This window comes from Muscardinus avellanarius (assembly GCF_963383645.1).
Source record: "Muscardinus avellanarius genome assembly, chromosome: 2".
Lineage (NCBI taxonomy): Eukaryota > Metazoa > Chordata > Mammalia > Rodentia > Gliridae > Muscardinus > Muscardinus avellanarius.
Genome location: NC_137787.1, coordinates 202,908,385 through 202,973,567, shown reverse-complemented (window position 1 = coordinate 202,973,567; position 65,183 = coordinate 202,908,385). Strand labels below are relative to the sequence as shown.

Sequence of the window (65,183 nt, the reverse complement as noted above, 5' to 3'; positions counted from 1 at the left end):
AAACTTGAAACTATCACTGGAAAGGCCAGATACTGGGATTACTAGTCAAAGGTGACAATCAATTACATTAATATGCTCAAAGGGCTAGAGGAAGCCACAGACAAAAACTCAAGGAGCCAGGAGAGTACTATCTGAACAAAATACAACACATCAGGAGAGAGAGAGATGCTACAAACCAACCAGGCAGAAGTTCTGGAACCGCAAAGTACAATAGCTCAAATGTGAAAAGTTACTGGAGGTGATGTGAGCAGACCTAAAGAACCACAGAAAAGAAGAATCTATGAACCTAAAGTAAGGCAACTGGAATTACCCCGTCTGCCTAGGGCCTTGAGTATGCTAGGAAAGTGCTCTACCTCTGAACTACACCCCCAGCTGAGGAAAAGAAATGAAGAGAAATGAACGAAACCTAAGGGACCTGAGGACACCGTCAAACTTACTAACACATGCAGCAGAGGAATCTCAGAAACAGAGAAAGGGCAGGAAAAGTACTTGAAGGAAAAATGGCTGAGAGGCATGGTGGTGCACACGTAAACTCAGCTACTTACAGAAACTACTCGCAAGTACTGAGAAGCTGAGACAATAGGAACTCGGGTTCAAGACCAGCCTCTGAATTCAATCCTCAGTATCTCCCTAAAATGGCTGAAGACTCCCCAAATATGATGAAACACATCCAGGAATCTCAATAAAATCCAAGCTGGATAAACTCACATCAAGAGTTCTATACTACAAACTGTATACGGTAGCATAGGATATAATACCAACTACTTACAAGACTGAGGAAAGAGGATCTCAAGTTTAAGGCTAGCCTCAAAAATTTAGCAACACCTTATCTCAAAATAAAGTAAAAGGGGCCAGGGGTGTAGATGAGAGGTAGAGCACTTGCATAGCATTCAGGACACCCTGGGTTCAATCTCCATTGCCACCAAAAAAAAAAAAAAAAAAAAAAGAGTTCCATATTGACATGTTAGTTGTCAAAACTAACACCAAATTAGTGAGAGCCTATAACATGTAAGGGATTGTCAGTCAGATTGAAAGCAAATTCCTCATCAAATGCCACATAAATCAGAAGATAGGGATGACATTTAAATTGCTGGGAGGGGCCGGGTGTGGTGATGCACTCTTGTAATCCCTGCGCTTGGGAGGCAGAGACAGGAGGATCCTGCAGGTTCGAAACCAGCCTTGCTGGTTTAAGAGACGCTGTTTCCAAATAAAATATAAAATAGGTCTGGGAGTATAGCCCGGAGGTAGCCCGGAGGTAGAAGCGTTTCATCCCCAGTATCACAAAAAAAATAAAAATAAAAATAAAAAAATTGCTGGGAGGGGGAAAAAAATCAACCAAGAATTCTATATCCAGCAATTCTATATCAAGAATGAAGGAGAATTAGGACATTCTCAGCTAAAGAGGAACTGAAGGGATTTGTTAATGGTCTATGTGCCCTACAAACACTGCAAAAGGAACTCCCACAGGCTGAATGAGAGTGTGCAGCAGTAACTGGAGGTGAACGGGTGCAACCTGAAATGAAAGGGCTATACAGGTAGATACAAAAAAGCGAGCATTTGTACACTTGGGGTTGTAAATCATCTTACTTTCCTATATTATGTAAAAGGCAGATGAATAAAACATTAATGATAAATGAGATCGGGAAGATTACTCTTAACTTTACAGAAATACAAAGCATTATAGCACGATGCTATGAACTGTGCCCAACAACTGAATACCCACATAGACGGCCTGACGACATGATAAAGACACAGACGCGCTCACTGGACAACCTTAGGAACCAGCCACCAAGGCCTCACAGCCAGGAAAAGCCCAGGTCCAGCTGGCCTTGCCAGTGGATTTTATTAAACATTTAACTTTGCCAGGAACTCAGGGGAGAGAATACTTAACTTGCTCTATGAGGTCTATATACCTTGTGCTATAGTCTGAATATGTGTTAGAAACTTAATCCCCAATGCAAGTGTTGGGAAATGGGGCCTTCTGCCTCATAAATGGATTGGGTCCCCGTGAAAAGGGTTTATGGGAGTGAGTTTACTCTCTTCACTGTTACCATGTGAAGACACAGCAAGAAGATGCTCGTCAGACACCAAATGCCAGCGCACCTTGGCCTTAAACTTCCAGCTTACAGAACTGGAATTTCTGTTCTTTATAAATTACCCAATTCTAGGTATTTTGTTATAGCAGCACAAAACAGACTCACACAAGACTGAAGCTAACTGAAGACACTGCAAGAAAACAACTAACCAATACTCCTATAAATGTAGATGTAAAGTCTTCAGCAACAAACTGATTTTGATAGCATTTTAGAAGGGTCACACACCATGACAAAAGGAGATTTATCCCAGGATTGTGGGGAGTTGGGAGGAAACTCAACATATGAAAATCAAACCATGCAATATACTACATTAATAGAGTGAAGAGAAAGAGAAGGAAAGAGAGAAGGAAGGAAAGAGAGAGAGAGAAAATAAGTAACCCAAAAGTGGCCCTCCTATATCGTTGTGGGCTGGGGTAATTAGCTCAAGTCCACCAGGGTCAAATTAAATTTCCACAAAGGAAACTGCTTTAGCTATAGCCCAAACAAGTATGTGTTTATAGCCATCAAAAGTGTGCCTGCTTTAAGTACCTTATAAGACTGCACCTAGCATAGATACAGCAAAGATGTTTGAATGCCAACATCCACAGGAGCATTACTCACAATAGCTAAAAGGTGGAAACAACTCAAGAGTCCATCAAGAGGTGAATGGGCAAATAACCGTGATCTCTCTGCTGGGCACAGCGGTGCCTGCTGTAACCCCAGGACTGAGGAGACAGGCAGGAGTGGAGGCCAGTGCCCAGTAACTCAGCAAGATCCTACATCAATATACAAAAATAAAGGGAGGCTAGCTCAGAGGTAGAAGGCCCTGGGTTGAATCACTCACACACACACACACACACACACACACACACACACACACACACACCACCTCAACCAGAAAAATGATCTCTATAACAGAATAGTATTCAGCTATAAAAAGGAGTAAGTTCTGATTTAATGCTATAATAAACTTTGAAAAGATTTTTCTAAGTAAAATAAACCATGCAAAACAGGACACATATTATATGAACCCATGTATGTAAAATATGTAGAACAGCTCAATTAATAAAGACAGAAAATAGATATTACTAGTGGCAGAGGGAAGAGTTGGAGAGTTACCACTTAAAAGGTACAATGTTTCTCTTTGGGGGGATTTAAAAGTTTTGGAAATGGTAGTGATGGTTGCAAAACATCATGAATTTAATTAATACCACTGAGCTGTGCTCTTACAAATGATTAAATGGCATTTAATATGCACATGTGTATTCACATACTTTCCATTAATAGAATTGGTCTTTTATAATAGTTAGGTTTATAGAAAAAATGAACAGCAAGCAGAGTTCTCATATACTACTTTTCTCTCTGCCTATAGCATTCTCTACTGTTAACATTTTTAGTGGTTCAATGTTACAATTGATGAACCAATATTGACCCACCATTACTAACTAAGGTCTATAATTTATGTCAAACATATTTTACTACAATAAAAAACAAACAGAAAAACAAATGGATGAGGCATGTGATGGGAGCTAAGTTGGAAAAGCTCCAAAGGCCAAGCTGAAAAAATCTAAGCTACAAAGTAAGTGACACTGTATAGTACAACTCAAAATATGAACAAGTACTAATGCATAAATGCTGATAAGTGAATTAATATCAAATGGAAAGAGAAAAGGCTCTTCAACAATGTGTGCCAATGTTGTCCTTATGGGGTGAAGCTGAACATGGAGAATGAAAGAGGAACGGGTAGAACAGAGTCTGGCAGAGGCCACTGTGACCAAGAGTCAGCTTGATTTATCCTGCCTTTTACCCAAACTCAACATCCTGGAACAATCAGGAGAAACACATCAAACAAACTCATATCAAAGGGCATTCTACAGATCATCTGACAACCACTCTTCCAAACTGTCATGTTTACGGAAAACAAGAAAAATATAAGAAACCACCACAAATCAGAGAACACAAGGGGAGTCTGATGACTAAGTGCAGCGTGGACCTGGGTGGGATACTAAAACAGTAAGAGGATCTGAGGGAAAACTGGGGTTCAATTAACAGTGACATACCACATCAGTCTCAAGGCCATAATATACGTCCCATGGCAACATTAAGATGGTGAGGGGATGAGGGATGGACACTGTCTGAAGGACCAACAGAAGCTCTCATCCATCTTGGCAAATTTTCTCTAAATTTAAAATTAGTCCAAAGCAGAAATTCTTTGATTAAGAAAAAGAGACAATGGATGGTTTACCTTCTTTATTCTGCTACATAAAACTACTTGTAGGTTCAGAGACTCAGAAAACATCTGTTGCAAAGGTGTGATATCCAGTCTCTCAAGGCAGGCCTCTGGTCCTAAACGTAGAAATGTAGTTAGGATTCATGTTAACAAATGGGAATTCTTAAGATGTGGCAAGAATGTAAGGGAGTACAACTTATGCTAGCAGGAGCTGGCGTGAGACCACTGTCTGCAGTCATGAACTGTGGTCTGACACAGATGTCTCTAACATCATGTCACTTTCATTCATTTCAATTTCAAACGTTTCTTCCAAAGAAGGCCTGGAATCTGGAGTTTTCCTGGCATTTTCCAGTGGTGTAAGCCCTGATTCTTCTTCATTCTGTTTTTCTGCTTCAAATTCTCTGAAATCCCACGGAGGTGAAATAATGTTTTTTAGTGTCTTCATTGTATGCACATCAAAGTCATAACATTTTAATTTGTCTTTAATGTCTGCTCCTAAAAAGAAATACCACAATTAGAATAAGTTCCATCATCTGTTATTTCCATCGATAAACACAGTGCTTCTATCACTTAAATCAAGCTACTTTAAGAGTATAATGGTTTCCATCATTGTCAAGGAAGGTGTTGGGAAGACTTCTGGAAGCACATCAGCTGTGATCCCCACAAGGCACCACAGCCACCAATTCCAAAGCCACTTAAACACTGATGAAGACCTCAAGCACTGCTCTCCCCCACGGTTAGAGGTGGCATTTGTGGTGTGCCTATTGGGCAGAATTTCCAATCTTATGATCATAGAAACTGCAGTAAGCAAAAAAAATTTTTTTTGTGTGTGTGTGGTATTGGGGGTGGAACCCAGGGGCTTTTCTACGTCTGGGCTATACTGCCAGACATATTTTATACTTTATTTGGAAACAGGGTCTCACTAAGTTGCTGAGAGCCTCACTAAGTAGCTGATGCTGGCTTCCAACTTGTGCAATCCTGTCTCAGCCTCCCAAGCGTGGGGATTACAAGCATGCACTACCACGCCCAGCTCACAAAATATGATTTCCTTATGTCAAAACTGTATTTGGACAGATCTGAGCAGAACCATTAAGATTCAATAATTTCTGACATAACTGATGATTTTACATACTTCAAACTAATAGCTTTCAGGATTAGCTATTTTGGCAGTTAATGACATATAAACCTTCTAAAAATAGAAATAGTAAGGAGGAAATAGTAACAGCGATCTCACTGAGAATACCTCCTGGAGCAGAGGGAACATGCCACGCATAGTGGCATCTCTAGCCCTTGCTTGCTTAGCTCCACATGAGCTTCCCACTTGAGCTTTCTGACTCCTCTGTGAGCAAATGAGCAAGCTGAAGCTCAGATCTGCCCCAAAGTCACAGGGGCTGCTAAGCAGCAGAACTAAGGCTTCTCTGACCCAGTCTTCAGGATACAGAGGTGTTTTTGAGCTTTCTTCAAGAACTGAGTTGTAAGATGAACAGCCAGTGTGCTTCCTTTTGTCTGCACAGCTGAATTATCGCACACACATCCACATAACTCCTGCAGGCAGAACCTGAAGCACTGCCCACTCACATGGTCACCCCATCCCTTCCTGCCTGCACGCCCTGCTTTCCAAGTCTGCAGTCATCAGCACTCTGGCTTCTCCATCACCACTAGTTTTATACTCATTACTAGTTTTTCTATAAGTGGTGTAATCAGTACACACTTCCTCTCTCCAGGTCGGAAATACATCCCAGTTGCTATAAGACTCAGTAATCTTTTAAATATGTGGTGTTCTGTTAAATGAATACACTACAATTTGTTTCTCCATTCTCCCACTGCTGGACACCTGGGTCATTTCCAGTTAGTTGCAAACATGAGCAAACTTGCAATAGACAATCTTAGGCCAAGAGGCACTTGTTTCTGTTGGGCTCACTCCTGATAGCAGAACTGCTGTCATTAGAACAATATGGTCGCCCACTATCCCAACACCTCACAATGAACCAAAGTTCCTGTGTCCTCACCCTTGGATAGCCCTGCCATGGAGACTCTGAGCCTAATATGTGGCTTCTTCTGAACCGAGTGTGATGAAGTGAAGTCACACAACTGCCCACTTTCAAGAGGTCTGAGAACTTTGGTTCTTTACTTTTAGATCCCTAACCCAACATATTATCAAGGCGCCTGGGATGAGAGCTGCAGAGAGGCCCAGCTGTTCCAGCTGAGCTTCTCCACTCACAGGTGAGACCACCCAGCCTCGTGTTCACAAAGAGAACTAGGTGAGGCCTGCAGAGCAGCACTCAGAATTCTAAAAGCAACGCATCACGGTGACTGAGGCCACCAAGCTTTAAAGCAGCTTTTACACAGCAATGGATTAAGTGGGAATTTCAACAGCTGTGCTGCAGCTTCCTAGAAGCTTTACTCATTTATGACCCTACCAATAATTCACAACATACAGAGGTCCAATTGTTCCACAATGCTTAATCTTGGCCACTCCAGAGGGTAGGCAGCCATTCCTCACCATGACGTCAATTTGCTCCCTAGAGTGGCATTGTTTAGTGTGGTCATGTTCTCCCTAACTTCCTAGGTGCTGACTTTTGTCATGATCCTCGAGTGTTTGTCCATTTCTGGTTTAACCTATTCTTACTGACATGCAGGACTCTGCATGCTCTAGACCTGAGTTCTTTGATGTGTACATATATTGTGAATCACTCCTTCCGGTCAACGGCATGCCCTCTACTCTCTCTCTCTCTCTTTTTTTTGCGGGTCTGGGGATGGAACCCAGCGGCATTCAACCTCCAAGCTACACCACCCTATTTTTTATTCTTTATTTTGAAACAGGGTCTCACTAAGTTGCAGAGGGCCTCACTATGTAGTAGCTGAGGCTGTCTGCAAACCGCGATCCTCCGGTCTTGGCCTCCTGCCCTCTACTCTCTTAATGGTGATTTTAATTAAAAGAAGTTCTTCATTTTATTAAAGCCCATCTTATTTTTATCTTTTTTCTTCTATTGGAGTTTCACATTCTGTAAAATCCTTGCCTGCCCCAAGGTCCAGTTCTCAAGATTGAACCTTAATGTGCGCACTGAAAGGAGTATCCACATATACCAATTCTATTCAAACATATCCTATTACTAGCTTATCATTACAAAAATAATTTAATGAATTACATACCACTGTTCAGGCAAGGCAAGCCAACCTAATGTTCCACTGAAATGTAAAAATTAGTATTATGCTGTACCTTTCTTTCATCATAAAGTAGAGACCAGAACCCTTCAGGGATGTAACTCAGAAGAAGAAATGCCCATGGGTTCAAGCCCCAGTACTACAAAAAAGAAAAAAAGAGTCCAGAGCCCTCCATTTGTTTATTAGAAAACCTAAGATTTCTTCTCCCACTGTGCAGTTCAATCAACTTCTCTAACACCATACTTCACTTGAACAGTGCTCCACGTATAGCCCGCAGTCAGCTCGAAACTGAAAACTGATGAGTCATTAAAGCCCTCTACAGTGTTCTAACAAATAAATGGAGTTTCTTAATATTAATGTAGTTAGAACAGAAAAAAGATAAACTTACAACCTTGGATGAGAATTCAGAAAATCAACCAGAGATGCACAAGTCTAAACAATGGAATATAATGCCAATCAGAGTGATTACAATCTTACCAATATAAGCTTCAGAATCACCAATGTACATTTCAATGCAATGACCAAGCATTGTAACAGAAAATGTGTCATCTCGCCTAAGACCAAGGGCCTGCCAAAAAAGATTGAGTACAGATATTAAAATATAATCATTTGTCATTTAAAAATATATTCACATTGATTCCCTTCAAAATATCCCAGGGCCGGAGTGGCAGGGTATTGATGGAAACAGCTACGAGGTGGGCAGGTGCTACAGTCTGACAAGGGCCAGAGGGTCATAGAGGTTCACCACCATTGTGTTCTTATGCTTGAACCCTACCTCATGATTAGAAAACTGTTTGGCACTAATTAGCTAATAATCAAACATACACATCTGGAACACTATATAAGACCAGAAAACCTGCCTAGTCCAAGCTTCTAATTTTTTTTGTTTTGTTTTGACCCTGAGGATTGGACCCAGGAGATTCCTACCTTCAAACTATCCTCCAACCCAGCCCTTTCATTTTTTAGTTTGAAACAAGATCTCACTAGGTTGTTGAGGGTTTCCCTAAATTGCTGAAGCTGGCCGCAAACCTGTGATCCTCCCAAGTACTGGGATTATAGGTACGTGCCACCATACTCTGACTAGCTCAATACTCCAGGGCCCTGGAAATGTTGCCTAACCTTGAAAAGCAGTTATGAACCTGTCACTGATGAATTTGTCTTTGAAATAATGTACTGTCTCACATTTTCTCTCTCTCCAAATAGTAGTAGTTCATTGATTGTAAGGCCCATGCTTCCTAAAATTCTGCCATTTCTGAACCTGAGATGTCTTATTACTGGTGTCTTTTCAGTCCTGCTGGTCCCAAGCCACAGCTGTGGTGTGGCTGTTCTGCTCACGCCATGTGAACTTGGTGGTCATTTGAGACCAAAGATCATGCAAAGAACATGTAGAGATGATACTTGAGTGGAGGTCTGATGAAAAGCCTTCTTCTGCTGTCTGAGAGGGCCTGAGAGAAAACAGGAACAGGCACATGCCACCACGAAAGCAGCATTTAGGGAAAGTGAGTACTGACCACTTGAGTTGGAATCTTTTATCTCATTGTTTTATGTTTGCATTAAGAATGAGCTCTAATAAAAATCTATTTCTAATGCTGGGCGTGGTGGCGCACACTTGTAATCCCAGTACTTGGGAGGCTGAGACAGGAGGATCACAGGTTTGTGGACAGCCTCAGCTACTTAGTGAGGCCCTCTACAACTCAGTGAGACCCTGTTTCCAAATAAAGAATAAAAATAGGGCTGGGGGTTTAGCTTGGAGGTAGAATGCTACTGGATTCAATCTTCGGTATTAAAAAAATATCATCTATGTCTAAATATGTTCAGAAGGGTATTTCCTTTAAGCACAAAAAAGTTAAATGATAGAAAATTTATGTTTAAGTTTAATTGCCAGTGCTTTTCTCTTTTGGTTGCCATGCTCATTCAGGGGACCTTAGCTATGAGTAAGGTACATGAGTTCCTTGTGATAAGTGCACAGGCTGTTTCTGTTCCTCTACTGACATGACCTACGGGAATAAATCGTATTGATGGGGGCGGCAAAGACTATGAGCTCCCAGGGTCATCACTGTGAGCAGACATGTCTGCACTACCTGCCTAGATGGGATGCCCAGACTGACCCTGGCCTCACTGCACTTTAGACCAGTCTCACATCTGTCTTGAATGTGGTGAATACTGCACAGTGTGTTTTATTCTCTACTAAGAAAGAGAATAAAACACAAGGCTGACTAAAGAAGTGTAAAACAGTAACATAAAACTGAAAAGATCTTTAGAAAAAAAAAGAAGTGGCAAATGTTAACCAGATCTAAAGGTAGGTATAAACAAAAGACATACTGTGTGGAAATAGTCCACAGCATTTTCAAAGTTGCCCATCAGACTATGGATATATCCTATGGCGGAATAGGTGGATGCATTCTGAGGAATTAACACCAATGCCTGTCGGTGGTAATCCAGTGCCTCTGCATATTTTCTGTTGAGGAAAGACAAGAAGGGGAAGAGGAAAAAAATTATTAAGCACAGTGAAAGTACCACATTTCTAAATCTGTGATGCATGTCGATCTATGTAGACACATAGGAATTTTCCTCTATTAGTAGCAATTCAGACTGGCAACTGCCCCATACCTACTTTTATGGAATTCAACACCTTAAATTGCATTTTCCTGGCAAGCCCTTCAGTTGGCTGCAGGAACTCCTCCACGATCTGCTGTATTCCTTTTGCTGTTTGAGGAACACCCAAACACAACTTCATGCACAACTTCTGGCCTGTGCCTCATCACACACCACCTTTTCATTTGACGGCAAACCTCCACCAGGAAGTTAGAAGCAGCCAAGAAATTTTGCTTTAAGGTCCAAAAGTTGCTCAGTGTTCCCCCACGTTTTCTGGAATATGTTCAATTAAAGTTTGGGAAAGGCTATGGATTATAATGGAAAGTAAAGACTCAGAAATCCTATAAGAGAAAAGCTGGCTAGATCCTAACTAGCCTACAATTCATGACTTAATGACTTATTTGAAAACAAAGAACTCACTTCTTCTTTCTTTCTTTCTTTCTTTTTTTTTTTTTTTTTTTGGCAGTACTGGGGATGGAACCCAGGGGCATTCTACCTCCAAGCTACACCCCCTGCCCTATTTTTTATTTTGAAACAGGGTCTCACTGAGTTGTGGAGGGCCTCACTAAGTAGGTGAGGCCGTCCACGAACCACGATCCTCCTGTCTCAGCCTCCCCAATGCTCGAATTACAAGCATGCACCACCATGCCCGGCAAAAACTCATTTCTTAACCATGACCACTTACCACATCATGAAACCTCTCAGGACAGTGAGAATATGAATATGGTCATAATTAGATCCCATGGTCCTGACCCTTCTGAATTAGTTTTGAACAACAAAATTTTTAACCTAAAAAAATTGGTATTTGCTGGACGTGGTGGCTCACGCTTGTAATCCCAGCATTCGGGAGGCAGAGACCTGAGAATCACTATTCACGGACAGCCTCAGCTACTTAGTGAGACCCTTCGCAACTCAGTGAGACCCTGTTTCAAAAAAAAATAAGACTAAAATAAAATTGGTATTTTATTTATAAAACAATGTTTTTGCTACTTGTAATTAAATGTTATAAAATGTATTAAAATGTTTTTGCTATTTATAATCTCATATATGTTTCTAATATGAAATTATACAACAGAGATAAATAACAACAGTGATTTGGTGTTTGGTACAGCTAAGCAGCCAAGCACAGAAAACCAAGGATCTCATAAAATAAAAATAGGAAGTACACTATTCAAAATCAAGTCAACTTTTAATCAAAGACATTCTGAAAATGCCCTGCTTCACTTACTTAAGTTTCCTGCAGACATGCCCCAAATTGTTCAACAAAGGTTCCCACTTGTCAACGGTCACCTAAAACAGCAACATCAAGCCACAAGTTATACAAGTTGCGTTTAGCCTGATTATTTGTGCTGAATCACTTCATATCTCTTTAGGCTGGGCTCTTCTAATGTGTGCCTTTTCCTCTGTACTAGACAAAGGATTCTCTGGTTTATCCATCTTTATTCCCTAGACAGGAGATCTCCCAAGGACTCTATTGTAATTGACACAATTTTGCCCAAGAGCCCATTCATGCCAAAGGAGTTTAAATTGCATACCTGCGGGGTATGGTGGGGCATGGTGTTGCACGCTTGTAATCCCAGCATTTGGGAAGCTGAGACAGGAGGATTGCACAAGTTCAAAGCCAGCCTCAGCTACTTAGTGAGGCCCTTTGTAACTCAGTGAGACCCTGTTTCAAAATAAAAAATAGGGCTGGGGGTGTCACTTGGAGGTAGAATGCCCCTGGGTTCCATCCCCAATACCGAAAAATAAATAAATAAATAGATAAATAAATAAATAAATAAAATGCATACCTGCAGCCCAGAACTCTCTCTCTGAAACAGTGTCTTTATATCTATCTGCCTGCTAAATATTTCTACTTAGAACATAAGCACTTTAAAGCCAATGTGCCATACTCATCTCTCTCCAGCCATTCCAGCACCCTAACCCTGTCCAAAGTGTTCCACCCACAGCCAATGGGAACAAGAACACTGGACCCTCTAAGACTCCCTAGGGTGCTCCTTTCACCTTTTAAGAATAACTAACCTGTGACCCTCAGTTTCCCACTAACAAAAATCTAGACTGGGTCCCAAGCTACAAGCCTGACGATAGTGTTCTGAAACCCCTTGTTTTCCTACTCTCCCAACATAAAAAGTACAAACTCTAATATCATTTCAAGGCTACTAATGACCCATACTTACCCTTCTCTTCCCTTCCTGACTCATTTCTTGACATTTGCTATGAATCTCTACACCTAAAACTGTTTCTGCCTGGCTAACGTCTGCTCACCTCAGGACTGAGGTTTGTGAGGTAACCAGACCTTTCTGACCACCCTCATGTCTGGTAAATTACCCTTTTATGTGAGTACTTTATTCCTCAATCATACTCCGTTATTACTGCCGATTTATTTACATCCCCCAAAGACCCAAGGGCAGGAAATTTCTAGTTTCTGCTACATTCAATGCCTTTTTTTTTTTTTTTTTTTTTTTGCGGTACTGGAGATGGAACCCAGGGGCATTCTATCTCTGAGCTACACCCCCAGCCCTATTTTCTTTTTATTCTTTTTGAAACAGGGTCTCACTGAGTTGGCAAAGGGCCTCACTAAGTAGCTGAGGCTGTCCATGAACCCCGATCCTCCTGTCTCAGCCTCCCAAATGCTGGGATTACAAGCATGCGCCACCACACCCAGCTTAATGCCTAGCCTTTTAAAACACATGTCAGCTAATGAATGAAGAGACTTGAGTCACCTTTGCTAACTGCTGAGACTGGCCCTAAAAACATAGCCTATGTGAACGGAAACAAATCCTTCCGATCTGGCCCTTTTGACAACTGCTGCAGTTTATAACTAAAATCCAATAGTGTTTTCCCTTCATATAACTTTGGTGTATGTTGGGGGGAGTACTTATAGCTGAGCCCAGGGGCATTCAACCTCTGAGCTACACTACTAGTCCTATTTTTTATTTTGAAACAGGGTCTCACTAAGTCGCAGAAGGCCTAAGTTGCTGAGGCTGGCCACAAACCTGTGAGAGCCTCCTGTCTCAAAGGCACAAGTACTGGGATTACAGGCTTGTGCCACCACACCCAGCTCCCTTCGTGAAACTTTTAGGAGGCTTTTGACACTTTGGTGAAAGCACAATTGAAACAATGAAACCCGTATTTTAAATAGCTAGCAAGACTGCCAAGTGCCTCTGAATGAAAAGAATATAATTTCAACTTTAAGTATGACTCAGGAGCATACATCTCAAACTTTTCTATTTAAGACAAATCTCCTGGGGATCTTGTTAATTCCAACTTTGATCTGTAGATCTGAAATTATGCACGCTTGTAATACCAGTACTTAGGAGGCTGAGACAGAAAGATCACAGGTTCACCGCCAGCCTCAGAAACTTTGTGAGGCCAGCTGCAATTTAGTGAAACCCTGTGTTTCCAGATAAAAGAATAAAATAGGTCTGGGGGAAAAGCTCGGAAGCAGAATGCCTCTGGGTTCCACCAAAAAAAGAAAAAATCAGAATAAGAACCTAGCCAAGTGTTGCAAACATTAAAAGGTCTAAATATTAGAGAGCACATAGTGAGGATAAGCAACAAAAGGTCTAAATTTGAATGACAGCTGGCCCTGTAGAAGTGGACTGCTGCTAAATTCTGTAGCCCTCAGTCAAAGACCAGGCTCTCTAAGGCTCTAGAGGAGCACTACTCTACACACTACCACGTACACCAGCTTCACTAACGATACAAAATTCCCAGTTTCAAATAATCATCTCATACATTATGACTGCTCCCACAAGCCAGAGCTAGGACCCTTTTAGGAAGCAAACACCCAACACTTGCCTGTCCCTTAATTAGAAACAAACCAATTTTTTACTATATGGTAAAACAGTTTACTGTCTGAAAACCTTAACATTACCAAACTTTTTGTTTTGACACCTATCAGGTTATTCTCTTCTAGGCAAGAGATTGTGTGTTTCTATTATTTTCCTTATTCAACAGTAAATATGCATAGGGTTATGTGTATATATGTGCATTTACAGACAGTACATAGAATACCTCATTCCCAATAGCTTTAATTTTTTCCAAAGCATCAAGAAACCATTTTTCTGCTGTTTTCCATCTAAAATAGAGGGGAAAAGATTATGTTATTCAAAATTAACAAGTATAAACATTTAAGAAAAATTGAGCATCTCTTTCCAATAGTACTAAAATGAAGTAGGGTAAACTGCTAGAAGTAACTGGTTCATATTATAGTTTAAGTTAGGTGTGTGGCTAATCTTAGGGCATCCCAGGGTATGAAACTTGGGAGGCACCACTAATTCTCATGACTCGTGGTATTTAGGTTCTGAAACCCTCTGGTCAAAACCCGTTCAACTGGTTGTGAATAATCTTGCTTCATGTGGGTTTTTATTGCAGACATCTTATTTAACATGTGTTGTTGACTTGCTGACAGTAAACTCAGTCAACAGCACTACCACTCTGTCCTGAATAGAGCTCATCCCCATCTAAAAGTATTTCTCCCCTGAGGCATATCACAGCTTCTTGTGTTATGAACATAAGACACCAATAAGCTTGGGGATTAATTTGAGTGGTGGTAAAAAAAAAAAAAAAACAACAACAAAAACTTCAAAAATGTGAAAAACATGACACTAACTAGATCAAAGCAAAGGTACTTGTGTGAAAGTGACCTTGTGTGAGGTCAACTGGGAACTGACGAATCTTAGTGAGTAGGCTAATTTGTAAGCACAGAATTTGTGAATACTGAGGATGGACTGCATTATACTAAATTATTACCACATATTGTAAAGCCTCCATTTGTTTTTATAAATACTTAAGACAACCCAACTTTGTGAACACACACATGACATAAAAACACCAAAGTTCTAACTTACTGTTTAAATTTATGTATAATCGAATGCAAAGGATCACGGGCATTTTTCTTTTTGAGTATGACACCAAATCACTTATTCTACAAATGTCCAAGGCTACAGAAAAGGGCCAGGAAACAAGAGACTGGGTCATTCTGTTTAATTTCTGATTTACTAGTAATTAATCAGAAAGGACTTTTGAGTTGGGCATGGTGGCACATGACTATAATCCCAATACTTGGAAGGTTGAGACAGAAAGATCACAAATTCAAAACTAGCCTCAGCAATTTAGAGAGGCTCTCCATAACCTAGTGAGACCCTGTTTCAAAATAAAAAAGGGGTTGGGGGTATAGCTTGGAGGTAGAATGCCCCTGGGTTCAATCCCCAGCACCTTAAAAAAAAAAAAAAAAAAGGACTTTTGTTTCAAAATTCATGGGAAAACATTCTCAAATATATGAATGCCACCCTAGAGAGCCTCCAGGCCACATGTGGGTATCAGAATTTGCAGCAATTCTGATGAAAGGAGGGTCAATATGTGGGTTTGGTATTCTAGGGAAACCCAAGATAAGAATTATACTTTCTAACTATCTCTACTAAAATAGTATATTTAAAAATAAAAACCAATTGAAGAGGTTCTTTGATTAGATGAACTCTAGGGACTGAGCTTCACTTACAGAGTTAAAAGGCCAAATACTTCCAATACTTACTCTCCGTTCTGAAACGCAACCACACCAACCTCGTGAATGACAAATGGGTCTTCAGGTGCTATGCTGAGTGCTTGGCCAAAGAATCTTTCAGCCAGTTTTGAGTTATTGGTCAATCCATATTCTAATCCAATATACAGCATTGGCAAATGACACCTAAAAATATTGGAAAATATCACATACTCAATATCCCAAACTTTGGAACTCAGTAGAAATTTGTCAGTTTCAGATCTATTTGAAAAATAGGACATTTGTCCAACTCTTAATTTATTAATATTTAATGAATGCCTAATGAGCTTTTAGTCCAGTCAGCTGCCACTGGTAGATTCTATCAGAAAACTATTTTTATTTTTCAGTTTGCCACAGTAAAAAAATAGAAACTTTCTAAAACAGAAAGGCATGGTACTGTTCTTTGTGTGATCCCACCCAAACTGTCCTCCGTATCTACCCAGCACCACCCATCCTCCAAGACAAACACAGTCAAGTTTCATTCTCTTTATGAAGCTACCTGGCTTTCCCAGCCTAAATGTTTCTCTTCTGGACACACCCATCATAATCAGTTTGTACTGGTTCTAGGCTAAAGAGTTCTGAATCAAGTTATGTGTATGATTTCTATTTTCATCCTCTGAGATAGTTCTAGACATAGTACTAACTACATCTCAACTGATTTTCATATATCCATACTATCAAATCAGTGACTGCAATATGACAGACTCTCCCTGTAAACACTGGCTGGCTGATACATATTTTAGGTCTATGAAGTCATGATTCAAATTAATATTACATCATCTGCAGAGAGATAATGAAGAGCCTTCTGAAGTATTCACCTGGAGAAGAAGGTACTTTCAGAATGGCAGAGAAAGGACCTCTGAAAATCTCCTCTTCCTTTGAAGCAAAAAAAAAAAAAAAAAAAAAAAAAACCCACTGGCAAATAATGTCAAAATCAACTTTTCAGAACTTTGGGAGTTAAACAAGAGCCTACAACCACTGAAGAGTATCTGTTCAAAAGATAGCCAACCCTTGGCTGTCCTGTCCCAATTCCTATCCCAACAGTGGTAGTAAACTCATAATCAGTGCCAAGGCTGCTGGAAGGAATGGCAGGGTAGAAATCCTGCAACAGTCCACAAACGATTATTACTGCTTGAACTGGGACAGCCTGTTTTGCATGACCTGGGCTCACTCAGTGTGAAATTATCTATCCTGTGGCATTTGTTGAAAACCATCAGCAGCAACTATTTACCAAGAGTAAACACAGGCCCGAGGCAGCTACCATAACTGGCCAAAGACTTGAAACCTGGGGGTGGATGTCTATCAGGGCACTAAGGACACATCCCCACAGTTCCAGGCCCCACACATGTGTGTCGGCTCTAAGCATGCTTGAAAGATCTGAGGGGGCCCAAGCCTAACACCTCTTCCTGGATGCAGAGTACACAGTGTATCCCAAGCAGGCAAAATTCTTCCACAAAGGTGGTGACATTGGTTCAAGAAATGCAGCAACCCTGCCAAGCCATAGAGCAGAGGCCTCAGTGGCCTCCAACAGCAAAGAGTACAGAATGAAGTCACTAAAACAGAGGCAATAACAAATCCTAAGGTGAGATGGGAATCTCATTTTCAGCCACATTACATTACTTTCAACAAAAATAAAAAAGACACATGCAAAGAACAAGAAACATAACACATGTACAGGACAAAAGCAGTCAACAGAAACTGTCCCAAAAAAAGTCTAGATGTAGACCTAAAAACAAGTATGTTAAATAAGCTATTTCAAATATTCAAAGAACTAAAGGAAATTATATCTACAAAATTAAAAGTATAAGAACAATGTCTCAACAGAGAAAAATAAAGAGAAAGAGTTTTTTAAAAATGATAATTCTTGCCGGGCATGGTGGTGCACGCTCGTCATCCCAGCATTTGGAGGCTGAGACAGGAGGATCGTGGTTCACAGACAGCCTCAGCTACTTAGTGAGGCCCTCTGCAACTTAGTGAGACCCTGTTTCAAAATAAAGAATAAAAAATAGGGCAGGGGGTGTAGCTCCTAAGTCGAATGCCCCTGAGTTCCATCCCCAGACCCACAAAAAATAAATAAATAAATAAATAAATAAATAAATAAAAATTTAAAATGACAATTCTTAAATGGAGAAGTATGAAAGATGAAATAAAAAATTTACTAGAAGGGTTAAAAGCAGATTTAAACAGGCAGAGGTCATCGTAACGATGGATAAGTGAGAGAACCCATCACCAACAAACCTGTCCAACAAGAAATACTAAAGAGAATCTTTTAGGCTAAAATGAAAAGACACCAGATAACAACTCAAATCCAGACAAAGAAAAGTGTCTGGTAAAAGTTACTACAGTTTAAGTACACAAAAATGCAAATATATATTTTGTTCACAATTATTTTCTTCTATTAAAAGACAACTGAGTAAAACAGTAATTATAATTCTGCACTGGCCAGTTTATAATATATAAGATGTAACTTGTATGACAAAGCACGAAAAAAGCTGGGTGTGGTGGCACACACTTGTAATCCCAGTACTTGGGAGGCTGAGACACGAGGACTGTGAGTTCATGGCCAGCCAGTTATTTAGTGAGGCCTCCACAACTCAGTGAGACCCTGTTTCAAAATAAAAATTAATAAGCCGGTGTGGTGGTGCACACTTGTAATTCCAGTGCTTGGGAGGCTGAGACAGGAGGATCACACAAGTTCGAAGCCAGCCTCAGCTACTGAGTGAGGCTCTCAGCAACTTAGTGAGACCCTGTTTCCAAATAAAGTATGAAATAGGTCTGGGAGTATAGTCCAGAGGTAGAAAGCCCCTGGGTTCCACCCCCAGTACCATAATAAATAAATAAATAGTAATAAATAGGGCTAGGAGTGTAGCTCAGAGGTAGAATGCCTCGGGGTTCAATCCTCAGTACCGCAAAAAAGAAAAAAAGCGCCGGGCATGGTGGTAATCCCGGCACTTGAGAGGTGGAGACAGGAGGATCGCGCAGTTTCAAAGCCAGCCGCGTTGGCTTAAAAGACCCTGTTTCCAAAAATAAAATAGGTCTGGGAGTGTAGCCCAGAGGTAGAAGGGTTTCCAGGAACTCCAGTACCACTGGAAAAAAAAATAATAATAATAAAGAAAAAAAGCACAAAAGACCCTGGCATGGTGGCACACACATGTAACCTCAGTACCTGGGAGGCTGAAATAAAAGGATCACAGGTTCAAGGCCAGCCTCAGCAATTTAGCAAAACTTGCAGCAATCTAGCAAGACACTATATTTCAGAACCAAAAAATAAAACAAAAGGGCTGGGGGTAGGGGTAACAGCTTGAGGGCAGAATGCCCGACTTCAATCCCCAATAGCACAAAGCAAAAAAAACCCACAAAGGAGACTGGAGGGAAAAGAGTAATGTTCTGGTATACTAGTGAAATCAAGTTAGTAATAATCTAAACCAGTTAGTTCCAAGATACTTTAGTGAGGTCCTTTGCAAATCAGTGAGACCCTGTTTCAAAATAAACAATAAAAAAAATAGGGCTGGGAGTGTAGCTCTGTGGTAGAATGCCCTTGGGTTCCATCCCTGGTACTGAAAAAAAAAATGTAGGGGAAAAATTAATTAAAAGTGGCACACTATAAAAGCAAACAAAAATCAACAGGAACAAAGAAGACAGAGAATATAGAAAACAATACACAATGGGCAATGCAAGCCTACCTTGCTGGTAGTAATTAAGTCAAAGCACAGGGGACGCACACGCCAATCCAAAGGAGAGATATACAAAAACGTGATAATACTTCAGGTTCCAATGAATAAACAAGGTGAAAGTAAAAAGATGGAAATCATGAAGACAGAAATAAAGGAGAGCTGGTGTGACTACACCAAAGTCAGATAAAACCAATGATGATGAAGAAGACACAAAATGATGCAGCACCTAAAAACCGCCACATAGAATACATGAAACGAAAACTACCGAACTAGAGGTGGAAGTCGACAATTCAACATCAAGAGCTAGACTTCAATCCTCCACTTGGAATGAAGGTAGAAGATCAACAAGGAAATGGTAGTCATTGAAGACAATATGATAAAGATTAGACCTATCAGGTGTCTGTAGACTACCCCAGCCACAAAAGCAGAATTTTCAAGCATATCTGGAACAATCCCCAGAAGAAATCACATGTCTCTTCTACAAGACCATATCTCATGAGACCATATCTCGTAGAAAAAGAATAGAAATCTCACAAAGTATATCCTCCAGCCACAGAGGAACTGAGTGAGAAATCAGTTAACAAGAGAAAATCTGAGAGATTCACAAACATGTAAAAAATTAACGTTCTTAAATAACCAACAACTCAGAGAAGAAATCACAACAAAAACTTAAAATACCTAGTTTCAAATATTTATCCAAATATGGGCAAGTTAAGAGCAAGTAAAGCTGTTTTGATGGAGATATGAAATTCAGAGGGACATAATGCTTTATTTATTTATTTATTTTGGTGGTATTAGAGACTGAACCCAGGGGCACTCTAACTATGAGCTATACCTCCAGACCTATTTTATTTATTTATTTTTCTTTTCTCTCTCTCTTTTTTTTTTTTTTTTTTTAAGTACAGGGGATAGAACCCAGGGGCATTCTACCTCTGAGCTACATCCCTAGCCCTATTTTTTTATTCTTTGTTTTGAAACAGGGTCTCACTGAGTTGCAAAGGGCCTAAGTAGCTGAGGCTGTTTGCAAACCACAATCCTTCTATCTCAGCCTCTCAAATGCAGGGCTTACAAGCATGTGCCAATACACCCAGCTTTTATTTTAATTTTTTTTTTTTTTTTTTTTTTTTTGGTGGTACTGGGGTTCCTGGAAGCCCTTCTACCTCCGGGCTACACTCCCAGACCTATTTTTACATTTTCATTTTGGAAACAGGGTCTCCTAAACCAGCGCGCGCGGCTGGCTTCGAACCTGCGCGATCCTCCTGTCTCTGCCTCCCAAGCGCGGGGATTACAAGCGTGCGCCACCACGCCCGGCTATTTTAATTTTGAAACAGGGTCTCACTAGGCTGATGACAGTCTCACTATTTGCTGAGGCTGTCCTCAAACCTATGCTCCTCCTGTTTCATCTTCCCAAGTAATGGGATTACAGGCATGTGCCACGATTGCCTAGGTTATTTATTTTTGAGGAGATACAGGGGATTGAACCTAAGGGGGCATTCTACCCAAGTTGGGTTTTTTTTTTTTTTTTTTTAAAAACAGGGTATCACTAAGTTGCTGAGGCTGGCTTAGAACCTGCAGTCCTGTCTCTGCCTCCCAAATTCTGGGATTACAATCGTGTGCCACTACACCCAGCTTGATATGAGAATTTAATAGCAAAGTTTGTTAGATTAGGAAACACTAAAGGCATTAATCATGTTCTTAATTATCACTGACTTTGATTCTTAGCTATGGACTAACCAGTAACTAATAACTATCCTGGGTTTTTGAGCACCCAGAATATCAAGTTCCAGGCCCTAGCAATGTGCTCCTTAGAAACATATCAGAGTGAGTTACAGAGAACCTCTTGCTGCTAATGATCAAGCTAACAGAGGAGGGCAATGTGCAGAGTCTGGAGCTGAGCTTCAGCACAGCACCGAAGGCCAAATGCTCCTTGACAGACAGGACAGAAAGGATGGGACTGAGGGTGAGGACTATTGAGGCACTCAGGAATGGGACCAAGAATTATAACCTAGAGGATTATTTCCAGTAGTTTGTACTGTGAAGTAATTGTCTGAGGCCCCTCCAACCATATATTGATAACACACACCTGTAATTCCAGTACTTGGGAGGCTGAAACAGAAGGATCACAGGTTCAAGGCCAGCCTCAGCTAGTGAGTCCCTCAACCACTTAGCAAGAATCTGTTTCCAAATAAAAAATAAATTGGGGCTGGAGTTGTAGCTTCAAGGTAGAATGCCCTCTGGGGGTTTAATCCACAACATTGCCCCCCCACACACAAAAGGTGATCCGCTGTGATCGTCTTTAGAGACAGGCCTGTAAAGAGTAATAAAGTGAAATGAGGTCATGAGTAGGACCTTAATCCAACAGGACTATTGCCTTATAAAAAAATGAAGGCCCATCAAAGCTCACTGTGCCATGTGAGGGCACAGCAAGAGAGCTGAGAACTCAATCAGCCATTACTGGTCCTTGGACTTCCAGCCTACAAGACTATAAGAAAGTATGTTTCTGTTAAGTCAGCCAGTTTGTGTTCTTGTTATAGCAGCTTGAGCTGACTAATACAGTTAGGAAGCTAAAGCTATATCCTTCAAATATTCTCATAGATGATCAGTTAGATTTTTAAAAAAGGCTACCTACCAAATATAAATATTAAAAAGCTACAGAGCCGGGCGTGGTGGTGCACGCTTGTAATCCCAGCATTCGAGAGGCTAAAACAAGAGAATCATGGTTCACAGACAGCCTCAGCTACTTAGTCAGGCCCTTTGCAAGTCAGTGAATAAAGAATACAAAATAGGGCTGGGGGTTGTAGCTCAGAGGTCGAATGTCCCTGGGTTCCATTTCCAGTACCTAAAAGGAAAAAAAAAAAAAAATCTACAGACAATAATCTAGATGCAGGACTGAATGTCAAAAAAACTGATAGTGAGCCAGGCGTGGTGGCACACGCTTGTAATCCCAGAATTTGGGAGGCTGACACCAGAGGAGTAGGGTTTGCGGACAGCTTCAGCTAATTAGTGAGGCCCTCCACAACTTAGTGAGACCGTTTCAAAATAAAGAATAAAAAATAGGGCAGAGGGTGTAGCTCAGAGGTCAAATACCCTTGGGTTCCATCACCAGACCTATTAAAAAAAAATGATAGTGGGAAAAGGTAGATCAGATCTATCAAAATGAAGTTCAATATAACTATAGACCCCACCCCTCAATTCTATAAATAATTTAAAGTAGCCAACTTTCATTGAGTACCTTCTAAATATAAGACTGTTCAAAATCTTTATTATCGACTTCCGGGAAGATGGCGACCGAGAAAAGCGGGGCTTAAGAGTCCCGCTAACAACCAATCTCCATTACCACAAAAAGAGCGCCTTTCATAGCCAGAAAACACCATCACCAGAAAAACAAAAAAACCACCAGGCTCCAGAGAGAAAGCGGACTGAGAACAGAGCTCAGGGCCACAGAGGAGACACACACGCCCGAGGACGCGGCAGCAGCACCATACTGCCGGCGGCAGCGGCGAACTCAGCGGACGGCTACAGCAAGCCGAGGTGAGCCGATGCGGAACAGCCAGGCGGGATCTTTCGGCGCAGACAGCATTTAAAGCTCCCAGTGGCTGAGCTCAGCACACGCTGCAGGGATTCAGAGTGGAAATCAAAACCAGAGAAGAAAAAATACGCCAGCCTCATGGCCGAGGGCGTGGCAGAGGCGCCATATTGCCACTGGCGGCGGCAGCAGCAGTAAATTCACCGAGTCCAGTACAGCTACATCTACGTACTCAAGAACAGTGAGTCAAATTGCGGGCCACAGAGGAGAAATCCCAGTATTGTGCCTCCTGGGACTTGACCCAGTGAGGGAGTGGTGGTGGCAGAGATATCACACCATAGGAGAGCGTGCAACCTGGCACCCCCCATAGTTTAAAGCAGCCTCTATCGACTCCCTGGGTCGGAGACTCTGTGATACAACCCAGTAAAGGAGTAGTAGGGTCTGAGATAATACAGACTCGAGATCCAGAGCACCTTAACTGAAGCCATAGTGACCCAAGGGAAGAACCCAGAGAAGGCACAAACCTCCGAAATCATGGGAAAGAGGAATAACAATGGAGCAATGAATGCCCACAACCCCACAGCATCAGAACCTGATAAAACAGAAAATCAGAGATTTCTAGAAGATCAAATCAGGAAAATAACTGTAGAAATAATAGAGGTGCTTCGAAAAGAACTCAGAGAGAGCCAAAAAGAGATAAAAGATGCAATTAATGAAGTAAAGGCCTCAATTCAAAGCACAAACAACCGATTAGACCACATGGAGAACAGAATCTCGCTCTTAGAAGATGAGCAATCCAAAAATGAATGCATAGTTTCTAATCTAGAAAAAGATATCCAACAGCAGGAATCTGACATTGAAGAAATATGGGCCCATCTTAAGAGAGCTAACCTAAGAATAATTGGAATAGAGGAGGGAAAAGAAAGTGATACCAAAGGGATCAACAATCTCTTCAAGGAAGTAATAGCAGAAAATTTTCCAAATATAGAGCAAGAGGTTGATACACAGATCCAGGAAACTTATAGAACTCCCTTTAGACAGGATCGGAGAAGAGGATCCCCACGCCATATAATTGTCAAAATGACCAATGTGGAAGCCAAGCAGAGAATCTTAAAGGCAACAAAAACAAAGGGCCAAGTGACATTCAGAGGCAAACCAATTAGAATCACTCCAGACTTCCCAAACCAAGTCATGAGAGCCAGAAGGGCTTGGAGTAACATATTCCAAACTCTGAAAGAAAACAACTTCCAGCCAAAAATTTCCTATCCAGCAAAACTTTCTATCAAATTAGATGGAGAAATAAGAAGCTTCCATGACAAACAGAAACTGAAGGAATTTATGTCTTCAAAACCAGCGCTAGAGAAAATACTCAAAGAGATTAACTACAAAGAAGAAATAGGTAACACTCACCAGAACCAGAGAAACAAGAGTTTCCATCCAACAGACAACTAAGATTGGTTATCTGTGGAGATTCATTATTTATGTTAGTCTTTTACCTATCTCTAAATTGTATTGTTTGCTTTTATTGTTGTTAATTTTTAGGATTTCTAGTTGGAATACTAATATACCTTCAGATATAGCATTTGGAAATATTTTATCCAATTCTATTAGTAACTTTTAACTCTGTTTACATTGTCTTTGGATATACAATATTTTCTTTTATTTTTTAGGGAGTTTGTATATTCTTCTGTTGCCTGTGCCATTGAAATCATATCCAAGAAATCACTGCCAATTTCAATGTTGTGAGGTTTTATGACCCAGATTTTCTCCTAAAAGTTTATAGTCTTAAGATTTATATTTAGGTCTTTTATCTAGTTTGAGTTAATACTTGTATGTGGGATTAGGTAAGGGTCCAATTTTATTCTTTTCCATGTAATTATTATTTTTCAACAATATTTAGTTAAAAGATTATTATTTCCACCACCAAATGTTCGTGGAAACCTTGTCAAAAATAACTTGACAATATAGGGAAGAAGTTAGCTCTAGGCTTGTATTTAACTCCAATGGTCTATATATCTGCCTTTAGAACAGTACTACACTGTTTCAATTATTGTAGCTTTATATGGTTTGAAATCAGAAAATATACATCTTCTAGCTTTGTTTTTGCTTCGAGATTGTTTTGGGTATCTAGAGTCCATATTCCATATCAGGATAGATTTTTTTCTGAAAAATAAATATATGATGGTTTCACCTAAAAAAAAGAAAAAAATATTCTCTGGTAAGAAAGAAAGCAAAAAGAAATATTGAAATGTTATCTTTAAGTCATCAAAAGCTTGGTATCAGACAAATGAAACTGTTATGTGAGATTATCATTTTTAATTTTGGATAAATTGCTATAATACTAGATGTCAACCACTAAGCCAAGCATGGGAGGGAGGGATGGGGAGAGAATGGGGTGGGGATCGGGTGGGGGCTGACTGGGCGATGTGTGCATGTATGACTACAAAAGTTTGTATCCCACTATGATGTATGAATACAGTGCACCAATAAAATAAAAATTAAAAAAAAAAGAAAGAAAAAAAAAATCTTTATTATCTCAATTATTCCTCACAATTAGCCACTGAGTAAGTTTTGATATTATTCCTACTTTTAAGGAGGGTAATCTGCCCAAGACCTCATGGCCCTGAGTAGAAGAGCAAGAAAGTGAGTACAGACAGTCTGGACATCACACTTTCACTGCTTGTCCACACAGGGATACAGGGATGAAGTCACTGGTCAGCAGAAGTCATCAGTACAAAAGAACTCTCCAAGAAGTAACCAACAGCAAGGCCGAGGGATCACTGGGAGTAACAGAAAGACTCCACTCCCCAAAGTAACACAGGGTACATTAATATTAATATATAATGCTGACATAGATCTAGAATACTGGCAAATATATTCCTGTACTACCACACTACATCAAGTAACTTTTGGCATTAGATACACTATAACAGTAACTCTGCTCATGAATACTTCATTGTACATGTGCATGTGAAAGGGGCTTTGGCACTCATCTCTTCCCTTAGGCTAATTTCCCAGTCCCTCTTGTACTGGCTGACACAAGCTGCTGACATAAACTTCTCTCCCTTCCATTTCCATAGTTACCCTATAATCGCAAGCTACTATACTAGGTAAGAAGCAAACATATGCTGCTGTGTGGCAATAACAGAAATTCCAATGCATTGTTGGCAAGAAAACCCTTCTGTGAGGTTCGTCAGCTGCCCCCATACCCTTTCATCAGCTGCGCTGCTGTGAAGTACGCAGCCATCGCCTGGTCATGCTCGCTCTCAACTGCAAACGAGTGGCCATAGGCTATCCACGCAGGCCCGTAGGTCTTCTCAAGCGTTGTGGCTTTGCTAAACAAAACATTCATTCAAGTAATGCATTTATTATTAATAATGCATTTATTATTTATAATAAATTTATTTATAATAATGCATTTATTATTAAATAATTTCATATAAATGGCCTCAAAGATATTGCTAACATTAACAGAATAAATGGACTAAACAACTTAAACACTAATGTAACATTTATGATAATGCATCAAACTAAAATGATGTTTAACAGTACAAGCAGAATTTTTAAAAATTTTAGAGGTCTACACCTTTTTAGATGCTGGAGCTGAACCTGTTAGCATTCTGCATACAACTTACAAAAGTATCCCTTAACCCAGAAGCCTACTTTGTAACGGAAAGGAAAGTGGTGGTAGCAGCAGCAATCACCTAATGAGGAAGAGGTGCTCTGTGCCAGGTCCCCGGTTGGAAGCCTAAGATGCATGGTCTCATTTTAACAACTTGCAAGGTAAGTTATATTTTGTTTTGTTTTGTTGCAGTACTGGGGATGGAACCCAAGGGTATTCTACCTCTTAGCTACACCCCAACCCAATTTTTTTTTATTCTTTTTTTGTGTGTGTGATACTGGGGATGGAACCCAGGGGCATTCTACCTCCAAGCTACAACCCCAGCCCTATATTTATTCTTTATTTTGAAACCGGGTCTCACTAAGTAGCTGAGGCTGTCTTTGAACTATGATTCTCTGGTCTCACCTTCCCAAATGCTGGTATTACAAGCATGAGCCACCATGCCGGCTGACAAATTACATTTTAAAGACAAGTATACTGAAGCATGGAGTATTCAGTATCTATAGATGGCAGTAAGAGATTCACACTAGTTACAGGGACTGGGCTATATATTAGTCTTCAATCAGTGGACATACAGCAGTGGTTAAACCGCAACAAGGAACAAACAGAACATATCACAAAAAACATGGAAAATATGAAGGGTGATCTCCTGTCCAGTAGTTTATTTTCTAGGCTGTCTTTCGCTCAAATGGTATCTGCTTTAGGTATGGTCTGTCACTAAATCACAATCAAAATCAAAGAAACACAATTCAAAAGAACTTCTACAACACTAACTGCCTTTCTAATCACAAGCTTTTCTACAAAACGGCACATACAACTAACCAGAGAGCTCTTCCTATTCCTTCCTAGTAAAAGGCCCTGTTATGTCATCAAGTTTCTTAATGATCCAGGGATATAAGTATTACATCATCTTCATTTCTTTTAAAGAATGAGAGCCACAGAAACTAATTTTCTCTAGGAATCACAGCTGGGATTTCAGACACTTGATTAGAATTCAAACCTGATTCCCAAGTTCATACTTTCCTCCATAGAAACCATTTTCTATTTTGTTTGCAGAGTGAATCACAGCACTTACTGCATTTAAAGTCTCTAAGTGATCCTAGACATTTCTCTGCTCACATAATAGTGGTGAAGTAAGCATGTTTAGACAGCATAGCTTTTCTTCAGCTAAAACCATAGAGATACTTACAGAACCTGTTCACCTGGCCAAGAATTCTGTTTTAAATCACATTTAGTGGCCCTAATCTCATGTTAAGTTTTGTGTTATTTCACAAACTTTTAATGAAAATCCTAAATATAAAAGGCTAACAGTATCTCCATACATGGAAAACAGAACTTTTCAAACTGTATTATTCCCTACTGCTTCCTATCTATTCTCACTTACACAAAAAATGGGAAATATCTAAGCTCTTGAGGAGATCTACAACACAGATTTCTTTACCTCCTTTCACCTTACAAAGGACAAGGCACACAGAACAGAGCTGGATGTGCTGGAGAGTATTTCTCCTTTCACACTACTTTTAAAGTATACACTACTTACTGCATCAGAACATATGGTATGATCGAGATTTCTCTTCCTATAGGTTCACCAGAGGAAGAAACAAGTTCATACCTGAGGTATCTTCTGGCATGTTCGTTTTTATGACCAACCATGAGATAGTAACATCCCACTGCAAACCAAGACACCTAAAAAGTGCAATATCTGCCATGACAAAGATGCTTAACATGGGCTGGAATCTAACAAGCTGGCTAGACAGGGCGGTAGACCAGGTTTTCTAGGTCACATAGCTCAGGTCAAATTAAATCTCATCTGAAACAGTCTAATGAGGTCCTAGATGAGAACAGAACAGATCAGCTGCCACCAGAGATGAGGCTGCTAAGGACACCTGCCTGTGGCTCCTTGATGGACCCTGGCTTTGCTTTTCTCTGCCCCAGCTCTGAGTTTCAGTTAGCTGACTTCCCCTGCACTCACTTCACACTGGGATGGAGCAGATTCTTGTCCTGTCTGAGACTTAGACCCTGATTCCTGGGCCTTTTGTCTTTAAGGACACAGTTCCTGATTCTATTTCCCATTCAGGGTCTCCATTCTGAACCATGGCAGACTGGAAGACATGTACTGATTCAAACCAATGTACAAACTCAGTACATTGTCTTATACATGTAACCTGAAAACACTACTAATTACATTCCTTATGAAAGGCAGGTATGTGATGGGCATGGTCAGTATTTTATACTGTTGTATGTTAAGTATTTTAAAAAAAGCATTATAATTCCTATAAAATAAAGGTTTTGTCTTAAATTATTATTTCATCATAATTAAAAACAATGATATTAATGCTGCTTTCTAATATTTTAAGTATTAGGAGATTCTGTACTTATGCTTTAAAAATAAAATATTATTTGCTTGAACTTAATATACACTGCTGTCTAAATACTAAAGTAGTTTCTTAAAATTCAGATAAGAAAAACAGAGTTATTACTTACAGGATTACTAGGATATAAATCCACCAGTTTATGAGAAAGATAAAAAAGTTCTAGAATCCGAAAAAAGAAAAAATTCAATTATTCATATCAATGCAGCTTAAAATCTGACTCTCCAACTAGTTAAAACTCTTCACAATCCACAAAATCTCACAGCAGCGATCTCTTATTTCCCCCCTTTTAGGCACAAAACCCATTTAAGCTATGGATATAAAAATCCCACCTTGCAGATACACCCTCCCCAGATCAGAAGCCCACATCTCTTATGCTACAGGCCCAGGATGAACTATCTTGGACATTATCAATCAAACTGGTTGGATCTTCAAATTTATCACATCAATGGGATTGCTTGCTCCTAAGAAATGTGTCAGTCCTTGTATTTCATGATGACAGGTCCTGCATGCAGGCTCCGGATTCAGTGCTGGACCGGTAGAGTCTACTTTTCCAACATATTCTAAGGGATGTGATGCTGGTCACAGATCAGAGAGCAGCAGGGGTTTGGAGTTGGAGTACTTGGGGGTTTTATTGCTTCCTGGCAGAGTTCACTATTGAGTTTTAAAAGATTTAAGAACAACTGCCACCTAAACACAATTAAACATTTTTGAAATTAAAGGAAAACCCAAGCAAAAAACTTGGCCCTTTCAATGTCTAAATAATTCTTGCCATATAAATTTTCTTAAGAAATTTACCAAAAAATGAAAAAAAAAATAGTCAAAATGGGTACCCAACACTATAGAGCTAATATATTTTGAACATCAATTACATATAGAAAACAGGAAGCCAGGGGCCGGCCGTGGTGGCGCACGCTTGTAATCCCCGCGCTTGGGAGACGGAGACAGGAGGATCGCGCAGGTTCGAAGCCAGCCGTGCTGGCGTAAGAGACCCTGTTTCAAAAATATAAAATAGGTCTGGGAGTGTAGCCCCGAGGTAGAAGGGCTTCCAGGAACCCCAGTACCACCAAAAAAAAAAAAAAAAAAAAAAAAAAAGAAAACAGGAAGCCAGAATAGATAAAATTTTCTTTTTGTCTTAAGAATTAAGTCAAATGAAATCTCTTACCATTTGCTTTATTTAGCTCCACAAGGGTCCCGATATGTACGGGTAAACAATTTGCATGGAAAGGATCTTTTTCCATTACTCTGAAAGTTGAAGCAACACATTACTACCCCAGTAATAATGTGTTTCATGGTATATGAAAGCACCTGTCATAATCAGCTATGTTTAATCCTACGTATCACACATAATGCTGTGGGCTATAATATGACCCCTTTTCACTTTCAATTAAAGCAGTTACTAAGTTATAAAGGAAAGGGAAAATTATAGCTTATTTTGAAGGAATAAAAATAAATACCACATTCATTTACCTTAAATTAACAAGAACTGTAATATATAAAATAAGTTACTTTAAAAGATTAAAAATAACCATTAAATAGATCCAAAGTAGCTGTCAATTAAACTTTTTGTGATTTCAAGAACTTTAAACAACCTCAAAGAATCCCCATGAATATAATATGTAGATTTAGCTGATGACACGTATAAGGAGACATACTGGGGACCCGGTACAGGAGGCGTGGGAAAGGCTTGGCTTATGAGCACCAGTGTCTGTAGGGCTGCAATAACTCCAATTTTTTTTTTTTTTTTTCCTGCAGGGCTCAGGATCAAACCCAGGGTCTTGTGCATGCCAAGCAAGTACTCTATCAATGAGCTAGCCCCTACTTTAATAAAGAATTTTATAAAACCATGAGCCAAAATGATATTTTTTCAAACTATCAAAAACATCAAATTAGGAGGACAAACATGTATATACTTCCCAAATTACTTAATAAACCTACAAATCTGAACAAACTGTGTCTGGACACTGCTATTTTCAGCCTATTCAGAACTCTGCAAATGGTAAAAGTAACTTTAACTATCTTCAACTTGTTTGAGATTACTCAGAAAGCATGCCTATGAATTATGTAGGTATGGACTGAACTCCACGTTCCTAAACAGAAATGGTCAATATACTTACGCAGAAGTAAGCTTGTAGCACATCTTAAAATCACAATTATAATAATGTCTCTCAGCTAAAGACACTACCACATCCAGATTATCTTGTAAGCCATCTACAGACTCAGGGATGACAGTTTCACTAGGCTTATTATACTGAAACAGAGAAATAAAACATAAACTCAATCAGCTATAACAAATCAAAAGATAGTAGACTCAATCTCTGTTTTGGCCCCAACAGTTAAAACATTTACAAAAATTATATATGAGTCCTTGAAAACTTCTTTAACTTTAGTTTTAGGTATCATATCATGTTTTGTTTGTTTGTTTGTTTGTTTGTTTGGTGGTACTAAGAGTAGAACCCAGGGGCTTTCTACCTCCAGGCTATACTCCCAGACCTATTTTTATATTTTATTTGAAAACAGGGTCTCACTAAGTTGCTGAGAGCCTCACTAAGTAGCCGAGGCTGGCTTTGAACCTGTGTGATGCTCCTGTCTCAGCCTCCCAAGCGCAGGGATTACAAGCGTGTGCCACCACGCCCGGCTCTTATAATGTATTTTAAATAATATAACACTCCATGCAAATGTGCTAATAAGATTTTTTATCTTAAAATTTTTAACTAATGAAGGAATAAAGTCCAAATCTAATGGAAGAAATTATATTCACATAAAGCAAATGCTGATTTTTCCCTTACCTTCTTTAATTTGTTCTCAAATAGAAAACGTAGCAATTCTTGTTCTTCTGCACATAGCTTGCTAAGAGGTAGTGACTCAAGAAGTTCTTTCTCTTAAAAATGGTGAGAAACAAAGAATGTTCTTATAATTATTTATAGAAAAAAAGCAACTAAAAATACCCATAAATCAACTCAAGAGAAAAAAAAAACAAGATCAAAACACACTGGAGAAAGCAGACACAGTGGCCACCTGCAGGCTTGGGACAGAGGGCTGCCTTCATCAACCAGACTAAGAAGCATGGCTTCAGCACTGCTAAGGCTGCGTGGCCGACTCTGCGGGGAGGCCTCTGTGCACTTCAGCATCTCTCAGTATCTCTGGTGTCCACCTGTGAGATGCTAGCAGCAGCCTCTCACTTGGTGGGGTCATCTCCCCACCCAAGTTATGATGACCAAAGTCTCCAAATGTTAAAATGACCACAGTGGTTAAGAATCACGGTGCTAGTCTAAGACACGTATGAATCGCATTTCTTCTCCGCTCTGTTGAATGACCACCTTGCATCATTGCTAACACACCTGGTCAGTGTTCTCAGTTCCTGTGGTACATCAGGATCATCTGGGAACTTTAAACCTTCTGATGGTGGGGTCCCCCCTCCAGAGATTCTGACTGGATTGGTCTGACAGAAGCTGGGACCTGGACACTGATGTTTTTAAAGCTCCTCAAGTATTTTAAAGTGCAACAATGTTGAGAATCACTGAATCAGATGTTGAAATCCTGGTTGATACTCCCCCAAATTGCTTCTCAAAAAGATGACTTCATGATACCACAATCCCTAAAGACCCCAGCATTATATTACATTTTGCAGTGTGCTTCATATTTAAAGACATTAAGAGAATCAGTAAGTCTGTTTACACGTGCTCTTCGTTACAGAGATTTCAGAGAAGAAAACGACCCAAACAGTACTGAGCTAAACATACAAACACCTGAGTTTCCAAACCTTCTTGTGCTGTCAACATGTGGTGTGATGTTAAAAGATCAAATGCTTCAAAACAATAGACATCAAGCTTCAAAGCTTCTTTGTAACTGTAGGTAGCTAGGGTTCGGTTATCTAGGGCATCATAGATTTTTCCCCGTAGAAGACAAATAGAACTCTTTATCTGCTGGAAAAATACGATGAGTCACATACTAAGCCAAAACTTTTAAACTGTTAGGCATGGTGGCACAGATCTACAATCCTAGTACTTAGGTGGCTGAAATAGGAAGATCACAAGGTTCAAGGCCCAGCCTCAGCAAATCAGCAAGACCATATTTCAAAATAAAAATAAAAAGGTCTGGTATCTAATTCGGAGGTAGAATGCCCCTGGGTTCAATTTCCATTACAAAAAAACAAAAACAATTTTTAAACTGAATTTTTTATCATGAGCTATATATTATTACAATGCTAAGAAGTTTTTACTAAGTTTACAAGGATTTGGCTCACCCTACCTGGCAGGTCAAAGCAAAGCATTAATCGACAGAAACACAAGGGCAAAGCAAAGCCTTCTTAGCCTATCTTCCATGGGCTCTGCTTTCTTTATTCTAACAAATCTTTATAACTAATGCACACAGATGGCTACTAAGTGCATTACATGTTTTACTCCAAGCAGTACAGTTTGGATTTAGAGACAGCAGAGTGTGTGTATAAAATCAAATCATAAGACAGTTTGATACTCAGATCCCAATGATTTACTCCTAGTTAGTAGAAACTGGCAGCAAGGCAGCCCAGGGTAAGAGAGGCTGGGGTGTGGCTCACCAGAGTCCACAAACCTGTCTTCACATTCTGGCACTGCAACCTGCTTGTGACCCTGGCCAACGATTTAAACTACCTTGACTTCAGTGTTCTTTCCTCACCGTCTTACAGAACCTTAGGCCTAGGTAGCATTCTGAGTTGTTTAAAGAAATTAATTTTCTAAAACAAGCAATGCATTACAAATAAAGCATGCATTCATAGCAGACAGATTAATAGATAAGTGATCCAAAAATAACACCAACCTCCCTCACATATGCATTCTTAGCACAAAAACTAGTACGCTTGCCACGTGACTAGATGAATGGTCAAAATAATAAAATAAGCCAACACTAAGAAATGTACACGCCTAGCTTTTTAAAGTAAAAAGCAGATAATCTTCCTCATAAATGTTACAAACAATAACTGGAAAAATAGGGGGATTTGTTGATAACAGCTAAGGTGTGGAGGATCTTTCATAGTAATAAAAATGTTCTACAAGCTACTTAGTGAGGCTCTTCGCAACTCAGTGAAACCCTGTTTCAAAATAAAGAATAAAAAATAGGGCAGGGGGTGTAGCTCGGAGGTCAAATGCCTCTGGGTTCCAGCCCCAGACCTGAAAAAAAAAAAAAAAAAAAAAAAAAAAAAGTTCTACAATTGAAGCCAGGCGCGATGGCAATGCCTATAATCCTAGTACATAAGAGGCTGAGATAGGAGAACTGTAGGTTTGCAGCCAGCCTCAGCAACTTAGTGAGGCCCTCCACAACTTAGTGAGAGTGTAGCTCAGAGGCAGAATGCCCCTGGGCTCAACCCCCAGTATCATTAAAAAAAAAAAAAAAAAAAAAAAAAAAAAAAAACCTGAAGTTTGCACAGCTCTGTGAATATGCTAAAAGCCATCAAACTGTACACTTTAAATGGATAGACTGTCTAATATATGAATTATATCTCAATAAACTGTTACAAAAAAGAATAGCAATCCAGGTTGGTGATCTGACCAAGAGTCATTCACTAAGTAAATCATACATCTGTTGGAACTTAATGGATAAGTACACAAGTTAAAACATACTATTAAGTAAATGACAACACAGAACCATTCCTGGAAACAATCTAAGTTAATCAAGGTTCTCAAAACACTGCTGAACACAGGGAGAAGGGAAACTGTTACATCTGTGGATTTTTAGTTCAAGGGCTCTTGTCTGAGAAGTTCTCAGGTCAGCCTATTTCGACAGCCTCAGAAGGTACCACTGCAGCTGCCAACTAAAGGTTTCCTCAGAAATGCCTCCGAATCTTTGCTTGGGTGGGCAAGGCATATAAGCTGGAGACCATAACTTTTTAACACATGACACACAAGTAAAAGGTTTGCTGTGTAACATGGCACTTCCTACTGCCATAGTGAAGCAAGCGGGTGATTTACTCACGGAGGACGGGGACACTTCCCAGTCACTGGACGGGTCTCTCAAGCCACTCTCATCCTTCAAGTACTTTTCAAACAGCCTTTTATTAATGGGTTCCTCCATGTCAAGAATATCAAGAGCCTGCTGGTGTTCTTTTGCAGCATACTATGTGGAAAACAGAAATACCATTCATCATCCACAACTCCTGGACTTTAAAAGGAATAAATACTATATCCACTCAATTTAAAATACCTAAAGTACAATTTTATTCATGTATATCAGCTTTTGGTAAAAAACTGGTATTTTACAACAAACAATACCAAAGAAAAGAACATTTCCTCATGAAATAACCACACTAACCCATCATGCTGTACCACCAAAACTCTCCCATGCATATGAGGGATGCATAACAGTCACATAATCAAACATTCACCAACTAATAAGGAAATTGAGCATACTTACATGGCATCTAGCGGCAAGGTAACGACATGCTTCATATAACTAGGAAAAAATTATTTAAAGTGGTCAAAATAGTATGAATTTTCACTTTAAAATAAAACTGTAAGCATGAAATAGAATGAACTATTTTCATAATTCCTCCTTTAACTCTTGCAGTAAAAAAAAAAAAATGTAGTCTTTTTAGCCCTTATTCACTATGAACTTACTGTTTACCAGGAACCAAGGATTCAAAAAGGAATAAGGAAGATACAATAGAGGAGAGATGAATATAGCACTATATATAAAGAGAGGTTTTTTTTTCTACTTTTCTTTTTGTACTAGGGATTGAACACAGGGACATTCTAATTTAAGCTCCACCTCCAGCCTATTTATTTATTTATTTTGCGGTACTGGGAATGGAATCCAGGGGCATTCTACCTCCGAACTACAACCCTAGCCCAATTTTTTATTCTTTATTTTGAAAAACAGTCTCACTGAGTTGCAGTGGGCTTCTCTAAGTAGTAGCTGAGGCTGTCCGTGAACCGTGATCCTCCTGTCTCAGCTTCCCAACTGCTGGGATTACAGGCATATGCCAACACACCTGGGAAGGCTTTTTTATTTTTATTGTACAGGGGAATTTTTATTGTACAGGGCTTTCTCTCTCTCAACTATACTTTGTCTATTTTCAAACAGGGTCTCACTAAGTTGCCAAGGCTATCTTCGAATTTGGGGTTCTCCTGTCTCAGCCTCCCAAGTACTGAGATTACAGGCAGGCATCACCAAGCTCAGCAGTGCATCTGGTTTTATCCTGTAAGGAGAAAAAAAATCAACGAATGGTTATCCGGGTGACTTAATCAGAACTATGTTCTAGGAAAACCTCTTATGATAATCTGCCAGAAGGACTGGACCCAGGGAGTGCAGAAAGGAGAAAAATGTTCCTGTTGAAGAGATACAAAGACAGGCCCCAACAGAACAGAGAAACTGAAGACTTGAAATATGAGTGGTGAGGAGATAGAAAGAAATACAATTTCAGAACTACAAAGAAAACATAATTTTCAAGCTGGGCATGGTGGTGCATGTGTGCATTCCCAGATACTTGTGAGGTTGAAACAGGAGGTTCCCTTGAGTCCAAGAGCTCAGGACAAGCCTGGCAAGATAGTGAGACTCCCATCTCAAAATAAGTAAACAAACAACAACAGAAACAGAAGTTTTAGAACTTGGAGACTAGATGGGGGTGGGGTAAAAAGACAATGTGAATAAGATTCGAATTTTTTTTTTTTTTTTTTTTTTTTTTTTGCAGTACTGGGGATGGAACCCAGGGGCATTCTACCTCTGAGAGACACCCTCAGCCTGATTTTTTATTCTTTATTTTGAAACAGGGTCTCACTGAGTTGCAAAGGGCCTAACTAGCTGAGGTTGTCCTTGAACTGTGATCCTCCTGTCTCAGCCTCCCAAATGCTGGGATTACAAGCCTGCCATCACCATGCCTGGCTAGAAATTTTTACATTCAAAAAATTTAATTCCGTTAAGTAAGTCTGACATAAACAGGACATACACTTAAAATACTAACAACATACTGTACAGCTTTGAAAGCTCTGACGTTCACAAACTTACTTTGTCTAGTTTTCGTGACCGTATTGCATGGGCTGCTCTGTGATACTGTGCTGTCAGGTAAAGACACTGAGCCAACCAATAAACGTCCTGGGGTTCCTCTGGGGGAGGGGGGATTAAAGAAACAGTAGAACTATAAGATAAAACAGAAAAGTTTTTTTTTTTTTTACTTAATTTGAAAAATTAGCATTTGTCACTCACCATGAGAGAGTGAAGCTACTTTGTCTGCCCAAAACAGAGCACTTTGATACTGTTGCTGCATACAAAACAAAAACAAAAAAGGGGTAACTGTTGTTATTCCCACAATTCTGAACAGATGTCTACTATCATTAGAATGCCATATAAAAAGTCAACATTTCAATACAGTAAATTTTTGTGTGTGTGGTACTGGGGATGGACTCAGGGGCATTCTACCTCTGAACTACAACCCCAGCCCTATTTTTTTTTTTTTTTTTGGTGGTACTGGGGGTGGAACCCAGAGGCTTTCTACCTCCAGGATATACTCCCAGACCTATTTTATATTTTATTTGGAAAAAGGGTCTCACTAAATTGCTGAGTGCCTCACTAAGTAGCTGAGGCTGGCTTCAAACCTGTGCGATCCTCTTGTCTCAGCCTCCCAAGCGCAGGGATTACAAGCATGCGCTACCATGCCCGGCTATTCTTTATTTTGAAAAGCAATCTCACGAAGTTGCAAAGAGCCTCAGTAGTAGCTGAGGCTGTCCATGAGCCGCGATCCTCTGGTCTCAGCCTCCCGAATGCTGGGATTACAAGCATGCACCACCACACCCAGCAATACAATAAATTTTTCTATATCATGTCATATAGTTCAGCTAGGATGAGGTTTAGTTCAATGGTACAATAAAAACATTACTGTAAGATCCTTATGTATAAAAATCATGAGAGTAGTTTAAAAAACTTTGCACTATAAAAAAATCAGCAAGTATCTAAAACTGAAGGTAATTTAAATTGTTATTTTGCAATATCTTGTGGTATTTAGTCACTAGTACTTCCAGTGCTGATATTTATGACATTTCCAATAAGTTGTTAACAAATTCCAAGTTGGAATTTAGTATACACACATTCACATCACTGACAGTAAGGAATGTCACCTCCTGACAATGGGAAGCAACTCACAAGTTTACCACAGCTAGCTTTAGTTCCTGGTTTTCACATCTTGATCTTTGTAGCTTTTGCCTCGGTTTCCCTGGACACAAACCACAACAGGATTGCCAAACAGGTGGGCAGGCGGAATTCTGTGGACCATGACAACTCAGCTAAGAATAAGTGCCCCGAACATGGAAACCAGGCCTGGTGTTATTCCTCTATACATCCCATTGTCAAAGAAAAAGTCTTTTCTTTGATCACACATAATTTAACTCAACTGACTTCTGATAAACAGAAACATTCCAGCGTCCTACAGACATTTGGTCATACTACTTAGCATACAATTCCAAACACTCTGGCCTGAACACGGCTTTCCCCTTCCTTCTTCGTTTCCCATTTACTGGAAGAGCAAGGTGGGGGAAGTGGTGTGTGTGTGTGTGTGTGTGTGTGTGTGTGTGTGTGTGTGTGTGTGTGTGTTATAGGTGATTGAACCCAGAGGCATTCTACCTCCAAGCTACACCCACACACACCGGTTTTATTTTTTATTTGGAAACAAGGTCTAGCTAGGTTGCTGAGAGCCTAACTAAGGTGCTAAGGCCGGCGTTGAAGCTGTGATCCTCCTGTGTCTGTCTCCCAACTACTTCGGTCACAGACCTGCACCACACTTAAGCCCCGACTTACAGCAAGCATTTTAAGAAAACTAAAAGGCATCACACTGATGCTGACCCCGGAGGCAGTGCGCACCGGCTGTACTCCACTCCAGGTGGTGCAGGGGACAGAGGCAGGCAGCTGGACGTGTTTAAAGCTCTGCCTGGAGACAAGCTCGTGTTAGCTGTGTCCGTGTGCATTAGGCCACACGAGAATGACAAGTGAACCTGGCCAATGCGTGCTGCAGCAGGCCAGCCAAAGCTCGAGGCCTCGCGGGAGCTCCCTCCACCTCCCTGCCCCAGCCCCGCGCGGCCGCCATCGCTCCGCCCGCCTCTCGGGCTCGCGCTCGGCCGCCGCACCTGGTCCAGGTACTGCCGAACGCGCTTCCGCAGCCGCTCCAGGTTCATGACTGCGCGGCCCGCCCAGCGGCCACAGCCCGACTCAGAACGCCCCGGCCCTGCGCGCCACACGGCACTTCCGCTCCCAGCAGGCCCCGCCCCGGAAGTCCCCAGCAAAAGCGTCCCTTCTGTCGCGAGAAGTGAGCATCATCTCTGGTTCCGGCCACCGGGACGCGTCCTACAGTGTTCCGAGGCCCAGGGCACCGTGGGAGACTGGGCGCAAGGCCTTTGGGGAGGGAGGAGAGAGGCGGGATATGTGAGAGAAGCACTTCTCTAAATATCTAGTGCTTTTTGAATTTCGGTCCATGACCATGTATTACCTTTACAAAGTAAATAAAGTTGTTATAAATGCCTAGCTGTAATCCCAGCCACTTGGGAGGATTAGGCAGAAGGATGCAACTTCGAGTCCAGCCTGGGCAACTTAGTGAGACCTTACCTCAAAATAAGTACAAAAGCCTGAAAAGGGAGAAAAAAAAAAATGAAAAGGGGCCAAGAGAATATAAAACTCAAAACTGTTTCTCTGGCTACTCTGGGCAGTATGCTGAGTCCTTTTCTGGTCCTGCACACAGGCATATGACCAGCTAATGTTTTGAAGATGTAGTTTTACATCTGCCCCATATGTTTTATCTCAGTTCCCACTCCTCTTGCAGGCATGTGGCAAGGTATGTGGTGGTGGTGGTGTTGATGGTAGTGGTGTGTGTTAGATCCTGGGAAGTGAGCCCAGGAGCTTTCTACCTCTAAACTACACTTCCAGCCTTGTTTATCTTTTGTTGTTTGTCAGATAAGGCTGAGTTATGATGCAGTGCACACCAGCTGTGATGGTCAAGGACTGGGCTACCAGGTGCTCAGATATTTGATCAGTCATCATTCTGGATGTGTCTGGGATGACAGTTCATGAGATTAACATTTGAATCAGTGGACCGAATGAAACAGAAGGCCATTATCCAATCCTGGAGCCAGCAACCTCAGAGCCAACAGCCCAAGAGCCGACTCACTGTACTGCTCATGGAAAACATGGAGAGCCAAACAAGCTGATCCTAAAAAGACAATCTGCCTTGCTCCAGTCACACCCAGACGCTGACTGGTCCACGCACAGCGTAAGCTTGAGGAACATCACATCTCATGATGCAAAATCAGACTTCTAGTACTGTTGGGGTGAGACCTCAGCTCAGGAACTCAGGGTCTGCAGGGTCCTTGGCTAATGTGACAGAAAAGAATTTCAGTAGGCACCAAACAGAGACATGGACAGAGGTTTATTTGGGAAAGGGAAGGAAATACACATTCAAGAGAGAATGCAGGCCACCTCAAGATGAGGAAGACATATTGGAGAATTCAGGATTCTCTTCTTATAGGGGACTTTTTGAGGGGTGGGCTAGAGAAGATATGTGAGGATGAGCTCAGTCTGGTAGTCCAAAGGCAGTTTATTGGGGGCAGGTGGTCTGGCGGCCTTAGGGTGGATGATCTCAGTCCAGTAGTCCCGAGGCGCTTCCCGATGGTCTGTGGTCTGGTCAGCCTTAGGGTGGATGATCTCGGGTTGATTGGGGTCCTCATTAGCTGATTGATGGATAAGCTGGGATTTCCTAAATTATAGGTTTTCTCGGAAATATTGTTAACTCTAGGATCTACAGGTTTCCCAGGAATTTTTGAGAGAGTCAGGCCTAGAAAAGAAAACTAGTTTGTGGACTAGAGGCTGAAGCACTTAAGGTCCAGGTTCTTATATTAAAGTTATACTTTACTTTTTTCCTTCCTGTCTGTCTCCATTCTACCTATTTATTTCTTCTATCCTACATCAGTGCTTTGGGATTGACCTTATTAGTAGGGTTTATGGTAGTTCAAATTAGGCACTAATTTGACTCTGCACTGCTAAGAAGACAATTGGCTGTTTTCATAATGTAAAAAAAATAAGAGTATTAGGGTTGCTGCAGCCAGCCTCTATAATCTTTACCATTAATGTGACCAAAACTAACATCCCTGTTATCAAGTTTAATGTATGTCAGGTTATATCTTATGGTAGCCTGGAAAACCAATGGCAACTCACACAGGCTAGCTTTAAATATGTTACTGGCAGAAAAAGATGTTTGTGTGCTGCTAGAGAGTCAGCTGCAAAGAACTATATGCTAATAAGTGTGCTGAGTCTTTTTGGCAGGCCCTTGGTCTCGGATGAGATGACACATTTCCTGTTACAATGCTTGGTCATTGCACTGAACTGCACATGGGTGACTCTGAAGCTTATATTGGTAAGATTGTAATCGCTCTGATTGGCATTGCATTCCATTGTTTAGACTGTTTTGCACCTCTTGTTTTGTTTTTTAATTTTCATCCAAGATTTACCTTTCTTCCATTCTAACTACATCAATATCCAATCCCTTAAAGGCCTGAATAGAACAAACAGGCAGCATATTCATTCTCTCTGCCTAACTGAGCAGGGACATCTCTCTAGGTTACACAGGCTGGCCTCAGACTTGTGATCTCTGAGGAGCTGGATTATAGATATGTGCTATCATTTTTAAAAATGATAATGACATAATGAAGTTTGGCATGATAAGGACATACATGCACAAATTCACTTTTAAAAAGGCAAAATTATGAACTCAGTTTAGATTATAAGCTCTTCGTAAATAAATCTTGTTGATGTGTCTCATATTTTTTAATATCATGTATTTTTTATTTTTTTGCAGATCTGGAGATGGAACCCAGAGGCATTCAACCTCCAAGCTACACACCCTGCCCTATTTTTTATTCTTTATTTTGAAAGAGGATCTCACTAAGTTGTGGAGGGCCTCACTAAGTAGCTGAGGCTGTATGCAAACTGCAATCGTCCAGTCTCAGCCTCCCGAATGCTGGGATTAAAAGCATGCATCACCACACCCAGCTTGCATTTTTCTTTTTCTTCCTTTCTTTTTTAAATTTAATTAATTAATTAATTTATTTATTTATTTTTTGCAGGTCTGGGGATGGAACCCAGAGGCATTAGACCTCCGAGCTACACCCCCTGCCCAGTTTTTTTATTGTTTTGTTGTTGGTGGTGTTATTGTTGTTGTTTTGGTGGTACTGGGGTTCCTGGAAACCCTTCTCTGGGCTACACTCCCAGACCTATTTTGTATTTTTATTTTGGAAATAAGGTCTCTGCGCTATCCTCCTGTCTCTGCCTCCCAAGCACAGGGATTACAAGTGTGTGCCACCACGCCTGGCTTATTCTTTTTTTAAACCAGTATCTCCCTGAGTTGCAGAGGGCCTCACTAAGTAGCTGAGGCTGTTGGCGAACCGTGATCCTCCAGTCTCAGCCTCCCAAATGCTGGGATTAAAAGCATGTGCCACCACACCCGGCTCTGCACTTTTCATTTTATTCTTTGCAGTCAGACCCACCACATGACTTCAGGTGTTAAAGCTTTGCTGCAAAATGATTTAATGAAATGAATGTATATCCTTGAAAGCCTAGTGATTACTTATTTTATTTTCTTGCTCTTGAGGGTGACCAAAAGAGTCCTTTCCACTTGACCCATATATGTAGTGGATGCTGGTTGTTCTGTAGTCTTGCCACAGAAAAACTGCTACTGTAGACTGCTAAAGATAAAGGTCTCTCACATGAAAATGACTTGGAGTCAGATATAATTTGGAGACTGTTATAGTTAATAGTTGGGGTGGCTGGAGAGGAGCCAGGCAGTTCCCCTGTCTTCCTGCACCCAGTGCTTTTCTTTCACAGAAGGTTTAAATAAGGCATCATAAAAGATGATTATAGGAGCCCACAAATTGTCATGGGTCAAAATAAGGGAGGCAGTCCTGGGATAAGCTTAGAGGAAGAAGAGTTAAACATTACTGGTAGATGGAGAAGACATGAAATGCCACACTTTTATCGATTCCATCAGTTCCCTTGGAATTTGTCCACTTACAGATAAATCCCACCCAGCTGGTACTATGTCCATAGCTTAAGCCAGCCCAAGATATTAATCTCAGTGTGCAATTATAAGACAGCTCTCAACACATAGAGACCATTCTAACATTTGACTAAAAAAACTAAAGCTTAGAATGTTTTCTTTTAAAGCCCCAAGGGTCTTTACCTAGAAGCCAACCCCCTATGAGAGCCACTGCATGGTGCCTCAGTAGAGCTGATGTTACTGAGCTGCCCTTCCTGTGTGTGCAGGTGTCTGCTCATTCAGGGATGCACAGGGCTGGACTCACTTGGAGCCCTGTGTTCTCTAAGGCCACTCACTGACCATGCCCAAAATGTTCTTGTCTTCTCCCCTACCTTTACCCACAGTTAGACAGTTCCTCCATTGCCATGGGGCCACGGGTGATTCTGCCACAGGCTGTGCAGAAGTGATGCGCTCCTTGTACCCTCAGCCTCTCAAACCAACGCTGCGGTCTGTGTTCCCTTGTGCAGGTCCTAGAGGTCCTGGAGGACGGTGGAGCCTCCAGATGAAAGGGTGCTGTTGGTGGTGGCTGTTGAATGCTGGGCCACCAGTCTGCACTGGCTGCAACATGTTAGAAGGTAGACTGGCAGTGTTTATGCTTCTGATATTTATGTCTTATTTGGAATGGAGCAAATCTCATGGGAGTGACATAAACATGAGTAGTATGATAGAATGCAGAGTTCAGAAGAAACATGAGGAATGGACTGAAGGGATGGGGGTGTGCAGGAAGGCCTGTGAGGAGGTAGATGCCAGAGCCCAAGCCAGAGGACAGTTCAGGCCAAGATGCAGGTAGATACTCCAGACCCCGGAGACAGATGAACAGGCTGGGGTGATGGCATGGGTGTGGGGAGAGCAAAGGCTGATCAGGCCCTGCAGCAGCATCGCAGTGTGTTGCTGAAGGGGAAGCTCGGGGGAATGGTTAAGTTTGAGGTCTCAGACAGCTGCACAGAGGCACGAAGATAACACTTGGAAGTCATCACTATGCAGGGGCCACTTAGCTCCCTGGGACTGGCTGAGGCCTCTGTGAACATGAAGGCTGAGAGGAGAGAGTGCACCAAGTCTGGCCCTTGAAGTGTGCAGAGGCTGGGAATGGCCTGAGTGGAGAGTCCAGTGGAGGATGAAGAGCATGGGGGCCTGGGCTTTCTGCAGTTTTTAGCAGGAGAAGACAGGTAACTAACCCAAAGTCACCATTGGTCATATAGATGAGAAGGAAAATCAGTGCTGGGGTTTAGCCCAGGGGTCCATCCGTAGTCTTCAGGAGGCCGATTTTGGTGGAGTGTTGGGAATGGGCCTGTGGATAACGCAGAAACTAGGCAACAGCTGGGGAGTGGTACTGAGAGAGGGGCGGCCAGGAGCTGCTTGGGGCTGGTGATGCTGCTCCTGACCCGGCCTTCCTGGCCACTGCCTGCCAGGCACACTCCTTGGGCTTCCCCAGCATGCATAGGCTGGAGCGGCCTCAGCTCCCCCATACGAGGATGCACGCAGCACCATGTCCAGCTTGGAGCAACATCATGAGGGCAGCTCACGAGGGCAGAGGGTACGCAGCTGGGTGTCCCTGCCCTGGCAGAGCAAGATCTCTTCAGCCTCACAGCCAGCGAGCCTCAACCTTTCCACAGCTCTTTCTGACAGATCACGGTCACACAAAGCCTGCACGCAGACCCCAGTGCACATCCTGCCTCAGGCTGGCACCTGGTCTCCACCTGCCCAGTAGCTCCAGGCTAGCTCAGCTGGATGAGTAGCCAGCTGGTCAGCTCTCCAAGGGGCCAAGCCTCACCTTCTAGCAAAGGAAGATTTTCCCAAATTAAAGTTCATAATTTGAAGTAGCTTGCCAAATGACAGTTCAAATGTAATTGTGTGGAAAATGCAGGTTCAGTGAATATAGCATTTGGGCCTTGGCTACGTGCTTCTTGCAGGCTTCAGTATTCTGGGATGCTGTCTTAGCTTAAATGAACTATAACAAAACAGCTGAGATGATAAGCCTATACAGGGACAAGGTCTACTTTGGCTCACAGATGTGGAGGGTGCAGTCCACGACAGTCTGGCCCCAGGCGCTGGGCCTGCGGGAGCACACTGTGGTGGGAAGCAAGGAGAGGGAGGCGGGAGACTCCTTGGAGGACACGTCTCTAGAGACCTAAAGCCCTGCCACTACCCTCCCTCAAAGGCTCCACCATCTCCCAATAGCAGCACCTGGGATCAAGCCATCAACACATGGCCTCTGGGGCCCCGATCCAAACCATCCAGTACTTAGTGTGCCTCGGTTGAGAATGATCATTTTGTTACAGTTTACCACTCTATGGAGGTACTGAAAAAAGCAGGAGAAAAAGAATAGGAGTACTAAACAGAAGTCGCCAGTCCTTACCATCAAGCTTTTCTCCTGGCTTCAAGGCAGGAGCCTGAGATGCAGTTCTACAGAACTCCACCAGTGGGCACTATTTCCCCATGCATCCTGGGCTTTCTTCAAGGTCTTCACTGCCCCAGGGTGCCTGGCCCACTGTATTTCCCTGTACAAGTCTCGGGCCTCCTGTGGGTGGGAGGAGGTCTCACAGGGCCCAGACTCTGTGATGGGGGCAGAGGTGTTCACTGGTTTCACACCAGCAGCACTTGCTGGCTGTTTGAAGCTGTGCCACGTGGCTTCTGGTTTTAGTTGGGTTGCGATGTGCCACTTAGTGTGGCTGATTTCAGCCCATAGGCTTTGGCCCAGCCTTCTGCTCACAACCAGGTTTGAAAATGAGACAGTACAGAGCCCCAGCTGACCCTGGCTACATTTCAGAATGTTCCCTCATATTTAGGACTTTATCCTCTTGGCAACCTTAGGAGCCCACATGTATTGCACAGCCCAAAGGAAGAAAACTGCTTTTGTAAGGATCTTGCTCTCCTAGACAGAAGAAAGTGAGGAGCCCTGAGAGGGGCCTAATGAGATCCTCTCAGGCACCGTCCATGGGTTTCATAGTAAGCACGGGGGCGGGCCATGTAAAACCTGCTGACATTGGTCCAAAAGAGAGCTCAGAGAGGGGCAAAGAAGGGAGTCACCCATGTGGAAATATTCCATTTCTCCTTGTCCTCCTCCTCCTCCTCCTCTTCCTCCTCCCGCTCCTCCTCCTCTTCCTCCTTCTTTTTATGTTTGGTGGTATGTGTGGTACTGAGGATTGAACCCAGGGGCATTCTACCTCTGAGCCAGATCCCAGCTCTTCTTAATTTTTTTTTTTTTTTTTTTTGGGTGGTACTGGGGGTGGAACCCAGAAGCTTTCTACCTCCAGGCCATACTCCCAGACCTTTTTTATATTTTATTTGGAAACAGGGTCTTAATAAGTTGCTGAAAGCCTCACTAAGTAGCTGAGGCTGGCTTCTAACCCGTGCGATCCTCCTGTCTCAGCCTCCCAAGCGCGAGGATTACAAGCGTGCGCCACCACGCCCGGCTCTTCTTAGTTTTTGAAACAGGCTCTTGCTAGGTTCTGAGAGTCTCATTAAGTTACTGAGGCTGGTATCTAACCTGTCATGCTCCCGCCTCAGCTTCCCAAGTACTGGTTTTTCAGGGGTGTACCACCACACCTGGCAAAGTGTGTTTGTTGGGGGGTGTTGCTAGGGGTTGAACCCAGAGGCAGTCTACCTATGAGCTACACCTTCAGACCAATCTTTATTTTTTATTTGGAAGCAGGGTCTAAGTTGCTAAGCACCTCACAAATTGCTGAGACTGGCTTTAAACCTGTGATCCTCGTTTCAGTCTCCCACTTTTTGACCACCTGGGATGATATGGCAGTCTGTATAAACTGCCAGCTCTCTGGAGGTGGATTGGCGGGAAAGAGATTGGTTTTCTCACAACCAAACAGCAATTTTTCTAGTTTTATGACAGTCTCTTTAAAGTCCATTGAGTCAGGCATGAAGCCGAGGAGGCAGGACCACGCCCATACTCCTCCTCTCTCAGGCCCATACACTGAGCTCTGCTGGATGAAAAGCAAAGATATGCATACATGAGTCTTTTAACTCAATTGCTGTGAGGTGTTGACTATAGGCTAGATGTTTATTGTAGAGTAGTTTAAACATGATCTTACCTGGCAATAGAAAAAAGAAGCAGACCCTAGGGTTTTTGGACTGCCCTTCTCACTAAGGCTGGCTGTGTCCTTGTTTCCAAGGTTCTGTATTCTGGAGTTGAGTTGTTGTTCTATCATGGGGAAGATTATTTATTTATTTAGCAGTACTAAGGATGGAACCCAGGGGCATTCTACCTCCAAGCTACGCCCCAGCCCTATTTTTTATTCTTTATTTTGAAACAGGATCTCATTGACTTGCAAAGGGCCTCACTTTGTGGCTGAGGTTGTTCTCAAACCACAATCCTCCTGTCTCAGCCTCCCAAATGCTGGGGTGACAAGCACGTGCCACCACACCTGGCTGTCATAGGGAAGATTTCAATTAGATTTATTTAGACACTTTTAAAACAACAATACCAGGGCTTCCAAGGGAATTATACAAATCCATGACAGTCCAAAATAGAGTAACTCAGCATAAGTATTAATAGAAAAAAATCAAATTCAAAATCTTATAACTTCAAATATTACTCTATATAATTTATTTTTAGTTATCAGCCTGAGAAGCACAAAAAATAGCATTGCTGCCTCATCTGGGAGAGCTTGTGGCTGGTACACAGCTGCTGAGTATTGCCTCGGCCTCCACAGCTGGGGAGGGCTGCCGACCCAGAGGAAGCCTCCTGGCCTCAGACGCCCCGCAGGGCCCAGCGGTCCCTGCTGCCTGTGTCCTCCTCCTCTCTTCCCTGCTAGATTTCAGAATCCTCACCTCTTCCTGCCTCACATTTACACTTCAACTTGGATATGCTCTTTCTGAATTTTAGTTTCAGTTTCTGCTGGGCCAAAATCCTATTTGAAATAATCACATTCCCAAGGCAAAAAGAAAAATATGTTGACTTGGGAACACTCAAGGGTTGGAGTGTTTGGGGTCACTGACAATCCTGAATTTAGGATTGATCATGCAATCCTTTTTTTTTTTTAATATAGTATCTTTACTGAAAGACAGCAATTCTATGCCACAAAAATTCACCCTTTAAAGTATATTTTAGGTGATTTTCTGTGTATTCAGACTTATGCAGCCATCACCTCAATCTAACTTTAGGACACTTTTTTTTTTTTTTTTTTTTTTTTTACTATGAATGGAACTCAGGGGCATCATTCTATCTCTAAGCTACACAAGCATGCACCACTGTGCCAGGCCCACGTGCTCATACCTTTTTATTGAACCATGTCACTTCCAGTACTATCTAATAATTATGTGTAAAAGATACCGATGAACTAAGATGATTACCATATTATTCACTTGGAATAGTGAAAAATGAAAACAATACAAGCTTCTGTAATTTAGGGGCCTGATTAAATAAACTAAGACACATCTGTACAAAAATGCTTTCTAACTGCTAAGAAAAGGATGAAGATTTTATATACTCACCTGGAACTATTTCAGTGACACGTGATTGAAAGACACCAGCAATGTACAGGAGATCCCGGCATGAGGAGTGAGGCAAAGCTCACCACAGACTGCTCCAGCCACCACATCTAGGCAAGAGCAGTCTCTACCTTGGTAATCACACTTTGTGCCAAGAAATCTTACTCACTACAAAGGCAGATATTGGCTCTACAACTAAAATTAAGATTTAAAATGAAATGTCCAAGGTTTGGTTGTAAATGATAAATCAGATTCTTTTTGTCTTTTCTCTTTTGTGGTACTGGGATGGAACTCAGGGGCATTCTCCCTCCAGCTATACCCCCAGCCCTATTTTATTCTTTTATTTTGATTTTAATTTTTAAATTTATTTATTTATTCATTCATTCATTCATTCATTCATTTATTTTATGTGTGGTACCAGGGATACAGCCCAAGGGCATTCTACCTTCAAGCTACACCCCCAGCACCTATTTTTTTTTCTTTATTTTGTAACAGAGTCTCACTAAGTAGTGGAAGGCCTCACTAAGTAGCTGAGCCTGGCTGCAAACTTGTGATCCTCCTGTCTCAGCCTCCCAAGTATTGGGATTACAAGTGTGTGCCACCATGCCTGGCTCAAATCAGATTTTATGAGCATCTGGCTACTTGGTAACTGCTTCTTAGTCATACTTCTTGGCAAAGGCACTGCTCCTCTAAGTGCCTCAGGATTCCAGAAACAATGTCCAGGCAAACAGAAGGGCTGGGTTCTCCAGTTCAGCCTGACAAAGACAAAACTTTGGGAGAGCCAGTTCCAATACCAGGGGAAACGCAGGGCCTGGGACAGCAGGAGCCTCTTGGAAGAGGCCCAAGGGGGGTGCTGTCTGGATGCACACACAGAGTGGAGGCCTGTGTCCTGGTCCTGCCCAGTGTGAGGGTTCTGCATCCTGGTCCCCCTAAGAGTGGGGGTCTGTGCCCTGGTCCTGGCCAGGGTGGGGGTCTGAGTCCTGCTCTGCTCAGGGTGGGGGTATGTGTCCTGGTCCTGCCCAGGGTGGGGGTTTTGCATCCTGGTCCTCCTCAGGGTGGGGTCTGTGCCCTGGTCCTCCTCAGTGTGGGGTATGTGCCCTGGTCCTGCTCTGGATGGGGTCTGTGCCCTGGTCCTCCTCAGGGTGGGGTCTGTGCCCTGGTCCTTCTTCAGGGTGGGGGTCTGTGCCCTGGTCCTCCTCAGTGTGGGGTATGTGCCCTGGTCCTGCTCTGGATGGGGTCTGTGCCCTGGTCCTCCTCAGGGTGGGGTCTGTGCCCTGGTCCTTCTTCAGGGTGGGGGTCTGTGCCCTGGTCCTCCTCAGGGTGGGGTCTTAGTCCTGGTCCTCCTCAGGGTGGGGGTCTGTGCCCTGGTCCTTCCTCAGGGTGGGGTCTTAGTCCTGGTCCTCCTCAGGGTGGGGTCTTAGTCCTGGTCCTCCTCAGGGTGGGGTCTTAGTCCTGGTCCTCCTCAGGATGGGGGTCTGTGTCCTAGTTCCAATCTGGGGTGTGGGTTGTGTCCTGGTCCTTCTGGGAGTCTGTGTTCCTGTCCTGGAGGATAGACTGTGTCCTGGAGCAGTTATCTAGCTTGGGTGTCTCTGCACATTTCTCTGAGAGAATCTGGATTTCCAGGAGAGCCACCTGATGCCTTCCTCCCACGCTCATCCTGCATAGATGGGTATGAAAGTGATGGTTTGGAAGTCTTTAATTAACTTGATTCATTGAGACATTTATAAGCAGAATAATAATGAGCAAATCAAAATCTCCTGTTTTATTCAGTTATTACTTGCCAACAGTGTGGATAAGTGAAGAGGGAATTCCCAGAGTGTGATTATCTGACACCCTTTATTTTTCTTTTTGTGGTACTAGGGGTGGAACCCAGAGGCTTTCTACCTCTGGGCTATACTCCCAGACCTATTTTATATTTGAAACAGGGTCTCACTAAGTTGCTGAGAGCCTCACTAAGTAGCTGAGGCTGGCTTCGAACCTGTGCGATCCTCCTGTCTCAGCATCCCAAGCACGGGGATTACAAGTGTGCGCTACCATGCCCGGCTCTTAACAAGGTTTTATGAAAACTATCTGGCCACATTCTTTTCACCAAATTACAGCCTACCACCACCCACCAAAGTATGCCAATGAGCACTTCTCCTTTTATCTGCTGGTAAACTTGTGAGGACACACCGGGTACATTCTAGGTGAGCCTCTGGATCCAGACACAGTGGAGAGGCATCTGCTCGCTGATGAGAGAACAATATAGCAAGAGTCAGTGAGTACATGTCTGATGCATCTGGTGCAGTGAAAGAGAGTTTCAGACAGCTACAGATTTAAGACAAAAAAACCGTAGGTACCTTTCCAGGGCTCTGTCTGCGACTCCCAGGGATGTGCGGTGAGGGTGGCCCGGAGCTTCTCACCCCTGGCCTTGTTTTCCCACCATCCTTGGGCTCGATACCACGGCTCTGATCTTGTGATTCTTTCCAGGATTATTTTGTTTTCCTTCTGCACTCTGTGCAGTTTCTGTTCTCTTTTCTCCCTATTTAGACTCCAGGAAAGAATGCACGTTTCCGAGTATACAGGTGGAGGTCTGAATGACAGCAGTCCTGGCTCACCCTGAGCCCGCCTGGTCCAGCTACAGCCTCGCCAATTCCCACTGACTGCCTGTGAAGCACAGCAGCCCTCCCTCACTGGGTCCCATGAGGGGTGTTCAGCCAGGCATGCAGCTGGGCTAGCTGTCATCGTGGGTAGGCTCGGACTCAGGGTCTTTGGGGGAGGGCACATCCCTGAGCGGGAGTCTTGAGAACTTGGGGACACCTGGCCTCTGGCCTAGAGGTGGCTCTTCTGCTCCTCCTACTTCCCTGACAGGGAGGCCAAGCTTGGGCTGGGTGCCCACCAGCAGGCCCAGGGACCCGGAGCCCCTGTTACCTTCTGTGTCTGGAGTCCTCACCATCAGCCTGTGCCCTGCTCCTCATGATGCAGGCCAGCTTCTGCAAGAGCAGGTGGTTGTCCCTGTCGATGCCACGGAGCCGCTCCTCCTCCAGCTGTGGGCAGAGGGCAGCTGAGGGGAGCAGGGCTCCTGCACACATGCCTCCTGCCTGTGGGCCCGGGGCTGGGGCAGCAACCAGCAGGGGCTTGGTTCCCTGTCTGTGGACTGGAGCTGCAGTAACAGCAAGGAGTTATAATTTCTTGTAAGAGTAGGAGACCTTCTTAAACTGACACTTGGCAGTCATGCCAATGAAATTACTTTCTATTATAAGAGAGATAAGGGAGATATTTTGACTGTTCAGAAGAAAACAATAGTTGAGCCCAGAGGAAAAGCACTTGTTCTCATTTGGGATTTTTAAATGATCTGCTGGGAGGCCAGGATCAGAGCCTGCCGTGAGGCAAGGCTGGTGCTGGAGCCTCCAAGGCTGGGATTGGAGCCTGCCAAGGGGTTAGGCCGGTGCCGGGGCCAGCGGCCAGCATCGGAGCCTTCCGTGAGGCAAGGCCGCTACTGAGGCCTCCAAGGCCAGGACTGGAGCCTGCTGAGGGGTTAGGCCAGTGCTGGGTCCAGCAAGGCCGGGATCGGAGCCTGCTGAGGGGTTAGGCCGATGCCGGGGCCAATGGCCGGCATCGGAGCCTGCCGTGAGGCAAGGCCCCTATTGGGGCCTCTGAGGCCGGGATCGGAACCTGCTGAGGGGTTACGCCGATGCCGGGGCCAATGGCCGGCATCGGAGCCTGCCGTGAGGCAAGGCCGGTGCTGGGGCCTCCAAGGCCGGGATCGGAGCCTGCGGAGGGGTTAGGCCGGTGTCGGGGCCAGCGAGGCTGGGATCGGAACCTGCCATGAGGCAAGGCTGGTATAGGGCCTCCGAGGCCAGGAGAGTAGTCTGTCAAGAGGTTAGGCCGGTTCCAGGGTCAGCGAGGCTGGGACGGAGCCTGCTTTGAGGCTAGGCCGGTGCTGGGGCCACTGAGGCCGGGATCGGAGCCAGCTGAGGGATTAGGCTGGTGTGGGGGCCAGCGAGGCCAGAATCAGGGCCTCCCATGAGGCAAGGCTGCTGCTTGAGCCAGCGAGGTCTGGATCAGTCCATCTGGTAGCCAGGCCACTACTGGGGTCGTCAAGAGTGGGATCGGTACTTGCAACGCGGCATGCACAGAGAAATATCGCAGAAAATAAAAACCACTGCTCCCCCTAATCAGCAATTACTAGGAGGAAAGGGGCAACAGGAAGAGGTCAAGCTATAGAAAGGGCCCTATAGTGAAACAACTAAGGTGACCAATCAGAGGGTATGGAATAGGGGAGAATAGAGCCTCTTTAAAACACAGGAGGTACATAAACAAATGTATCAAAGTCAATCACCAAAGAAGCATGGGATCGAGGGAGGGGGAAGGAATGGGATGGGGGCTGGATGAGGGCTAATTGGATGATGTGTGCTTGTATATCCTCTCAAGTCTTGTACTCCAATGTGATATATGATTACAAGGCACCAATAAAAATAAATTAAAAAAATAAATAATCTGCTGGTTTGCTGAAGATGCTCCTTAGCTGGCTTCAGCTCATTTGTAACAGTCATGAACAGCACAGTTAGCACTGGAGGCCTTGCTGAGTACGGCTGTGGCCCTCATGCTCCAGATGACCTTCTCCTCAGGAGCCGAACATACCGAGGTGGCTGAGACATGGCTTTGTTTAAATGGTGACGCTTATTAATTACTCTACAGTTGCACCATACAAGATGCCACCGAGAATCACCCCTACCACATCTGAAAGTTGATGGTGGACTTGAGGTGTGGAGAGGCTCAGCTCTGGGAGCAGGACCACGAGCAGGTCACCTAGACCATGTTTCACCTTGATACAAAATGTGCTTTATTCCTTCCTCCTCTCTCCCTTCCTCATTCTTCCTTCCTGCTGCCTTCCTTCCTTTCCTTCCTTCTTGCAGTACTAGGGATTGAACCCTGAAAATTCTATCTCCAGCTACACCCCCAGCCCTATTTGTGTCTTATTTATGTGTCTCACTAAGTTGTGGAGGGCCTCACTAAGTATCTGAGGCTGGCTGCGAACCTGTGATCCTCCTGTCTCAGACTCCCTAGTATTGGGATTACAAGCATGTGCCACCATGCCCACCAGTGTTTATTTCTTTTTGAGCCCATTTCCCATGCACCTGGGATTTTCAGTCAAGTTCATCTAGTTGGCTAAGACATTGGTTGAGATTGAGACGTGTACCTTCAGCTTCTTGAGGTTCAAGTGGAGGTGGCTGAAAGTCAGAGGCTCACAGGTGTCCACCAGAGGCCGGGCATTCTGGACCTACAGCAGAGAATGGGGGTGAGACTCCAGGGGTGGTTTCATCAAATAATGACAATGGGCTTAGACCGCAGGGTTGGGCTCTGTAGACCTTGTTACTCAAAGTGCCATGCCTGACATCTCCTATCAATTGGCACTTAGAATTTCAGGTTTGATTTTTTTCTCTTGCAATTCTAAGCCATGGGTAGCATGAGATTTTATCAGGAGGCACAAACACCCTCGGTTTCTGTGTTATTAGCATCAGTGAATGATCCCAGATCCAGTACTTGATTGAGGCTGAAAGTGGAGATATTCTAATTCCATCCTCCGTTCTGCACTTATTTGCTGAACACTTCTATGAAGACACGCTTTGCCTCAGAAGTCTAAATATTACATATCCTTTTGCCAGTTTTCAAAGCAGCAGTGTCTGTTGTGCTCCATTGCACTTCCACCAACTCACTAGGGAGCCCCCTTGTCCTGTGTTTCCAGTAAGTATTCAGGGCCCCGCCCTGTGCACCAGCCAGCAATCTCCATTGGCCTTCCTGTCTTCCAGGGTGAGGAGTTGGTGCAGGGATGTCTGGTAAACACCAAGAGGTTCCCAGGGCCCTCTTCACTGTGGAGAGCATTTGGAGACCAGGCCCTGGGTGTCAATGCCAGTTGTCACTGTGGGGAGTCTGCCGCCCAGACCATGCATCCCACCCTTCACTCAGAACCCAGTTGCTTCTCAATAGCCTCGTTGACCAGATGCTGCCCTTTCTTCCACCAAGCTGATATTCCCTGTCCTAAATGACACTAAGGATCCCTATACTTGCTTCCTCCCTCCCTAACCCGTCAGACTCAGGAGAACAACACCAACATTGCGGCTGCTGATAGGGTCACTAAAAATAGCACCGAGTCTTCATTGATTTGTCTTCTGGAATCTCACTGTAAACATGCAAGTTACTGAGCTTTAAAGGCACTGGGGGCAGTTCCTCTCCTATTGTTATGGCATGATCGCATCTACAATTGGGCTTATTTCATTCTCAATAGTTAGGAATGCTTTAAAATCTAATTTGTTTAATAATACACAAAACATTTACATGATTCTAATGTCAAATCTGCCCAAATCTTCTTTTTTCAAGTGGTCCAGCTTCTATCATCTTCACTCTACTCACTATTTGCGAGCCTCCTGATTTTACAATGGCTTCTTCTTTTGTTTAATAAAACAGAAAAATATATGACATGCATGTGTATAATTATGTGTGGATGATATGTGTATATATGATATGGTATGTATATATAATATATACACATTTTTATGTTTTCTGGTTTAGATAAACATATTTTACATGTTTTTCTATATATTATGTTTTTCGTTACTATAATAAAATACCTGAGGCGGGCTACTTTATACAGAAAATAGGTTTATTTTGTCTCAGTGTCTGGTCCAAGATCAAGGAGCCACATCTGGTGATGGCTTCTTGATAATATAGCCCAAGACTGAGAGACAGGAGTGTGTGTGTGTGTGTGTGTGTGTGTGTGTGTGTGTGTGCGTGCGCGCGCGCGTGTGCACGTGCATGCTGATTGTTTTGCTTATCAAGCCATCAGGACTGAGTATGGGGCCCCGCCCTGGCAACCTATCTGATTCCCTCATCACTTCCTGGAGGCCCCCTCTAGACACTGGTCATATTAATTTCCCACCCTCTTAGTTCCTCATGATGGGGATTAAATTTCAGCACAGAAAGCCACAGGGCCACTGACACCAGAGCGCAGTGCGCTCCAGAGATGACTTTATAGTAGGGTATGGAGATGTCCCCATTCCTTTTAATAGCTGCACAATCCAACTGCGTGAAAAGAATCCAATTCCGTTACGCAGTTCTTTCTCTCTTGAGGGGCATTTGAATTGGTTTCAATTTTGCTATTACAAAAAAGTTGCAATTAATGTCTCCTGCAATTCATTTGAGTATCTTTGCCAGTGCATCTTTGAAATTGGGGTTGCTGGGTTAAAGGATAAAGGCATGTGTAATTATATTAAACATTGCTTAATTCCCCCAGGGCTCTGCCCTGTACAGGCACACCAGCATAGTACTGCAGGGCATGGCCAGAAACTTTAGGATTTTTGCCAATCTCACAATACCATTGAGAAATGGCATTAGAGTGTAAGTCTAATTATCATTTTTTATGCTAAGTGAAGTTGATGATCTCTTTACAGGGTAAGAACTGTTCACAATTCTTCCATAAAATTTTGTTCATACCACTTGCTAATTTTCCTATGAGATGGTTTGCATTTTTCTTCTTTTAGAAGTTCTTTATAATAGAAAATTGTGTGTGTGTGTGTGTGTGTGTGTGTGTGTGTGTGTGTTTTACTGAGGATTGAACCCAGAGGCCCCCCCAATCCTGTTTTATATTTTTTATTTTCAAATAGTCTCTTGCTAAGTTACCACACACTAGTCTTAAGCCTCTGACCCTCCTGCCTCAGCCTCCCTAGTCTTGGGATTATGTGTGTCAGGTTAGATATAGAGGGGTCCCTGGAAAGCTCATGCATTAAGCTCAGGGTTGACACATCTTGGATTTACTGGGTGGTGCCCAGGCTAGTAGGGTGTGACTGGAGAAGGTGTGTGCCTGGGGCTGTGGCCTACCAATTATATCGCTCTCTCTCTTGCTCCTGGCCTCATGATGTGAGGATGAAGCCTGTGCTCTTCCTCTCTCCACATCCCATGGCATTCCTGGAGATACACGATCCTCGGCTTCACAGAGACCGAACCCCAAATCCTCAAGAAAACCATACGCTTAAGTCTCCCTTCCTCTAAGTCGTGTGGTCAGGACTTGGGGTCATTAGCAGTGAGAAAGCCTCCTAAGACAAGGTGTGAGCCAGGCATGGTGGTGCACACCTGTGATCTCAGCACTTGGGAGCCAGGACAGGAAGGCTGCAGGTTTGATACCAGGCTCAACAACTTAGCAAGATTCTTAGCAACCTAGTGAGAATTTGTTTCAAAACAAAAACATAGAAAAGGCTAGGGGTGTAGCTCAAAGGCTAAATAGCCTCTGATTCAATCCCCAGTACCACCCAAAAAAAGGCAAGGTGTGTACTACCACACTGGTGAGAAGGATAGCAACCTTTGCCTGTGTTATAAGTTGCAATTTTCCCTAATTTATATTTCATTTTTCTTTACTTGGCTTATTTTCTCCTTTCTTTCTTTCTTTCTTTCTTTCTTTCTTTCTTTCTTTCTTTCTTTCTTTCTTCCTTTCTTTTTTCTTTCTTTTTCTTTCTTCCTTTCTTGCTGGAGATTGAACCTAGTAGCATTCTGTCTCTGAGTTATACCCCCTAGCTCTTTCATATTTTATTTGGAAATAGAGTCTCACTAAGTTGCTGAGGCTGACCTTCCATCCTTTCGTCTTGGCCTCCCAAGTAGTGGAATTACAGGTGTGTGCCACCATACCTCACTGCTTTGCGTGTGTGTGTGTGTGTGTGTGTGTGCGCGCACGCCATGATTACACACACACACACACACACACACACCACACACACACACACATACATAGTTATTTTTTGGCGGTACAGGGGGTGGAACCCAGGGCATTCCACCCCCGAGTGACACCCCAGCCCTATTTATTCTTTATTTTGAAACAGGGTCTCACTGAGTTGCAAAGGGCCTCACTAAGTTGCCGAGGCTGTCTGTGAACTGCGATCCTCCTGTCTCAGCCTCCCAAATGCTGGGATTTCAAGTGTGTGCCATCATGGCCGGCTTATATTGTTTTTTAATTTAGTCAGAGTTACCATTTTTTGCCTTCTTACTTTTGAGTTAAAGTCATTAAAGTCTACTTCCAAGTTGCAGGATAATCTCCTCTTTTCTCTGGAGTGTTCATGTCCATGTTTGTACTCACGTTTGTACTTACGTCTCTAATGCATGTGGAACTCATCTTGGTATGGAGTAAGTGTGGTGGAGACTGAACTGCACATGCTCACAGTTCATGGTGCAACGTGGATCCCACATGCCCATGTCTGGAGAGTCTGTAGAAGGACTGAGTTTGGACAGATCATAGGGGTCTGAGCCTGGGAGGCCTGGGCCCGTGGGCCAAGGGAGGAAGAGAGCCCCGTTCCTCTGTGCGAGGTGCAGTGAGATGGCATGTCTGCAAGTCGGAAAGAGGTCCTTACAGGAAACTGGATCCTTGCACTTCCATCCCTGATCTGAGAGAAATAGATTTCTGCTGCCAGATCCACCAGGCTGTGTCCACCATGGCAGCTCAGTGACCATGACAGCAAGGGTAGGTCCCGCTTGATCGTTTGCAGTGTAAACACCAGTAACCCAGCACCACCCTTGCTGTTAGTTTTGAGATACTCGTACTACTACAGTCTGAATGTTTGTGTGCCAGATCCGATGCTGAAATACTAACCCAAGGTCATGGTGCTGGGAGATAGGGCCTTTGCAGGGATGAGGGAACGGGGCAGAACCCTCACACATGGAACAAAGGGCCTGCGGGGATCCCCGGCCAGCTGTACCTACCACCAGGAAGCAGCCCTCTCTAGACTCCACCGGCTTGGGCTTCCAGAGCCAAGAGAATAAACTTCTGCTGTTTATAAGTGAGGCGATATTGATGTTTCCTTAATGCAGTTGAAGCAGACTAGGACTCTGCTAGGGTCTTGCTGTCCCTCAGGGTCATGTGTTGGGAACTCAGCCCCAGTGCCACTGAGGTCAGGTGAGCCCTCAGGAGTAGATTCAGCCCTTAGATTCATGGCTTGTGGGAGTGGTTTTCTCCTGTGTCCTCCAGGTGAGGATACACCTTTGTCCCTCTCTGCCAGCTGCCTCTTGCCTTCGAGGACAACAGCAGTGAGGTTCTTGGCAGATACCTGGCCCGTGCCTGGGTCTGGGGCTCCAGCCTCCAGAACAGTGGCAACAGACTCTTGCTGGTAAGTCTCCTGCCTGTGGTGCTGTAAGACTCTCTCTGTACTGTGTTCTACTTTTCATGTGTGTCTGCATCTATCTGAATTTTGTTCTTTTCCACTGGTCTGCCTTCTTATTCATGCTCAGTAGGAGTGTCTTATTTACAGAGGTACTGTGTATTTTTAATATCTGGTGTCATAGGCTAGGCTTTCTCTGTAATTACACCTCTTTTTAACACTTCCTGACTATCCTTATACGGCCTGCCAGATAAGCTTTATGATGAATATGTCTAATTGCAGATAAACAAGTATGAGTACTTCCACTAGGATTTCTTTGAGAGTACACACCAACACAGGGCAAGAGGTGTCGATGTGTAGAGTCTTCCTCTCCAAGAACAGCTTCTTTCCATTTGTTCACGTCTGCTAATATGGTTTTCAAGAATGTTTTTGTTGTTTTCTTTACATAGATGTGATATTGTGAAATACATATTTAGTCCTCCTCTCCTCTCTCCACTCCCATTATATGACTAAAATCCCTGGACTCTCCAAAGTGATGTGACTTTTTGTGTGCTCATGAGATGGCTGGTGTTGGGGCCCCTGGGCCTCAGATGGGGCTGTTCATCACGGAGTCAGTGTGTGACTAGCATCCCACCCCAACCTCACAGAGTAGAGAGGGGCTGGAGGTAGAGCTGGTCACCAGTGGTCAGTGCAGCAGTCAGTCGTGCCTATGTGAGGGGTCTCCACACACAGAGGGATAGGGCAGAGCTCCCAAGAGCTGCACAGAGGGTGCTGGGATGGGTGTGCTGGCAGAGAGCACAGCGGCTCCGGGCTCCTTGCCCTCCTCTTCTGTATGCTTGCTCACTGAAGCCTTTGTAACACCCTTCATGAGAGGGTGTTTCTGAGTTCTGTGAACCACCAGGGAGAGCTACGGGGCTCAGGGTGAGCCTGCCCAGCCAGCAATGCAGGTGCCCAGCGGTTTGCCACTCTGCTTCCAATGACTCCCGAAGGAGGGTGGGCCTGAGGGATCTGAGGCTGTTTCCAGATGGATGCTGTCAGAACTGAACTGAATCAGATGATGTCCAGAGGGTGCCTACCGGAGAATAAGGCAGAGCTGGCTGCTGGTGGGAGCCTCCATGCCTCTGGGGTCACAGTGCTCTGTGTTGTAAAAGCTCAGTAGGAGAAAACCATGCTTTGTCTCACATCTTGTTCTGTGTGAGTGGTACTGGGGATGGAACCCACGGGCCTTCCACCTCCAGAATACACCCTCAGGCCTATTTTATTTTTATTTGGAAGCAGGGTCTCAATAAGTTATGAAGGGCCTCACTAAATTTCTGAGGCTGGCTTTAAACCTATTATTTCCTGTCTCAGCCTCCTAAGTACTAGGATTACAAGCATGTGCCAGCATACTGGGCCTCTACATCTTTAAAATAGGTTTGAATATTGCTTAGTAATTTTATTTCTGGGTATTTTAGTCTCTGTTACTGTTGTAAATAGGGTCTTCCATCCATTTTATTTTCAAACTGGTATATATATATATATATATATATATATATATATATATATATGTTTATGTTAAGTTTATAGCATAAAACTCACTAAATTACCTTATTGTTTTAAATGTTTTTTTTATTAACCCTTTTTATTTTTTACATGTGCAATAATTTCATTTACAAATAGGAAAAAAGCATGTTATGGTTTGGGTTAGAAATCTCCTGGAATAGCTCATATATTGACAATACATGAAGTCATTGAACATGAGGGTTCTAGTCTCACCAGTGGATAAGTCACTGACGGGTTAGTCATTTGAATGGACTTACTGGGTGGTGACACAGGGAGGTGAGATGATGCCTTTACCCCTCCCCTGTACTCTCTCTCTCTGCTCCTGGCTGCCATGACGTGAGAGCTGCCACTGCAGCCATTCATGATTCAGCGCCGGCCCAAGGATGAAATCTCTGCAACTATGAGCCAAGTAAATCTTCCTCCTTCTAAATTGTTCTTGACGGTGCTTAGATCACAACAGCAAGAATGCTGACTGAAAGCCCAATGTCCATTTGTTTTCATTTTTATTCCTCTAATGGATTTATCTTGTCAAATTGTATTGGCTAACAACTCCAAGAAAATTTAGAGATTATAAAACCGGGCATGGTGGTACATGTTTGTAATTCTACTGCTGGGGAGCCTGAGACAGGAGGATCGCAGGTTCCAGGCCAGTCTCAGAAACTTAAAGAGACTCTTTTTCCAAAATAAAAATAAAGGTGCTGAGGGATATAGTTCAGAGGTAGAATGTCCCTGTGTTAAATCCCCAGCACCAAAAAGAGAAAAAGAAATGATAAGAGATATTGCCAGCCGGGCGTGGTGGTGCATGCTTGTAATCCCAATATTTGGGAGAGTGAGACAGGAGGATCGTGGTTCACAGACAGCCTCAGCTACTTAGTGAGGTCCTCTGCAACTCAGTGAGACCCTGTTTCAAAATAAAGAACAAAAAACAAGGCTGCTTTCCCCTGGGTTCCATCCCCATTACAGAGAGAGAGAGAGAGAGAGAGAGAGAGAGAGAGAGAGAGAGAGAGAGAGAGAGAGAGATTGGCATACTTGTTTTATTTATTACTTTAGAATATTACTTAAACATCTTTTTGTTTGTTTTAGAGCAGTTTTAGATCCATAATAAATTTGAGATGCAGCTTCAGAGTCCTCATATCCTCCATCTACCCATACATGCACAGCCTCTCCTGCGATCGACATCTCCTTCCCGAGTAGTCCATTTGGTACAATTCATGGACTCATCATAATCACCTAAAGTTCAGAGTTCAAGGTAGTGCTCACTCTTGTACGGTTATGAGTTTGGACAAATATGCAGTCACTTGTATCTACCACTGCAGTGTTGCACAGTATATCTTTACTGCCCTAAAAGTCCTCTGTGCTTCACCTTTCCCACCCCCAACATGACAGCTCACTCCTTTCAATATGAAATAATATCTCATTGTATGGATGTACCACAGATTATTTATGTTTACCTACTAAAGAGCACCTTGGCAGCGTCCACGTTCTGGAAGTTAGAAAATGCTACTATAAACATCCATGTGTAGCTTTTCATGTGGGCATCAGTTTTCAACTTCTTTTGGTAACATCAAGGAGCAAAACTGCTAGATGTTTAGTTTTGCAAGAAACTGCCCAACTGGGCTGGAGATGTAGGTCATTGATTGGTAAGAGTTATTGCCTAGCATGCAGGAGACCTTGGGTTTGATCCTCAGGACTGCAAATATATAACCACTTAAAAAAGGGGGGATTTTATATATTGAAAAAGGGGGACTTAGAAAGGGGGAGGGAGGGATAGAAATTGCCACTGTCCTGCATAGGGGCGGCATCATTTTGCATTTCCCTGGCCATGGATGAGGGTGTGATGGACCCATGGCACTCCACCCAGGACAGCATTTGGAGTTAGTGTTCTGAATTCTGGCTACTCTAGTCAGTGTGCACTAGTATGTAACTGTTTCTTAATTTGCATTCCACTCACCATGTGGTATGGAGCATTTTTTATTTGCCTATTTGCCATCTCTGTATTACTTTTGGTGATGTGTCTATTCAGGTCTTTGGCCCAATTATTAAATTGAGTTCTTTATTTTCTTACTGTTGAGTTTTGAGAGTTTGTGTATGTTTCGAAGATAAGTTCTTTTTTCCAGGTAGTGTTTTGCAAGTATTTCCCCCAGTGTGTGGCTTATCTCTTGGCTCACCATTGTCTTCCATGGCATAAAAGCACTTCTAATTTTGTTGCAGCGCGGCCTGACAACTCCTCCTCCCATGGATGACGCTTTTGTTTGTATCTCAGTTATTCCTATGCTCAAAGTCCTTTACATTTTCTTCTCACATCTCTAGGAGTTTTATAGTGTTTCGTTTTACATTCAGCCTGTGGTTGATTTAGAGTTTTGTGAGAGCTACAAGAGCTGCAGATGATAAGATGACTCAACATCATTTATCAAAAAGATTTTTCGTGCTACACTATAATGTTGCTCTTTCTTTGCTAAAATTGACTTGATTACATCTGTTTACATGGATCTTTGTTCTGTTGACTTAACATTCCATTTACTTGATTATATCTATTTACGTGGCTCTTCGGTCCGTCCTATTAGTCTAGGATTCCATTTTCTGACCACCATCACATCATCTTAGTGGCCAGAACTTCCTGATAAGTCTTCAAGATAGGCAGTTTTGGTCCTCCAATGTTGCTCTTCTCCTTCAGTTTCAAATTTGATATTCTGCCTCAGATAAACATTAGGATGAGTTTGTTGATATCCACAAAGTAACTTGATTTGTGGCATTGCATTGAATCTATAGGTGGAGTTGGAGAAAAAATAGACATCCTGACAATATTGAGTCTTCCTATCCATGAGCATAGAATATCTTTTAATTCATTTAGTTATCAAATTAAATTAATCAGTTTTATAGTTTTATTCATATAGATATATTTTGTTAGGTTTATATCTAAATTATTTAATTTATATTACTAATATAAACAATTATTGTGCTTTTGTTGGTGGTGATGGTGTTGTTTTTGTGGTACTGGGGATTGACTCAGGGGAATTCTGCCTCTGTGCTATACCCCAGGCCTATTTTTATTTTTTAATTTTGAACCAGGGTCTCCCTAAGTTGTTGCTGAGGCTGACCCAAAATCTGCAATCTTCCTGTTTTGAGTTTCTTGTGGACAACATGTAGTTGGGTCTTATTTTTTTATTTACTCTAAAAATTTGTCTTTTAATTGATGCATTTAGACCACTAATGTTCATACATAATTCAATCTGCTATTATTATTACTATCTTGAACAAAATTTCAATTAAAAGACCAATTAAATATAAAAATGGTGTCAAGGGTAGTGGCACATGCCTATAATACTAGTACTTTGGAGGCTGAGACAGGAGGATTGCAGGTTTGAGGCCAGCCTCAGTAATTTAGCAGGACTTCGGCTACTTAGCAAGAACCTGTTTTTATATAAAAAATAAAAAGTGCTTCGGGTGAACATCAGACGTAGAATGCTCCTGGGTTCAATTTCCAGTATGAAGGAGGAGGAGGAGGAGGAGGAGGAGGAGGAGGAGGAGGAGGAGGAGGAGAAATTTTATTTTACCTTAATTGATTTCTTCTCTAATGTTTTTTCTTTCTTTATGTAGATCATGCTGTGACATGTGTTATCTTCCTTCCTTCTAAGGAACTGTTTTTAACTTTCTTGCAAGGTAGGTCTGTTGGTAACAAACTCCTCAGTATGTGTTTGTCTCCATATCACTTCTGATGGATAATTCTGCAGTGTACAGAATTCTAGATTGTTTCCCTCCCTTCTCAACACTTTATTTTACTGAATATTCTTCTTTCGTGTGTTTTGAGAAGTTGGATGTAATTCTTATCACTGTTCCTCCATAGGTAAGGTTTCTCCCTTCTCTGGCTCCTTTTAGGTTTGTTTTTGTTGTTGTTGTTTTGTTTTGTTTTGTTTGGGTGGTACTGGGGTTTCTGGAAACCCTTCTACCTCCGGGCTACACTCCCAGACCTATTTTTATTTGGAAACAGGGTCTGTTAAGCCAGGGAGGCTGGCCTCAAACCTACGCAATCCTCCTGTCTCCGCCTCCCAAGTGCAGGGATACAAGCGTGCACCATCACGCCTGGCTCCTTTTGGGATTTTTATCTTTAATTTTCTGTGGTTTGAAAACACTATACCTATTTTTAGACATTTATCCTTCTGTAATTCTCTGAGCTTCTTGTATTAGTACTTTAGTGTCATATTAATCTGAAGGAGACAATCATTCATAATTATTTCCAGTACTCTATTCCTTTCTGGTATTTCTGTCTCCTTCTGCTTTTTCAATTGTATGCATATTGTACCTTTTGTGGTTGTCATGACGTCCTTGGCTATTCTGATACTTTAAAAAGTTTTTGTTCTCTTTGATTTTCTGTTTTGAGAATTGCTATAGTTTGACTCTTTGTGTCTCTTCATAATTCATGTAGAAATTTAATGCCCTTTGGGGTGATATTAAGAGGTAATTAAGTAATGTGATTTCTACTTCCTTATGGATGGGCTTAAAGTTCTTAAGAAGCTTCAGGCCAGGCGCGGTGGCCCACACGTGTAATCCCAGCATTCGAGAGGCGGACACCGGAGGACCACAGTTTGCAGACAACCTGAGCTACTTAGTGAGGCCCTTCACAACTCAGTGAAAGCCTGTTTCAAAAAATAAAAAGAGCGCCGGGCGAGGTGGCGCGTGCTTGTAATCCCCGCGCTTGGGAGGCAGAGACAGGAGGATCACAGGTTCAAAAACATCCTCAGCAACTTAATGAGACCCTCAGAAACTTAGCAAGACCCTGTTTCCAAATAAAAAAACAGAAAAAACATGTAGCTCAGAGGTAGAACACCCTTCGGTTCAATCCCCAATATCTCTCTCAATTACCTAGTCTGATATATCTTGTTATAACAGGATATAGTCAATTCCTGCTACAATAAGATAGTAGAGATGGACTAAGACAGGTTCTCATGGATATAGCCTCAAGTTTAGAAAACTTCCCCAGCAGTATCCAGTCTATTAATCACCCCTCAAAGGGGAAGGTCATGTTAATGGACAAGAAGAGGAAGACATCTCAGACAGTGAGTGAGCAGAGAGCACAGGTAAGACAGTGGAGGTAGGTCACCTGACTGCTGGCTCAAGTGCCCTGAAAAGCAATAGGGGGATAGGGTGAGGTTCAAGAAAGTGGGGCCTGGCCCTGCAAAGAGCCAGGAGGCATGCGAGCACCACACAGGCCTGGCAGTGAGTTGACACAACCGTGTCACCC

The 65,183-nt window shown here is 42.6% G+C and overlaps 1 protein-coding gene across 1 annotated transcript; it reads right to left on the bottom strand.

Moving 5' to 3' along the window:
• Positions 1–4,540: 4,540 nt before the first annotated feature.
• CDC16 (cell division cycle 16) lies at positions 4,541–38,934 on the bottom strand (the record flags this gene model as incomplete). Its single annotated transcript, XM_080689906.1, has 18 exons — positions 4,541–4,800; positions 7,948–8,038; positions 9,793–9,928; positions 11,294–11,355; positions 14,083–14,146; positions 15,602–15,754; positions 26,017–26,142; positions 28,042–28,115; positions 28,914–28,963; positions 29,967–30,046; positions 30,919–31,052; positions 31,591–31,682; positions 32,565–32,724; positions 34,751–34,891; positions 35,189–35,227; positions 36,779–36,876; positions 36,977–37,031; positions 38,887–38,934. The coding sequence occupies 18 exons, from the start codon at positions 38,932–38,934 to the stop codon at positions 4,541–4,543; spliced, it is 1,863 nt and encodes a 620-aa protein (XP_080546032.1).
• Between the last annotated feature and the right edge of the window lie 26,249 nt (positions 38,935–65,183).